At 32.3% G+C, this 72089-nt stretch overlaps 1 protein-coding gene and 1 pseudogene across 2 annotated transcripts; both read right to left on the bottom strand.

The window, feature by feature from the left end:
- Window positions 1-26934: 26934 nt before the first annotated feature.
- LOC136275852 (putative nuclease HARBI1) lies at window positions 26935-27832 on the bottom strand (annotated as a pseudogene).
- Window positions 27833-34748: 6916 nt separating this feature from the next.
- Window positions 34749-45603, bottom strand: LOC105323030 (uncharacterized). 2 transcript variants are annotated; one of them, XM_066066404.1, is made up of 6 exons: window positions 45437-45603; window positions 44890-45221; window positions 41164-41409; window positions 36159-36215; window positions 35651-35970; window positions 34749-35368 (listed from the first exon to the last, which is right to left on the bottom strand). In XM_066066404.1, exons 1-5 carry the CDS (start codon window positions 45448-45450, stop codon window positions 35915-35917), a joined length of 705 nt encoding a protein of 234 aa, XP_065922476.1. In that variant the 5' UTR covers window positions 45451-45603; the 3' UTR covers window positions 34749-35368; window positions 35651-35914. The 2 variants fall into 2 exon arrangements, 1 of the variants encoding a protein (XP_065922476.1); XR_010707708.1 differs by lacking the exons at window positions 34749-35368; window positions 35651-35970; window positions 36159-36215 and having other exon boundaries at window positions 40447-41425.
- Between the last annotated feature and the right edge of the window lie 26486 nt (window positions 45604-72089).

Here is a 72089-nt window from a genome sequence, read left to right as displayed (position 1 = left end):
GACCTTATGAACAACAAGTGTCAATGCACAGATACGAACGACATAAACCCCTGGTGGATGGTAGATCTGCAAACTGTGTGTTTCATTACATCTGTCAGAATAGTCAACAGAGGACCAGATAGCTCCGGAATAGGTAAAGCTACAAAGTAAATTAAATATTAAAATACAGTGCACTGTTAGAGTCCCTAACTTTATCTTATTAGATTACATGTACACCCCCCCCCCACACACACACAAAAAACACACAGAAAAAAACAAATACCCCCCCTTTCGAAAAAACAAACAAACAAACAAAACCCCAAAGAAATTTTTAATCTGTTTTTAATTTTTTTTTGCAAATAGAGGATGTACAAACAAGTAATATTTGATCGGATACATCTTTGCAAGTTCAATAAAATTTAATTATCTAGATATGAATTGATTTAAGAAAATTATGATGGTTGTTCCATATGTAATGTAGTTTGTAGTTCTGTGTAATTATATAACACTTTGCACATTTTGTAAATAAAAATACCATTGAATACCTATATCAAATACCATTCAAAAGGTTAAACAAGAGACTTCAGCACCTCATAGTTTGAAACTTGTAGACATTTAAAAGAGCCAATAGAGCCTATCGTTGACTACTGTTGTAAAAATAGTAAAAAACGGGATGAGAGTATTGGTCTATCGAACAATAAACATTACGATTTCAGGTTTTTTTTTTCACTTACATCTTTTAATACCATTCGTTTGTTTCAATTATTAGATTCATCACACCGACTGCGGGATGTTACTGTCACTGTAGGGCTGACAGAATCAACTGTCAACATTGTCTGTGGTTTCTTTGCTGGCCCCGGTACTCTGTCACAGGTGGTCATCATCGACTGTCCGACAATACCAGAGGGGAGATTCGTAAAGATCTCCAAAACAACCGAGTATCTCACTCTTTGTGAAGTTGACGTCTTTGGAGTCGCTGTATAATCATTGCCATAACCAACGTCTTATAGTTGAAACGTTACGTGAATCGTTTTAATTTCGCAGAACTGGATGAACGTATTGTCTATTCATTTTAATGTGACTTTGTCGATGGCTTAAACGTTTGGTTTTTATTTTTTCTTTTACAGTGGTGACAACTCTTAATTATACATATACGTGTTCGTTCGTAATATAATGCATGCATTTGATATTAAAAATGTAAATGCATGTAACTTTATACAAGTGTGAAATTTTAAGAAAAGGTTTTCGAAGTTTTTTTTTTTTAATTCTCGTTTTATTTACTTCATACCTGTAAGATGTCAACAATTACAGTAGATAGTAAACATGGTACTTATAATTGTTTGTTTGATTTCAAATCATTTATCTTTTATTGTGTGCATTGACTATATACATGTATGGACACATGTCTATTAAAATACATTTAATTTGAATATCGCATTTATTATTCAATGAACTGTATTTGCTGAGATATTCGGGATTTTCATAACCTGGATTTATCGTTCATAACACGAGTTATCTCTCCATTAGAGCAAGTATAGCGCTATGTAACCAGTATAAACAATTGGTTGAAACAAACGTGTTTTGTCTTGTGTAACCGGTTATTGATGTAAATTGTCAATTTAGAAAGACGGTTGTGCAATTAAAAGATGCTGTTATACTAAAATACTAAATACCTCCCAACCCCAACAAAAAAACAAACAAAAAAACAAACAAACAAGCAAACAAAAACAAACAGTAGGGAGATTTAACGAGCACGTTTAATTGTACCGTATCCAGGCACATACCATAGTTTTTATAAAGTGGATTGGGAGTTGGGGACTCATAAAAAAAAACATCGACAAACCAAAAAATTTAAAAAAAAAAGAAAAAAAGAAAAAAAAGAAAGAAAATTACAACTTCTCAAATCATGAAAATCCTAATCCGTGTGTGTATAGGTGGAGGGGGGGATTGTAGTGTACTACTTTACTGTAAGCATACTACAAATCATAACACCATTTTCCTTCTTTTCACAGATTCACAATTTATTTCCTTGCCCCGAAAAAGGTGGGGGGGGGGGACTTCATGTTATTTACATTTTTATATATGTAAATTTATGAAAATATCTGCTGCAAGTAGTTGGGAGGGTAGTCCCCCATACCCCACACCTACCCCTCATTGATGCCAGGCGCCTGCCAACTACCAATAAATAATGCAGTTGCTGGCGATGAGGTGCGTTTTTTCAGTGGAGCGCTGCTGATACATGTACACTGTATTATACAGAGAAGTGGACATGCAAACCAATCCTAAAGACATGTATAATTTTGTTTGTCTACCTCTCAAAACAGAATATTTCAATCTATCAGTATGTCGAAGTACAAAGATTGGCATTATACCTACGTACGTACGTATCTGCATTGGTTATTGGCGGACCTAACTATACTTCCTCCTGATGGATTTTATTTAGATTGATGAATGACTAATTTCAATTTCATCATTATGGGAATGTAAGCGATAATGGGTAAAAACATCTACAACCTAGCTTTAGCGCAATTTTTCGCATACACCGCTTGCAATCATGTTTTCACATAAAGTTGCGTTCCGATTTTGATCGACAACATTCGCGTTAATATTTATATATATAAAAGTTCATTACATTCTTAATTTTTCATGAATAGTTATTTCCCTAAAATGTTGTTTGCTATGTATGGTACGTGAATAAAGTACAATACAATTATATAAAGGGCACTGAGATAAATGATAAAAGTAATAAAGGTACTAAAAGTTCAACAAACTACAAAAAATGTGTTTAAGCTGTCCCCTCAAAAACTTAAAAGAAAAAGGATCTCTTATTTTGAACCAAAGACATTCTAATTTCGATGAAATCTATATTTCAAATCACTGAGCTCTATTTTAACGCTGTCATTCTTCTTAACCTTATAAAACCGGTCAAAGACTCTGTTTTGTTGAGAAATTCAAATGATTTTCATTAGTTAAACATCCTGCATGACACCTGCCTGAATTGATGACTGTCGGTGCCCATCAGCGTGTATACATATTTTTTTTTATCAAAACATGGCATTTCGAACGAATACATCTCCACAGGCTAGTGCGAACATCATATTTTGAAAGAGTGTTCGAAGCAAGGGGAGGGGGGGGGGAGCAGACCGACCGAAAATCAAGACGAAAAACAAATAATATAGGGACTGTTCGTTAATTTTTATTTCTATATTTGATTTCTTTAGAAAAAAAAAGTCGATTTTCAACTCCAGTCCTCTCTAATATTTATAACATCTTTCATTTCTGCGGAACAGGTGGGTTCATTTTATCAGAGAAACCACTATAACACCCATCAATCCGTTAGCTAACAAAAGGAGTTATAATCCCGAAAATAAGAATCCAAATGTTTTCTCCCGCATTGTTTGCCGATTAAGCATAACTGTGTACATCACGATATACATTGGAACCAAACGATTTCTTTGCGTTCATTTTAATTTTTTATATAACTTTTGATGTTTTCTGTTTGGTAATTAAAATATTATCAAATGTTTTTGCTGTAAGAAAAGTCAATTTTAAGTAAACGTTCGTCGATGTATATGTAAACTCCCGCACTGTTTACTCATCTTCTTATAAACGGAAGTACTGCATACCTGCTATGAGGGGAAAATAACTCATTCAGTAACGATTACTCTACTTTATGGGAAGACCGAATATGAGGACAGAAAAAAGTGAAGCAACAGATAACTTGATATTAGTACTATGTGTAATTTGCTGGTCAAAATTTCAAATTTTAATTGTTTATCAAAAATTTCTTGAGATTTTATTTCTCAGAACTTATGCTACAGCTACTATTAGACAACAACACCGTTTTCTATCGGAAACATGCCATTCCTAATTTTAATGATTCAGAAGTTACTTCCCCGTTATATATGCACTGAATCAAACAATTATGTCCAGTGTTTCGATATTATATTGAATATATGATCGATAAATTATGCATAAATAGATTAATTACATTATATTTGTTCGCATAACAAGAGTGTAATTATTTCCCTTTTAAAGCTATTTATGTTCGAATAAGCTTAGAAAATTGCATTTTTTAATACCCAATCTGTAAACCCATTTGAGTAAAAAATATCACTAAAATCTGCGATATTTTTCTATTTATCAAAAATAAATATACATGTTTTCCTGTAAATTTATTTAAATAATAAAATGTTTTCTTTAGTTATTCATTCGGGATATGAGGGTAGCGACATTGCAGAAAAAAACTCATTAACCTTTTACTTTCTCTTGCCCGAATAGGCTGTAAAGCAAGTCTTCAAGTGCTAACTAACTTTTTGCCATAGAAACTAAGTATATACTTCAGACTTGTCAAGAGATTCAAGGGGTGGGGTTGATATAATAAAAAAAAAATCAGTCAGTACATGTACGTGACTTTCCACACATTTAGTCGAAACTTTCATTTAGCAGCCGGTGCATTTATTTCAGTTTATAGCCGGTGCTAACTTTCAAAATCCTTGTGTATTCAATATAGTTCGTTTAAAATATACTTATATGTTTATGTTGTCTTCCATCATGAGTCAGAATAGATTTACATATAATTTGTTGTGTCAGAACCAATACAATATATTTTCTAAATTAAAATACTAGTAAAATACCTTGTTTGATTCGTACCCAGGAAAGAAATTATTCTGTATTTGGATACCTATTAAGCTATTAAGCAAATTACATTTACAATCAATTACAATAATTCCTAGCATGTTTTGTGAACATCGATTGTTTTAAAATCTCCTTGATTTTGGGACACATTTTGTTTATTTTGTGGCGTGACCCATAGAATATCCATCGACTAGCAGCAGTACAATTTTCGAGTAGAAACATCGAACGCCAATTTTTACGGATAGCAGCAGTTTAGGTACTACATCGTGAAAATGTGTTTGGTGTGCATTTATATATAACTCTTGTTCAACAAACCATTTACGTATTTAACAATGCATGTAAACACATATTGAGGTTAATTTTAAAAGCAAATCTTTCATCACTTCTTAAAAGTTTGATGTTACCTATTCAATAATAGAATATCGTCTTATTGTACTTCAAAAGCCAACATTTTCAAAGAAATACAACAAATTTAGATAATATTCTTTTTTTTAATTACAATTCACTTAAGTTAAAAAATTAGTTGTCAAATAGGCTAGAAAGAGTTTTTCTTAGAAAAAGAGGTATTTAATGCCATAAGACGTTTGAAGAACAACAAATCTCCTGGAGGCAATGGGTACACTGCTGGTTATTTCAATTTTTTTAAAGATATTAAAGATTGTTGCACGAGCCATTGAATGTATATTTTTGAAGAAGGAACTCAACATCTCACAGAGACTTGGAAATATCTTATGTCTATATAAAGGTGATAAGCCTAGACAGTTTAATAAAAATACTGGCGACCAATTACTCTTTTAAATGTTAAGATTATTTAAGGGTGAGATCAGATCTAATAAAACCTCTATATTGCCAGTAACAGTCAATATGTGATTATGAAAACCCAATATTATTATCTTTGTCGGTTTTCAAGTAACCATTTACAATAGAGTCTACTATTCTTCATACAAGGTTCAATGTGAGACCCCACACCCTTTTGACCCCCCCCCCCCCCCCCCCGAAAAGTGGTTGTCTAACCCGAAATGAGTAAAATAAAACCAGGGTGCACAACTAGATATGCAGGCCTATCGTATTCCAGTGTTTTGTACAAATCTGTTCAGCCATCTCTGAAATACAAGTTCAGAGCGGGAAAGAAGAAGGAGAAGAAGACGAAGAATAATCATACATGTAATAAGCACTGTGCAAAAACAATAAGTCTCCAAATTTCATTCGGAAGACTTCATAATAAAGATTAAATAGAGATAAGATCACCAAACATCAAAAATTTCAAGATAATTGCCAATTTCTGATTCTAAGGGGGTCAGGATGACCCCTTAGGGTCATGACTTACATGTCATAATGAACTGATGCGCTATGACCTAAGGAAGAATAATATCTTTTGATTAAGGTGGAAGGGGGGGGGGCACAATGGTTTTTATGATATTTGATAATTTCAGGAAGAGCACTTGGGATCATGACGTATGCATACCATCTGAAATGCCTTGAACAAATAAACAATAGTATATGTACATGATATATGATTCAATTTAAGAACCCAGATATAGATCAATCATCTATGTTTTGTAATACTTCCTATGTATATATACATGTATCAGTTTGTGTTTTGTTCTATACTATTCATGTTCATGGCTGTAGTATGGCTTAGTCTTATTTTGAATTACATTAAAAAAATGTCAAATATATGACTTGGAACCCCCCTCCCCCCAAACAAACTCAAATATAAACTGTAACCCACCCCTCCTTAATTGTCAAATGATCTATAAAATCAAAATATAATTTGGGGTCTAAACAGTTTTATAACCTGGTAAAAATGTTATTCTTAAAAAAAAATACAATACACCTTGCATAATTGACTTCTGATATATTAAGATATGATCAGAAATCATTTTTCTACTCTGGGGTCAATAACTAATTTTCAGAAAAGTTGAGATTAATAACAATAAATGATTCAAATTATAAATGTTTATACTTTACATCCAACCCCCCCCCCCCTCCAATCAAAACTGGTTCTAAAGATTCAGTCTTCTTACATTCCTACATGTGTAGAGTAGCAAATTTTAAATCATTTCTTGATTGCTTTTTCTCTCCTAATGCACATTAACATTTTGGAAATTGCTTAATTCAATTTTTAAGATTGATAAACAAAATGATATATCCATACGTATTCGCCTGTTTGGGGCAATTGTAAAGTCTCCTAAACAAAGCCGTGTCATCATTAAGCTAAGTATTACCTACATGGATCAAACACTACATGGTTCGAGTACTACATACATGTATGAATAACGATAAAGATAAAATACTTTATTATTTCTTGTTCTAGAATGTCAGGGTGTCTCCAAGGGGGCATAACCTATATACAATTTGATGTGCATTGACACAACGAGCAAGAATACATTTTATGGTTGAGGGATGAGGATCTCAGAAGTTAACAAAATATACAGTGTATCATCATTTCCTATTTCATAAAAGAGGGGGGGGGGGGGTTAAAGACAACACCTTGGGGTCATGTACTTGACACCATTTGATGCATCATAAGGACATTAGAAGATTTTTTGTATTTTCCCGTGTCATGGGGTCAGAACAATCCCATTAAGTTATGCCCTATATTGTTTTCGATGCATTATAATACATTAAGACAGAAATATTCCTTCCTTTCTTCCTATTATAACTCATATAAAAATGACGTCTCTACATTTACTTACATGTAATACACAGATTTAATACGAAATTCTTTATATAGGGTCAATATGGAGTAAACTCAATAGTGTAAGTCTGACAAATGAAAAAAAAATAACTTTTGCAATTAAAATGACAGAAAGGATAGGTAACGATGATAAGCTTATTTAAAGATGCAGTATCCTGTCAAAGGGAGATCACTTATTTAGAAAGTGAAAGTAATACTTATGTTTGCTGGTGTCTCATTATATTGTGCTATACTTGTATTATGCTTACCTATATTGGTCAACATCATAATGATTATCCAATTAAAGCACAATAATGAATTCCTGTAGCTGATCATCACAAAAGAAATGTTTATATAAATCGAAGAGCTGGGTAAAACTAGTACCCGCTAATGATACCTGCATACCTGTGTTGTGTACGTAACTTCAGACAAAGATCAGTTATTTGTAACATGCATGTATTTTTATTGACTATTCATTAAAATCCCTTGCACTATATTATTAGGTAAATAACAGCTTTATGGTGGTTAAGGACACCTGCCTATTGTGATGTACACTTCCTATTGAAATAAACATAAAAGTATAAATATAATATTTACCCCCAAAATAATTTTAACTAACATTGAAGGGTTGGAGCGTTTACATGTATATGTCTGTAAGAGCATTGGGGTCCAAGGTGTATTTTCGGGAATTTTACTATTGATATAAATAAATTGTCATGGAGGGGTTGGGGTGCCTGGACCCCTCGCTCCCACCCCTTCTCTAAGTCTGTGCACACGGTGATGTACATGTAGGCACACATAAGCAAATCTAAAGCCGGCAAGCGACACGGGTAGGGCAAAATCTAATTTTTAATTTTGTTTGTTTTACAATATAGACTATTACAGTACATTTTCTATGACATGGAATGTTAAGAATATTGATTACATGTAACTGAAAATTCAATGCAAACAGTTCAACCCCAAATTGCCCATAAAGTCCTGCTCATGTGTATTATCATATGGGAAGGGATCTCATCCTATAGCTATGAAAATTATAATTTTAAATGTATTACCAGAACTTGCATGTGGCCTTCATTTTTAATTAAACGGTAAAAACAGTGTTATAAAGGGAACAATACTTGGTGCAGGTATTACTGTCTAATGACGGCGTCTGGGTTTTTTTAAATGTTATTTGAGATTTGATTGCATGATGTTAAAAGAATTTTTGGTCCCAAAAAGTCATCTTAGAGTCCAGACATGTCTTTAACTTTTTTGAACCTGACACTATTAATGGAGCATTGAATCAGTTACTTATATACCATAGCTAATTAGGAGTGTTTCGGCAGTTTTAGGTAGCTCATGTCATTTCAAAATTGTAATAAGGCCCGCCTTTTCAGGAGTTCACCTTATGCTAATCCCTGAACTTCATTTGTGGTTTTAATTTGGATTTAATGATAAGATCACCTATATTTTTGTGTTTACAGATGCAACCAAATGAGGTGTTGTGAATATTTTGGCATACTTCGTCATATGTTGTATATTATCCCAGTTTCCTTAACCCTTTTATACATGGGTTAAATTTGGTCACCAAATCCCTGCAAAAAAGTACAGATTGTTATTGGGGTTTTTTTTTGGCTTATTGAAGAGATCCATTCTATTTGCAGAAAGAGTTTCCTGCATAAAAGGTCCACTTCTTTAATTGTTTGTAACCTCCTTTTTCGAGATGATTTTTGAAATCTTTAAAAAATTTTAATTCAGATAGATCACTAGTATTTCACAAATGTCGGATACATTCTCTTTTCATAAAGCCCTTAAATTAAGGAATGTTCATTAACATAATTATTACCTAATTCGGGATTACGTTAAATGTCATCAATTTACAAATTTGTCTCCTAGGCCCCACCCAAGCGCAGGAACGTCTGGCACTGTAGCATTTTGTTTAACAATTTCGGTGAAGGGATTTATTAACATCGTAACTACACATTTTGTTTATATCCAACACCGGCGGAAGAAGAAAGCCATATTTAAAGATTTAATACATTTTCGCTATAAAACCGTAAAATGCAACAGTGGAAAAAGGATTTTAAGGACATCATAAACAGATATTTAGTTTGTTCTCAAATATGAATCTCAAATAAGAAATGTACAAAAGAAGATTAACTTAGATAAAACAATCCAACCTTATGGCCTAATTGGCCACATTTTAGAAATGAATCATTGACAAGGGGCCAATTATTTCACCATAACTTAACAGGAATAATAATCATGCTAATACTGTCCCGATAGCCGTTTTAAGATGTTTTCAAACGGAAGACCTCTTGTTACTCACAACGAGCGTCTAGTTATTATTTTTTTTCTGTCACGATTTCTCAAAAATGCTTTCTAATCTATACACGTATTAATTTTAAATAGTAAAAAAGAAAGTTTTCTACATTAATTTTGTGGCGATAATGGCCCAAATATAGTGCTTCAACCTCTGTCTCATGTACCATATCTTCGCAATTTTCGTAAAGGGCTTCATTAATATCATAGCAATGTAAAGGTTTACCACATGTGTAGACATAGAGACAGGTTTTTTTTTTTTTTTTTTAAAGTAGTTATTACATATTAAAAAGTACAGTAAATTCCTTTAAAATCATAAAATTTCAATCAAAATTGGTAGAGTTAATTGCAATTTAAATAAATGAAAACGAATTTTTAAGTATAAAAATTCATTTAACAATATGTCATTTTCAGTTTAAAAAAGATATCAAAGATCAACTTTTAATAAATTTCAAATACTTCAGGAGATTGTTACTGCAATGAAATGGTTGTTTGGATTTCAAGTAGCTGCAATAATGTAGCCCTCTCAGATTTTTTTTATATCTGATGTTAAATGGAGAGGGCTACAATTCCACAGGATCTCCGAAATGGTGCAAAATTATTTTTTTAATGCGGCTGACTTCGGTCTGAAAAGATCTATTTTATATATGACTTCCTTTAAATAAAATGATTTTTAAATTCAGGTTGAACAAACTAACCGTACATAAATCAAAACCAGATAAAACACATCAGCATGTTTTCCAGTCGTCTTTTTCAGCAGCCATGACAATTCTCGTGTGATTTAATGGGATTAACACTTGGAGGTTTGATGGGCTTGATAACGTGAATGTCAGTCTAAATAATCGATCTTATCTCGTTCTATCACTAAAGCTTCATTTTAGGAAATGATTTATAATGGGAAATTCATATTTACCGCGTTAATTATGTTTAAAATAGGGGGATTTTTATAGTCAGTTCAAGACCTGAATTCTTATTGGCTGTCCAAAAAATTAAACCGGTCAAGGTCAGTAAAAATTGCGGACAAATTTAACTTGCGTTGTTCACATACACGAAAAATAACCGATATGAACTATACTTGATATTTTTGATTAATGATTAATTTATGCCATAGACATTTACAACGCTTGAGTTCAGGTAAGAGATGCAAATGTTATTGTTATTTATATACGATTTGAGAGGAAATCGTTGCGGGAGTGAATCACATGCACCATTACGTAGATTCTTTGGAGTTGTAGCCCTTCCCCCACCCCCACCCCCAAAAAAAAACAAAAACGAGAGAGGGCTACACTATTGAAGCTACTAGTATATTTCAAGCTGTTATTTGTATTAATAGTGGGGTTTGCTTTAGGGTGTATTATTCTTAGTATGATATAGAACTAAAGGAAATCAATCTCTATGAAAATCAAAATGTTCTTCAGACTGTCTACATAGAAATGACTGATTTTTCTTATAAACAACGTTTTTGTTTTTTTTGTTGTTTTTTCGGGGTTTTTTTTCTTTTTTGGTTTTTTTTTTAGTTTTTTTTTTTTTTTGCACAAACTTTTAATTTAAAAATATGTCATTTCGAGTATATTAAAGAGATATATTTAAAGGAAGTCAATCACAGAAAACCCAAGATAGTGCAATGGAACGCAATGAAAGGATTGTTAGAATTTTTATTTGAAAAATCCTTTTGATAAACCATTCAATATTCAATGCGCTATTTTGAGTATAAAAATATAAAATCCATCATTCTTTATCAATGTCAAAATCTACCAGTGATTGCAGTGAAACGATTATCTGAGCTTTAAATTAAAAAGCAATGTTCCCTGTATGTTTGAAGATGAAGACGTAGAATAAAACACTTTCAGTGCTTATGTATTTTCAAGATTATGTGATTTCTAATATAAAAACAAGAGGCCTCTAGGCGCTTACGGTCACATCAGTACCATCACAAGATGATGGACTTGTCAGATAGTCTAAAAGGATTTTTTTTTAGCTTTTTATAATCGTTGTTATCATTATTATAATCTGATCTATGCAAAAATCACTTAACAAAAAGGCGACAAAACCGAAAGAATATCAGGGTTTTTAAATTCTTGCCTCTGGGACCTTTAATGGCAATTTTGGAGTGGGTAAAATAAAAGTTTGTACCCGAAAGAGTTGGATGGTTTAATAACCTGAGCACACTTTTGAGAGTGAAGTTGTATCCAGCGGCCATGAATTCATCAATCTAGATAATGAACTTATTGGACATCGGAGCCCGGCAACTAGAATATTTTCAAACTTATTTCGAATTACAAAAATAAAATCCTAGGTTCAATGAACCCTTACCCAAAATATCTAACTCTTAGGAATGTACCATTGACCACGGAACCAGGGATTATTCAATAACGTTGCTATTACTGGTAACTCGAATGTGTATATGAGAATAGAAAAAAAAAGTTTGATGTGTTAATAAAGTGGCCATAATAGCCCAACCAAAGGGCCAAGAATTACTTAGGTACTAAAAGAACCTTCAATAAACCAATTTCGCTTCATGAACATCAAACCTGCGCATTTAGTGTTTTTAATACATTCAACAGAGATACATATTCAAAACTCCGCGTCGCTTCGGTTGACAATGGTTTTCTCGGGGTGTCAATTTCAAATGTTACCTTCCCAAAACATGCACAGTTCATATAAAATCATATTTTATTTTACATACATATCGTTTTGCGAGGAAACCAACGCAAAACGTTAAATTGAAAATAAAATAAATTAATCACTGGACTTTAAAAGTTCCCTGCAGGTACGCATTTTAAATCATTACTACATACCGGGAGTTTAGCATCTTCTGAAGACAAAATAACAAGAATGCTTATAAAGAAGATTTGATTATGTTGAATAATCTAGAATTTATGTCAAAGCAGATAAAACTATCAAATAACAGTAACGACAGTTTAAAAATCGTAAGTTTAACAAGCTAAGTTAATTTTGAAACAAACAAAATGAATAGGCTATAGTAGGGAATCTGAATAGAGAAGATAAAAATATGACCATTGTATTGACGTCAATAAATTGCACTTAGAATGTTTTTGCAGTACAATTTCAATTTGTTTATGAAAGTCAAGTTGTATTTCGACAATAGTGAAGAATATATTGGAAAACAATTCACTAGCAATTGAAACATAATTCTTTTGAAAGCACATGTCAATTCAAAATTGTAATAAGGCCCGCCTCTTTAGGAGTTCACCTTTAGCATAAATCAGTTTATCCACGAACTCCAGTTGGTTTTAATTTGGATCTAATGATAAGATCACCTATATTTTTGTGTTTACTGTATGCAACCAAATGAGGCGTTGTGAATATTTTTATGCGTACTTCGTCATATGTTGTATATTATCCCAATTTCCTTAACTCTTTTATACATAGGTAAACTTTGGTCACCAAATCCCTACAGAAAAGGATTGTTTTTTTTTTTATTGTTTTTCTTCTTTTGTTTATTGGGGAGATCCATTCTATTTGCAGAAAGAGTTTCTTGCATAAAAGGTTCACTTTCTGATTGTTTGTAACCTCGTTTTTCGAGATGAGTTTTGAAATCTTTAAAAACATTTTGTAATTCAGATTGATCACTAATATTTCACAGATGTCAGGTACATTCTCCTTTGATAAGGCCCTTGAATGAAGGAATGTTCATTAACATAATTATTACCTATTTCGGGATAAAGTTAAATGTCGTCAATTTACAAATTCCTCTCCTAGGGCCAACCCAAGCGACCGAACGTCTGGTCTTGTAGCATTTAATTTTACAATTTCGGTGAAGGGATTTATTAACATCATAATTGCACATTTTGTTTATATCCAACACCTGTGGAAGAAGAAATCCATATTTAAAGATTTAATACAGTTTCGCTGTAAGACCGTAAAATGCAACAATGGGGGAAAAGGATTTTAAAGACATCATAAGCTAGATTTAATTTGTTCTCAAATATGTATAGAACAAGAATTGTACAAACGGAGATTAACTTAGATAAAACAACCCCACCTTATGACCAAATTGGCCGCATCTTAGAAATGAACCCTTGACCAGGGGGCCAATAATTTCACCGTCACTTAATCGGAATAATACATGTAACCATGCTAATATTGTTTTCTAATCTATACACGTATACATTTTCAATTGTAAAAAAAAAGAAAGTTTTCTACATTGATTTAGTGGCGATAATGGCCCACATATAGTGCCTCAACCTCTGACCCATGTACCATATCTTCGCAATTTTCGTAAAGGGCTTCATTAATATCATAGCAATGTAAAAGTTAACCACATGTGTAGACATGGAGACAGTTTTTCATTATTTTTTTTAAGTAGCTATTACATAGCAAAAAGTACTATAATTCCATTTAAATTATAAAATATCAATCAAAATTGGTAGAGTGAATTGCAATTAAAAAGAAATGTATATTTTATGCATAGATCATTTAACAATATGTCATTTTCTTTTAAAAAGATATCAAAGATCACATTTTAATAAATTTCAAATACTTAGGGAGATTGTTAATGCAATGAAATGGTTGTTTGGATTTCAAGTTGTTGTTTTGTATAAATAGTGGGTTTTACTTTTGAATGTATTATTCTTAGTATGATATAGATTTAAAGGAAATCAATCTCAACTAAAAATCAAATTCTTCTTGAGACTGTAAACATAGAAATGACTGATTTTTTTTTTATAAACAAAGTTTTTGTTTTGTTTTTTGTTTTTGTTTTTGCAGAAACTTTTAATTCTATAATTAGGCATTTCGAGTATATTAAGGAGATATATTTAAAGGAAGTCAATCTTAGAAAACTCCAGATAGTGCAATGGAACGCAATGAAAGGATTGTTAGAATTATCATTTAATAAATCCTTTTCATAAACCATTCAATATTCAATGCGCTATTTAGAGTATAAAAATATAAAGTTCATCATTCTTTATCGATGTCAAAAGCTACCAGCGATTGCAATGAAACGATTATCTGAGCTTTAAATTAAAAAGCAATGTCCCAAGTATGTTTGAAGATTAAGACGTAGAACAAAACATTTTCAGTGCTTATGTTCTTTATTTTTTTTTCAAGATTATGTGATTTATAATATAAAACAAGAGGCCTCTAGGCGCTTACGGTCACATCAGTACCATCAGGAGATGATGGACTTGTCAGATAGTCTAAAAGGATTTTTTAAAAGCTTTTTATAATCGTTATTATCATTATTATGATCTGATGTATGCACATATCAATAAACAAAAAGGGCGACAAGATCCGAAAGAATATCAGGGTTTTTATATTCTTGCCCCTGGGGCCTTGGATGGCAATTTTGGAGTGGGTAAAATAAAAGTTTGTACCCGAAAGAGTTGGATGGTTTAATAACCTGAGCACACTTTTGAGAGTGAAGTTGTATCCAGCGGCCATGAATTCATCAATCTAGATAATGGACTTATTGGGCATCCTAGCCTGACAATTAGCATATTTTCAAACTTATTTAGAATTACAAAAATTAAATGAACCCCACCCAAAATATCAACCTTTTTGGAATGTACCATTGACCAAGGAACCAGGGATTACTCAATAAAATTGCTATAACTGTTATCTCGAACGTGTATATGGGAATAGAAAAAAGAAAAAGTTTAATAAAGTGGCCATAATAGCCCAACCAAAGGGCCAAGAATAACTTAGTTACTAAAAGAACCTTCAATAAACCAGTTTCGCTTCATGAACATCAAACCTGCGGATTTAGTGTTTTTAATACATTCAACATAGAAACATATTCAAAGCTCCGCGTCGCGTCGGTTGACAATGGTTTTCTTCGGGTGTCAATTTCAACTGTTACCTTCCCAAAACAGCACAATTCAAATAATATCATATTTTGGTTTACATACATAGTATTTTGAGAGGAAATCAACGCAAAACGTTAAATTGAAAATATAATAATATATCAATCACTGGACATTAAAAGTTCCCTGTAGGTACGAATTTTAAATCATTACTACATATAGGGATATTAGCATCTTCTGAAGACAAAATGACAAGAATGCTTATAAAGAAGATGTGATTATGTTAAATAATCTAGAATTTATGTCAAAGCAGATAAAACTATAAAATAACAGTAACGACAGTTTAAGTATCGTAAGTTTAACAAGCTAAGTTAATTTTGAAACAACAAAATGAATGTAGTAGGGGATCTGAAAAGAGAAGATAAAAATATGACCATTGTATTGACGTCAATAAATTGCACTTAGAATGTTTTTGCAGTGCAATTAAAATTTGTTCATGAAATTCAAGTTGTATTTCGACAATGGTGAAGAATATTTTGGAAAACAATTCACTAGAACACTGTAACAGAAACATAATTCTTCTTTTTTCCATGTATTTAATGGTCTAAGCTGTAAGAACTAATTTTGTTCTTCCTTTCATATTTGAAGTACAGAAACAAAAGTGTATGTGCTATTGATTACAAATATTGAAGTTGTTTGAATATATTAAAATAAATAGGACAATTTGTTTTTGGATTGGTTGCTGTACGGATTGGTTGATCTTGAAAAACTGTTAATCGAAATATTGTATTTTATATGTCTATGCGAAATATTTTGTTTTATTTATGGTTCAATATTGGGAAACTGCAGAGAAAAAATAACTATGATTTTCTTAGAAACAGTTCTATATCTGCATTTGATTATATTGATAAATTCTAACCGACCTGTGTTTTCATCTACTTGGCATTTTACCAAAGAAGGACATGTTTCTGAGACGCAGGATGCAGACGTGTTAGATATCCAACCCCTTCTCGTCAATTCTCTTGGAGAGTGTGCGATGCATTGTGGCATGAATGCACTTTGTATTGCGTTTGACTTTTGTTTTCTTAATGGTTTCCACACTTGTCGGTTGCGCTCTGGACACACTGTACCTTCAAACACCGCTACACAATGTGGACTTTACGAAATGACAGCTGTAAGTACATTTTTACATTAAGACTTTTACACCTTAATCAATGGCATGATACTTAGAAGGGGTGCATATATATATATATATATATAGAGAGAGAGAGAGAGAGAGAGAGAGAGAGAGAGAGAGAGAGAGAGAAATTTTGTAAAAAAAAAAATGAAAATTGAGTAATATTCTCTGTTCGTATTTTTTTTATTTAATAATACATAATAATAAACATATATATTTACAGAAGAAAGATTGTTCAGGTGGAATCTTCATAACATCTCAAAGAATATGCAAGAAAAGTAAGTTAATGCTTTAAAAGGGCGATTATTGCAAACCTGTGAAAATTCTTTTCAAAAACCACTACACTAGGAATGCCAATATTTACACCAAAGCTTGTATACATCGTGAATATTTGGAACTGTTAAACTTGTAATCGCTAGACCAATACTGGGGCCCAAAGAAGGGTTTAAAGTTTATTAACTGAAAAATAAAATTAACAAAGAAATATATAGGAAAAATGTTAAAAAATATATTCTCAGGGACTCCAATGCTGTAATAATGGAAATAATTTACAAGTACCCCAAGATAGTGGAGATTCTAAATTGGGAAAACAGTGACCGCCGAACAATTACTAGGGCCCCAAAAGATGACCAAAGTTTAAAATATACATGTACATTTATAATGGGAAACTGTTTAGGAATCTTCTTCTCAATAATTAGAATGCTGCAATTTGTTCATATTCACATAACGCGCGGTATTCAATTTGTCTTCACCTGTTGGTTTGTCATAGAATTGACAACTTCCGAAAATAAGCATTCAATCCCTAAATGAATATATATATTTTTTTTTTTTACAGTGAAATAGAAAAAAAACCAACATATTTTGACTGCAAAAGGGTATTAAAGACCTGAAATTTCAGTCCGATTTGATGTATAATATAATTATGAATACAAACATGTCAAAGATGTTTTGTTAAACTCTTCAATCTTTCATGTAAAAATAAAATGTTTTTGATAATTTATATATTTTTTTTATATTATTTAATCTATGGATAAAATCTAAAGAATGACTGTCACATAAAGCACTATTCAACAATTTTATTATATTTTAAGAAAAGTTTCAAATAAACTAAAATGCAAAACAATAATTTTACAAAAATTGCAGTTTATCAATTTTGAGCCGATCTTGATTGAAAAAAAAATGTGATCCTAATCAGAATATTTTGTATTGAAATTTTACAAGAAATGCTTAAATTAAAAAAAAAAGATTGAGAAAAATGTTTTCAATATGGTTTTCAAGAAATACAATGCAATCATTGGTTATTTTTGTTTTGTAAGCATCCTCATATATTCCCATTTAAGGGTAACAGGGTCCTTCGTTCACTTTTTATAATTTTTTGTTGTTCATTTTAGAATTTGGTTATCTTTATAATGTTTTGCTGCTGTTATTTAGATAAGTCATTTGAATCATCTAAGATCTTATAATATGATCTCTTTTCTTCTTTTATGAATCGTCCAATGTATGGAAAAATGTTGAAATATATGAGAGTTTTACAATATATTTTCACTTCATAATTAACTTTTTCGAAATAGAATGATACGAGAACTACTCTTAAAATTCTATATTAAAACGTGAAAAATTAATCCCGACAATTGTATTCATTTTGACATCATTTTAAAGGGGAGGTCAAACTCTTGTTTAATGCCGTTTTAAGAGATACTTAAGGCATTAGAGATATATATTTTATGAGTCATAAAATGAACAAAACCTTGAGATTTATTAACTCTCTCTTTTTTAATGTATTTAAATTGACAAATGAGGACCTGGTTTTTATTGTGTTTACTAAAAATTTAAGCCCCGCTACACCCTATCAAACAAACCTGTAGTTGAGAACTATCATTGAACAAACTATTATCGTATATTTCAAAAACCTGTAGGCATTTTTCATTTACTATATCTTGACCATAGAGAATATATGTATATAATGGTTTCAAACAGGTTATTGTTTTCCCTCTGGTTATCTCCATTTTTTAAAAACATAGTCTTTCTAATTTTTAATTGTTATTGTCCAGGATGAAATGTTTATCATCTTTAATTTCATTTTGTTCAAATAAGGCAGGGGCTAATTCCCACTAATAAAAAAAATCAGTAATTTGAATGTACTTCCCATAACAAAATTTTAAATTATTTTGACTAGAATGAACAATTATATCAACGCGTATCTTATTTCTTTAAAAAACAGTTTATTATCAGATAACTTGCACATCGCAATTTGCCTTGGTTGGTGTTGGAACCGGCTGACGTAAACAAGATTATCACTAAAAAAAAATACAATTGATGAAACGTCGAAAAAAGGCAGGTAGAAAATGTATTTTAACAAATGAACATACATAAGTAGTTTATTTATTATTTGATCGATTTAATAATTATAACTCCATGTTTACAGTCATTTCATGCATATCATTTACAAATTTATGCTATGCTATGGTATGCGATTTTAATGATATGCTATGAGATTTGTATGCTATGCTATGAGATTTTTATGCAATGCTATGAGAAATTGAAATGATGGGCTTAATGATATGGTATGTTATGTTATGCTATGCTATGGTATGCTATAAGATTTGAACAAAAACGCCTCCATACACAGAAGAGTTCCACACATTTTGAAGTAAAATAATAAGAAGCCAAAGTTTACCACAAAAATATTATGTAAACATTTATTTTTTCAAATAAAAACATTTAAAACCGAGTTAAAAGAATGTTGTATGCTATGCTATGGTATGATATGACGAATGCGATTCTATGAGATTGTATGCTATGGTATGAGATTCCATTGCTATGCTATGAGATTTTAATGCTATGCTATGCTATGGTGTATGTTGTAAAAGATATGCTTGAAACGACTGTATGTTTGTATTGATGCACAGTGAGATACATGTACATGTACCATTAGCATGTTTAAATGTATTGATTTAAGAAAATAGTAACGATTACCTCAATAAAAAAAAGAAGAAAGAAGAAAGAATATTTTCACAAGTAAAATTGACGAAGCAATCACTACCAAGTCCAAATATGAATTTATTATTTAAGATTGACTATATAAATGTTTGTAAGGTTTCATTGGCTTTTCATCCACCGTGTAAATGTTTCGAAATTGTTTTCGATGTTTCGAAATGTTCAATAATGAATCCAAATTTAAGGATTATTTTTTTTCCGAATTTCTGGCGATCTAGTTTATTCATATGTTACATTTCCAACTTAAATGTGTATTTTTTTTTAAACTGACACTCCTTTATTTATGAAGAATCGATTTTGTTTACAAATCCGTACGACAGGTGTGTGGATAACTGAACACTACGTATTTAGAAAGAAATACTGTGGTGAAAACAATCATTGTAACTGGAGGAGGCAACTGTAGCTAAGTTTATTTCCATAGAGATTGACTCCCCAATTAAAATAATTTTTCTCTCAATGTGTATTTAAACATACACACTCAAACCATTAAAGGGCGCTTGGGCGTTAGGATATTTAAGGGAAGTTGGGTTTAAGTTGTTATGGCATTTAATCATCAATAGCGAGACATAATGTTGAACCAGTGTAATGATAAGGTAACTCACTGTTGGTGTTCATTCAAAGCTTCTTTTGCGTGTTTCTATGGTTGAGTCGTTCTGAATTTAAAGTTACGCTTAAGTTTTTGTAAACACTTCACTGACCTAATCTTAAACAATATATTTATTATCAGTTATAATTCAATCGCACCAACTCTATCAAGTCCTTTAGCAAAGCAATGTTCCACTTTTAATCCTTGTCAAAAGCCCCCCCCCCCCCCATCCAAAATCTCAAACAACCTTATATATTACATTATCACATTTTCTTAAAACCTAAATCCAAGAGTTATTTTGTGATGTCTTTATCTGTATCAACAGTTAATATCTTTTTGGAGAAAAAAACTCTGATTTGAACCAAATCAGACAACTTCTTTTTGTCTGCATAAACATTGAGAACATACCACAATTACTGCTGCTTATGGCAAATTTAAGCACAGTAGTCAACTAAAATTGTCCCCGTAAATCATCGGTTGTCTTTAGTCTCACCTTTTTCTAAATACCCATTCATTAAAAGTTGGAAACATACATTCTTAACATTTTAATTACAATTCCTTGCAGGAAAAGTCATCAACATAAATTTGATAACTTGAAAAACCTCAAAAAAATAGTTCGCCTCTGACAAATATTTTTGACCCTACTATTTATTTTGTAATTATTGTTTTCCCCAAAAAAATAATTAAAAAAGACCGTTGTCTTAAACATATGTAGTTCTGCTGCACATTTTTTAACATAATATGGGCTGAATTTTCAAACAAATTCGCAATTTACTTCGTAGAAATTTCACTCTATAACGCCATTAAATTTTAAAACACGTGACTTAGAAAATTGTTGCCACTTTGTTTTAAGTTACTATTAGCAAATATTTACAAAGTCACAACTTGACAGATTGCTTACGCATTGAAAAAAAAACAAACATTTTTTTTTTATTTTATACGGCAGCAATATTGTATTTTTTTTCATACATGTATTATGATTACTTAAAATCTGCATTTTGTTTTTGTACTACCAAATACAGTTTTGTCGGACCTTGCATTACGTAAACCTACCAAACAGTCGTCAACCTTTGCAATTTATACAGCTGAGTATGCTGTAGATGGTAACTATGGCACAGACCTTATAGACGACCAGTGTACACACACAGATACAAACGACATAAACCCCTGGTGGATGGTAGATCTGCAAACTGTAAATTTCATTACATCTGTCAGAATAGTCAACAGAGGACCGGATAGCTGGGGATCAGGTAAAGCTAAAGTACTTAAATATTTAAATAAAGTGCACTGTTATAGTCCCTAATTTTATCTTATTAGATTACATGTACCCCCCCCCCCAAAAAAAAAAAAAGAAAAAAAAAAGCGACCACCCCCCCCCCCCCCTCCTTCGAAAAAACAAACAACAAAAAACAACAACAAAAAACAAAACAAAAAAGAAAACAAAACCCCCCAAAAACTATCAATCTGTTTTTATATTGTCTTTGCAAATAGAGGATGCACAAACAAGTAATGTTTGATCGGATACATTTTTCCAAGTTCAATAAAAGTTTAACTATCATGATATGAATTAATTTCAGAAAATTACGATGATTGTTCCATATATAATGTGATTTGTAGTACTGTGCAATCAAATAACACAGCATTTTTTGTAAATAAAAAACCTATTGAATACCTATGTTAAATACCATTCAAAATGTGTAAACAAGAGACCAGCACCTCATAGTTTGAAACTAATAGACATTTAAAAGGGTCAATAGAGCCTACCGTTGACCACTGTTGTAAAAAACGGGTTGAGAGTATTGGACTATCGTACAGTACACATTACAATTTGAGTTATTTTTCACTTACATCATTTTATACAATTCGTTTGTTTTATTTGTTAGATTCCTCAGACCGACTGCGGGATGTTACTGTCACTGTAGGGCTGACAGAATCAACTGTCAACATTGTCTGTGGTTTCTTTGCTGGCCCCGGTACTGCGTCACAGGTGGTCATCATCGACTGTCCGACAACACCAGAGGGGAGATTCGTAAAAATCTCCAAAACAACCGAGTATCTCTCTCTTTGTGAAGTTGACGTCTTTGGAGTCGCCGTGTAATCATTGCAATTGCCAACGTCTTAGCTGAAACGTTACGTAAATCGCCATAATTTTGCAGAACTGGATGGACATACTGTCTATTTATTTTAATGTGACTTTGTCGAAAGGCTTCAAGGTTTTTCCTCTTACAGTGGTGACGTCACTTAATTATACATGCACTTGTACTTGTTCGTTCGTAATATATTGCATGCATTTGATATTAAGCAATGTAAATTCGTTTAACGTCATACTAATGTGAAAATTTAAGAAACTTTTTTGAAGGGTTTTTTTATTTATTATTGACTTATTTAATTCGTACCTGTAATATGTCAACAATAACAGAAGATAGTGAACATGGTACTTGAAAATGTCTGTTTGATTTTAAATCATATATTTCTTTTTCGGTTCATTGACTACATACATGTCTGCATATATGTCTATTAAAATACATTTAATTTGAAAATTGCATTTATTATATATTGAAGTAACTGCATTCTCTTAGAGATATGAGTACAGAAATATTATCTTCACAACACAATACACAATAAATATTATTATAATAGGTCTTTTAAAATATCAAAAGAGGAGTTGCATGCAATCTTAACGCCATTAAGTCAAATATAGAAATATACCTTCTTTACTAAAGACTGAAAAATCAACCAAGCAATGTTCAGGATTAACTATCAAAATGAGCTTGGCTATTTGCCATTATATTATTGTGCCATATATTAACGCAGATGTTATTTCTCCATCGAGGGTTTCTTACATTGATGAAGTTCCTTTTTTGAAGGCTGAATTTCTTCCTTTGACAACAAACCTTCAATTTTTCTCTGACATCAAAAAGTACACCTACTCCTCCAAATAACAGGTTAATAGCGTTCGATGCTATTTGCATTTCATGACGATGTTAAACATTATTTGACAACTTCGATATCGAGATAGGGTCTTGTAGTTAACTCTATCGAATCATCGCACTACTGATGTTTGAAATGATAGTGCGATGATGTAACAATGCGATAGCAATATATCGGTTGTGTTATTCTGTAAAAGTTGGTATTTATGCTGGTGGTAATGTACGCGTTTTCTACCGTCAAACATTACGCGTGGGTGTTGAATACACAGTCGCATGTTCAACCGCGTATTATTTAACTGTCACCGTTTCAGTCATTTTGAACGAGCTCCTCTCCTTTAAATAGTTTGTACGTATCCTGGTAGTGTATAGGTGCTCTATCGTGTCATTCTTGGTTCTTTATCGCGCCATCGTCCTCGAATCATCGCCTTGCCAACTTTCTAATCAAGGTTGACATTCCAAGCTTCCATTGTCTATCGGGGCGTTTAATAACAAATATATGTTAAAATATTTCTTTAAAAGATATGATACATGTAATATGAACTATATTTTTAAAAAGAACCAAAACACGTAGAACCAGGAGAAAGGGCGGAGAAAACTGTTTTGTAACAGGTTTTACTTATGTTCGTAGGTTTTTAGAGCGTATACATTTATATATCACGGACAGAGTGACGTATATACGTACGTGTTTTTGAAAAGATACATATGAGCCCTGCCATAATATCAAAAGAAAATTAAATATAATGTTACTTATGTGTAGATTATTCCCATAACGATGCGCTCTTCTATCTATAGTTCTAGTCTTGATATTATTTAAATGTATATATATATTTAATTCTTTCAAAGACATTAAGATCAGTTGTAAAACTTGTGCATTTCTTTTTAACCGTAAAATTTTGATCCACTTTTTTGTGTAAGATTTCCATCTAAGTTTGAATTGGAGAATAATATTAAAATATATTATAATATCATGTATATAAAACATTTCTATGCGGGACATTCTCAAATTTACAATTACAATGAATATATAATAGTATATTTATTTAAAGAAATAAGTATTACAGACCAGGCGCGGATCTAAAAGCGTTTTAAATGGGGTTAGGAAAAAGGAGGTGCTATCATTATACTGTCGGCCAGGAGAAATTTACCGCAATTTCAAAAGATGCACACTAATTACACATTTTAAAACGGTGATAATATAATGTCCTCCTAACATTAACATTCAAATGGTGGCTGAATCCATTTAAAAACTATTGTCAATTTTTCAAAATTCTATCGTTTTTATGTTTAGATTTATATACACGTCATGCTAGACTACACATTAAGGAATTCAAAATCCAGCGTTAACCTATTTATCCCCGCACTTAAAGCTATTGCTACATGTAAAGTATTTTTTATTCAATCTTCTAGAATTAAGTAAAAACATCATTGTTAAAAAGGCATATAAATGTATGGCTAATAATGCTTTCAATACATAATATTACACTTCAATTATCATTAAATGTTCTGGTATAACTTAAACAATATATTCAATGAAAATTAACATTAGACATTTTAAACCTACAAGAACTGTTGAACCATACCTGTACTAGTATTGTATTAGGCATTTTAGTTGTGGCCTATGTTATATTAATTCAAGATCTAGTTACTCATTCCAGAGTGCCTTTTTCATGATATAACCATTATAACATCATAATTGATTTGATGAAAAGTGTTCCCGTATTTTTCGGCTTTAACGGAATTATGTGAAAAATGAAACAGTTTGCTGACGTTCTAAATCATATCATGTAAAAAGTAATCCCGATACCTGTCTTCAATTTGACATCATTTTAAAGAGGTGGTCAAGAGGTTTTTTGATGCCGTTTTGGAAACTGTAGGCATTGTAAATATATTTCATTAGTAAACAAAAAAATGGGACAAAACTCCGAATTTGCTACAGATATTTTTTCATATTTCGTAGAAAATGACAGTTTAAAACATGATATTTCATAGTATTTAACAAAGATATAAACCCCGTCCACCTTATCAAACAAAGCTATTATTATAGAACATTATTGAAAGAATTTATATCTTCAATTACATATACCTGTAGGCACCTTTTTATTTACATGTACATAATTTTGACCTGAAACATGCACAATTTTGTCACGTGTCTGGTTTTCATGGTGCTTTATGGCGGGTGTTATACTACTTGACTTTAAAGAGAGAATGATTAATATAACCTCTTATTTCCGTTCCAACACAACTCTCTCTCTCTCCTTTCTCTTTCTCCTTTCTCTTTCTCCTTCCTTCTCTCTCTCTTTCTCTCTCTCTCTCTCTCTCTCTCTCTCTGCATTTTAATGGTGGTGTAACCCCCATTAACTACACAAGATCTGTCGAAGTAAACACTTTAAATCTATAAGATCACCATTCTTTGGCAAGAAGTATACGGTTGATTTGTAATGACTAATTATCATTAGGCGTACGCGTTTAAAAAACCGAGAGTTAGGCCGGTTTCTGATATTTAATCTGTTTTCTACTCAATGCATAACGTCGTCTCCTTTTCCAACTACATATGAGCAAATAGTCCAATGGCGAGGCAGCGATAGAGAACCAACGATGAAATGATAGAGCATCGCGCAACAATCGCCTCAACGCTATCGCATAATCGCGTGATCGCTACCGTACCATCGCTTCATCGTGTTGTCGCACTAGAAACAATTGCGTCATCGGCATCGGATAATCACATTATTGCACTATATCGATGCAGAATCTAGATGGTGTGAAGCGAATATTGACTATATGCCCCGATTTCGATTTCATAATATTGCATTATCCTGATTTCATAGAAATTTATGTAATCAAGATAAAGTTATGCTCTTCACTAATGAACATTGCACTATCGCAGTTAAGATAGTAAGACAATTCGATGATGATGAAGCGATGTTGCGATGACGATGAAACAATGGACAACAAACATTTCATTATTTTCGTGAGTCGATCATTGTCGAATTGTAAATTCTTTAATTGTGAAATATTTCGTTGTGTTATATATTTAAATTATTTTATATATTTTTTTTAACCATACTTATTCTGATTTTTAATAATTTTTTTTCGTTTCGTTTAAACTTTTGCGTTGGTTTATGCCCCAGTCACACATTCACGGATCAACTCCACGGTTCTACTACGGAATATTTTCCACGGTTGACACTGGAAAATCTAATTATCGTTAATTGATACGGAGTTAGTACGGATGCACTACGGAGTGGATACGGGTTGTTACGTACTTACAAAGATAGGGAAGAAAAAAAGATAAATTTAGTGTCTGTTTGAAACGGTTTGCTTCGGTACAATACGGTTTTAATACGGAAACAATGAAACAATACGACTTAGAAGGAGTGTTAAGTGCCAAGTCGACTGCGCTACGGATGAATACAGTTTGCTACGGTGTAGGTAAGGATTAATACGGATAAAACCGGTCTTTTACGGGACGCCACGATTCACTACGGGGCTTCTAGGACAATCACGATTACCCAGTCCGTTGGTAATCCGTGCACCAGTTTAGTTATTTTCCAAACTCTATCGAATAAAGATGCGACCCCCAAAAAAACTTGTAAACGAGTAATTGCCAAAAGTAAAAACCAGGCGGTGGATGACTCTTGTATAACGCAAGCAAGCGAGGATGCTCCGGAAAACAACACCTTCTGATACTGGGGTAGCCAGTAAAAAGAGCCGGCTTAAGCCTCTTCTTATATAAAGTAGATGTGCCTTTATGATTGATTAAATGGGGCATTCAAAATTCAAAAAAACATTTTTAATTGGTTTTAATAACCTCACATACGAGAATGCAAATGTTTTAATGATAAGAAAGTTGTAATAACCCATTGATTATTTCTGACTTTTTAACAATACTTTTGAACAGTCATTATATTATCTTGTCCTGCCATGGAACACACCCGTCTTTCGTCTTCCTGGTCAAGTAGAAGATTCTGGTCCCCAGGGTATCTCATTCTCATGATGTTATGAAGGCACACGCAGGGAAAAACTATGACGTGCAGAGTTTTCGGCTCCTGATTCATGACTGAAAGTAAACATCTGAATCGATTTGCAAGAATACCAAACGCATTTTCAACCACTCTTCTACTTCTAGATAACCGATAGTTGAAAATTCTCTCGTCATAAGAAAGGCATCGTCTAGAGAAAGTTTTCATAAGCCAGGACCTCATACCAAAAGCATCGTCTGCGATGATATAGTGGCCAAGGGGTTTATCATCACCGGGAAAAGGGGTCGCTGTTGGCAGTCCCATTAATCCTCTTTCAATCGCTTGTTTAAGATCACTCTGGTTCCAAATCTGGGCGTCCGAAAATCCACCTTGAGCGCCAATATAAACCCATCGGAACTTGTAGTCAGCGTTAACTAGAGCCATCAGTACAATAGAGTGGTAACCTTTATAGTTATAATACAACGATCCTCCATTTTTTGGACATCTAATGTTTTTTGTCGAGAGCACCTAGTGTGTGTGGGAACTGCCACATAGCCTCAAACTGTTCTGCTATAGCTTTCCACTGTTCAGGTACCGTAGTTGTCAAGAAAACGTCTTCTGAATAAACAGACACTATGGCCTCGCATACCTCTCTTACTGTACCACAGATTGTATTGTGGGCAACTCTGAAACCATACATCAGTATGTGATAGCTGTTCCCCGTAGCTAGGTACCTCAAAGTAACTGCTAGTCTCAAACCAGGGTCAATAGATTTCATGTACCAAGTGTTGCGCTTTTTAATCTTTGGAGTAACCATGTGTAACAATTCTTAAAACATACGAGGGTCCACTCGTACAAAATTCCTATATGCAGTTGGATCTTCTGCATACATCTCGGACATTAAGGCTTCATACTGGCCATGTTTAGGTCTTCGGAGAAGCCAATCTCTCGTCCACCATCTCCGCTGCCTTCGATCACGGCTCTGCTCTTAGTTGCCCTGGCATTTTGTGAAATGTCATTGTCTAGTTCTAGCAATTTCAAAGCAAGCATAAGTTGTTGATTATTCATGTTTGATAGAAATTTTGTTACTGATGGTCAGACACAGAGTTTTTATAAATGTCAGCTGAATGACTGTCATTAATGACAAGCATGACAAGCCTGGCAACGCTTTATTATTCTAGAATTTTCGCGGCTATGTTAAGGCTGTCCGAAGCTAAATATATATCGAAAAAAGATACTATTTTAATCAAACTAAGCGAGTCTCTTTAAACTTTTATTACATAAATTAATAGTGATATCCAACACTATATTTGATATATTTTTGTGACGTCATATATTTTTCTTAAGCACGTGACGGGTGTATTCTAACACTGTAAAAACTCTATAAAAATCGCATCGGCACAAGTGAATAATGACATTAAATAAAAAATATCTTTATGAAAAATCCTTCGATAAGTGTATTTGCAGTTCTTGCTGGATGTTTATATAAACATTTCGTTTATTTGAAATATTGTCAAAACATTTCGCAACGCCATCGAAATTAGGCACATTTTTACATTTTAGACTCGATTTACATAAAATCGGGTCAATCGGTAGGTTTCCCCCAGCAAGATTCACATTGGTACTTATTTTCTCTCCCGATTTAACGTAAAATATACTAAGATTGTTTTTATCTTTCACTTGCGCCAAGCCGTTTTTTATATGCATGTACATATCACCATTCATTTGATAACACGTAGCAGGGAGAGTCTCAAAACCATTAGTTTATTAATAGTTATTTACCTATTACGAAGCTTTAAAACTGTTGAGTTTTTTATACTCTATATCGGTGATATTGAATTTAGTATTACTAGCATTTACAACAGTGTCTATGTAAAGGAATGAAGCGGTTTTATTATGCACAATGAATATGACTTATTACGTTATGATACATTCCCTAAGAACGATCGAAAGGAATGCAGATCGTGACGTTAAAGTTAACTAACGTCATATCTTATGAAGTACAGACAAGTGCCTTTCTACATATCGCTGTGAAATTAATCGGGCAGCCTTAACATAGCCGCGTTGCCTTGTACTTTCGTACTCCGTACAGTGTCGCTATAAAACGTATAAAAACGAGATAAAGCTTAAGATTCCTTTGTTATTCGTAATATAACGTAATTGGCCCGTGTCACACCGTAAAGAGATCTTAGCAAACTCTTCTTATTCGTAGTAAATACGTACTAGAACCGTATAATCACGTAGCTCTCCGTATTAAATCGAAACAATCCGTGACAAATTGATACATACGAATTACTACGGATTTATACGGAGTTAAAACGGACTTCTACGTTCTAAAACGGTTTAGTAAGTTTTACTAAGGAAGTACTACGATGGTTTCATCCGTAGTGGAATTTTGAACATGTTCGAAAATTGTCGCAGCTATACAAGTATTGCTAGTTTGGATATGATAACAGACGGAAAAACCACGGGTCAATACATATCGCCATAAATGATGCCGGTGTAATGAAGTATAATGACCCCCGTAGAATAATGACCGGGGGTCATTTTTCTACGTAGAATAATGACCCCCCTAGCTGAAGAATAATTGGATATTTTTGAAGAAAAAAGACCCAGGGGTTATTTTTCTTCATGTTAAACATGAAGAAAAATGACCCCCCCCCCCGTAAACATGAATAGAAATTGGTTACCCCGTATCCAAGATATGACTCTGTTCAACTGATTTTGAAGTTATAAACACCGATCTTGTAAATAAATCGCTGTATATAGTTTTTCCTATCCGTAGCAAGCACACGCAAAACACTCTTACATTGCCACAAATTGATTGTTAACAGTTACGTTACTTCTCTCGTCGACAAACGGCGGGAAATGACGCATATAAAGAAAAATTCATACACAATGAGCATATTGTGTAATAATTAACGAACAATAATCATGAAAGAATAATTTTTGTAATAATATAAGCAATATTCATTGGTGAATGAATTGTCAATCGAAGAATGATACTTGTATATAACTTTATGGAAAAAGACTAAGGGGGCAGGTAACGTAGGAATACGAATACTTCTTATTTACATTTCTTGGGGAAAGTGATTTTTAAAAAAAGCATTCTGCGTTAGTTTTGTTTTCTTCTGCGTAACACATGAACATCAATATTCTAAACATTTGTTGTAATGTTGTATTTGTGATCATGGATTGACTTTATTCTTTTAGAGCAAATTTGTGAAGAGTACCTGACTATAGTAAATCTTAATAGATAATAAACACTGATCGATTATAATAAGAAAAGATTGTTTCTAAAAGCGTTGATAAGACGTTAACACCCATGTTAGGAGTTTATATCCCGCTTGATTTTGATCACACGATCTTTGTTGTATCCAACGTTACCAATGCTCATACAAACTATTGATGCATTAATCATCTTGATATTAACTAAACTTACTAAAGTATGCCGAGGATAAAGTAAAATATATTTTCTGTACGAGTACTCTCAGCACTTTGACGATTTTCCTTATTGGCCGTTAACCTCTACTGGCGTAATGGCTCTAATTTCAGCTTGGCTATAATGCCTAACAGTGGAGTAAACTTTTCATAATTTTGGTTTCATCATTAATTCTGGGTGATGCACTTGTATACCGAGCAGTTTGTATTGCGGAAATCCTCAATGCAAGTATAATTCATGAATAATATGGAGAATATAGAAGATGCGACGGTGAAGCGCGAAGATGCGAAGACGAAAGTGCTAAGTTGCGAAGGCGAAGAAGTGATACTACTACCGGACCGCTTCTTGCCTTTGCAACTTCGCACTCTCGCCTTCGAATCTTCGCGCTTTCGCCTTTTTAGCTCACCGAGACGAAGTCAATGGGAGCATATGCTATACCCCCGGCGTCGGCGTCCGGAGCTGGTTAAAGTTTAAGTTGCAGCTCCTGTATCTAAGCTATTACTTGTCCTCTCTTCACCAAAGTTACATGGAGGATGCATCTGGACCTACTGAATCTGGTTCCTAACTTTCAGATGCTGGAGGAGGTTAAGGTTTTTGGAGCAGGTGCCTTAAATAGCAAAATATTAGTTACTGCTGGTCCGTACTTCACCAAACTTGCATGGATGGTGTGTCTTATGATACTGATATACCAGACAGGCTTGAGTGCTGAATCTGAGTTAAAGGTTTCAGATGCAGGAGGGGGTAAAGGTTTTTGCAGCTGGTTAAAGTTTTTGGAGCAGGTGCCCTCTAATGATAATATCTTAGTTACTACTGGTCCTAACTTCATTATGGATGGTGCGTCTTATTATAGTGATGCACCTGACAGGCTTAAATGCTGAATCTGAGCCACAGGTTTCGGATGCTGGAGGAGGTTAAGATTTTTAGAGCTGGTTAAAGTTTTTGAAACATGTGCCCTCTGATGACGATATCGTATTATTACTGGTCCTAACTTCACCAATCTTGCATTGATATAGTCTTATGATACTGATGCACCTGACAGGCTTGAATGCTGAATCAGAGCCATAGGTTTATGATTCTTGATGAGGTTTAGTTTTTTGGAACAGGTCACATGTTTTATAGCTAGAAAGATAGCTTGCATAGTTGATTTAACTATATTATAAATGAAACGCAGAGGTTGCTTCAGATGCAGAGCCTGATCTCCATTATCAAGGATGCTAAAGAAATCTTCTACCTCACTCAAACCTGCTTGATAGATACTGTAGAAACACATATTTTCGTTGGGTCAAAATTTCGTTGTTTTTAAACGAAATTCGATTTCGTTTGCATTTAATTTCGTCATATCGTATTATCTTTGTATGCATTAATACTTGGTTTAAAAAATTCGTCATGGATTTAATTTCGTTGATTGATACTGCCAACGAAAATAACGAAATTTAATCCTCAACGAATATTTCTGTTTCTACAGTAGATATGGTTGTTGTTAAGTGATGTAACATGATCCCTATGATATTGTAATATTATAAAATATCGTATCATACGATATTGTATAATATGATATTGGTTTATATGATATATTATCATATCACATGAAATTGTATTTTATGAGATTTTAATATATATTATTGTATCATATGATACAATGTGTATAGTATGATTGTATTATATAATATTTTACTTTATCCCATGATATTGTATCATTTGATATGATAGAATGTTTATCAAATTATATTGTATTATATAATACAATATCATATTACGTATCATATATGATACAGTGTCATACAATACAATATCATACTATAATGTTTACATTCACTTTCTTTCCCTCTATTAAATTGCATTAGTTAATTTTAGTGATATTTACACACAACACAGAAGACCCAATCACCAAATCTGGTGCGTATGAATACATTCAGTATTTCTTCAGTATTTCTCGAAGAACAAGAACTGACTCTTCTCGCGACTTCAAACCGGATAACGACCTGATATTATACTTACGCTGATAAATATTTCATTGATGTAAATATATTTTGGCACTTAAATTAATTCAATTGATTAATTTCTAAGTATACCAAGAGGAAATTCATTAAAGTACAGAAAGAAAAAAAAATAATTGTGTTATTAGAATTTAAAACGCTGCGTACTATTTTTGTCAGTATATTTCGGCTGTTCCAGTGGCCATTCTGTTTATTTCGCATTACTTGTTGAATAAGACAGAGCCTGTTAAAAAACAAATCATATTTGCGGGAAGGAAATACTTGTTTAAAAAACGTAAATATTAGCATTGAATCATTATTTTTTGAAAGATGTGGTCTCATAACTGCAACAATGAGTGCAAACAAATTTTCATAACGCGCTAGCGCGCGTTATACAATTTGTATGCACACACCGTTGCAGTTATGAGACCACATCTTTCAAACAATAATGATTCAATGCTTAATTATACAATATAATATCATATGTTTCAATGTTATGATGTATTGATGCAGTTCAATATTGTTTCATATAATACTATATTGTATTATGTTTTATGATATTGTATTGTTTGATCAAATACAATAATGTATAACACAATACAATGTCATATCATACGTTACAATATCATATCTCACAATTTTTACGGTATTTTATGGTATTATATGATATATATTGTAATTATGATAGGATGCAATTTTAATTTTATATTATTGTATTGATTAACATATGAAGACATGAATAACATACAATTTTTTAACAGATGATATACGATATTGTTTCCAACCAGAATCCATGAATATCCAAGATCATAAAGGATGGTTTTCATATAATATGAGAAAGGTGGTCTCATAAAGGTGATGCCTCGTCTCGGTGAGCTTTGTAATCTGTGATTACCTATGTTTTATAATTGCGGAGTTCTCCATCGTTGAAATGGTTCCGAGGCATATTTTGGAAATTTTATTTTTATAAAATTAATAAAATAAAATTATCCAGGAGGATGGGGTCCGAACTCCCTTTCCCCTTTTACTGCGTAAAATTATTAATATTGAATTTTCCGGGAAGGGGGGGGGGAGCGGACCCCCTTTCCCCCTGTAGATCCATGTATGAGCAAGGAGTGTCGCATAATGAAATTACATTGTTACTGGGTTTGGTCCACGGTAAAGAGACGGCTGGTAAGTGACAGTCCTGAGTCTGGAAGTGCATATGTTCACATTATGGCGGACATTACATTTAGTGTGGAGTAGATAATGATTAGGCATAACCAGCACTGGTAAACATATATGTTACATTTACACATATATTTATATATTTATATTTATAAACATTCATAGTAAGCGCGATGGCCTAGCGCATGCGTACCAATAAAAGCATGGATTAATCTGAAAACCTTGGCGAGTACGGTGCCTGTATAAAATTCTATGTAATCGACCGAAACTTGCTGAATGCAATCAAAAAAGGCAACGGCGAAAGTGCGAAGATGCGAAGGCCAGAGTGCAAAGTTGGGAAGGAGCGATAGAAGTATCGCTCCTTCGCCCCTCGCACCTTCGCATTTTAGGCATCACATCTTCGCGCTTCGTCGTCGCATCTTCGCACTTTTGCCCTTTCGCTTTCGCACTATCGCATTTGCAACTAATTCGCATCTTCGCCCTAAGGTCGAAGTGGCTATATCGGAACACCATAGATATATGTAAATGTAATTGTTAAAATGACAACCATACCCCGATGCAATACGTCAATATCTTGTTATAACGGAAGGATTTTTATTTTCTAAGATATACCCCTTCTTTCACTTTAAGTTTATTTGAATATGAATTATAATTTCTGTTACTTTCTGTAAACTGCAGCAGTAAAAATTGCAATAGTGTAAAGACTATTTCACAAATAATAAAAAAATATACTGAAAAACTTTAATCTACAAGGGGGTCATTATTCTACAGGGGTCACTTTTCTTCATGTGGAGTGTGCTCATTTTTATGAAAATGACACTTATTCTTCAGGCAAAGGGGTCATTTTTCTACGTAGAATAATGACCGGGGGGTCATTTTTCTGCGTAGAATAATGACCGGGGGGTCATTTTTCTACGTAGAAAAATGACCCCCGGTCATTATTCTACGGGGGTCATTATTCTTCATTACACCGGATCGCTTCCGTAGTTAAACCGGCATTTAATCCGTGAATATGTGACTGGGGCATTAGTTTCAATTTTCATTTTCGTTCCTCTGTGCACAGGTACTAACGTAAACAAACCACTTTATAATGATTCAAACAATTTATTTTTGCTAGTTATACAAACATTAAAAATACGTTACACCATTATACTTGAAAAAGTTGTCAGCGCGTTGGAAACAGAGTTTTTAATATATGTAATTTATTTATTTTAAAGTTCCACCTCTCGTATCTCAACATATGGTGCATAAAGTCGTACGTCGTTGAAATGACTAAAAATGTTCTCAAATGTACTTCTTGTTTCTTTTTTTAATGAGGCAGATTCAAGACACGTTTTGAAATCAAATGCATTTTTGAATTCTACAAAAATCACCGTATATTCTTTCCAATCTATTCGCCATTTTTGTACGCAGTATTTCTTTTTCAATTGATCAAACAAATTAAGAAATTGTCGAACTATGATTTTAGACGATTTTTCAGCATCACTGCTGTGAAAAGAAATATACTTTTTTAGGGCACTCTTTGTTTCAGATAATATAGTCGCAAAGTTTTTATATTTTTCTGATTTTTCTATTCCATCCATAATTCTCCGACAAATAGTTGTGGCATGTAATAAAGAGAGTGTATGGAAGTCACCCAATATGCTAGAAAAGTAAGCATAATCTAGTTTGCATATGAAATCGCTTAGGATACCAGCGAGTAGCTCTTCTAGGGTTGGGCATCCGTTCTTTACTTTGATCCGTATTTCGACCATATAAACATTTGAGTCTGCAAAATATAAAAAAAAGTACCAAAATTAAATTATTTTTTTGTGAAAAAATTAAGATATATGTAACCAAAATGAGTTTAAGGATTGGTCTCTTTTACTCATTAATAATTTGTTTAATCCTTAAACATACTGCCTAGTAAATAGCTTTATGTACATGATTAAGTTACATATCTCTACGGTCGAAGAGATGCAGAAGCCTTGCTTTATACATGTATACTATTAAACTTTATTTCAAAACTCAAAATCTTTTGATATTTAGATCACATAATCATTATAAATACCTGTTGATCCTATGGTGGAAGGATCAACGATTTCAATCACATTCGATACTTTTTCGATTTCAGATAAAGCTTCCTTGTCTTCTGAAAATATTTTCTTCAAAACATCATATTTACCAACGCTAAGTAATCCGACTTTTTCCAAATAGTAAACATTATCCAAGACACTGCCGTTTTGTTGGGTAGGCAGGTCGCAATAATTTCTGAACTGCAATTTCCAGCTGACATAGGTATCTGAATTCTCATTATGGCCGACATATCCATTAATTAGTTTAGCAAGCAAATTGTTGTGGATTTCTTTGATATTGGGGTTAAATTGTAAACTGAAAAAATTAACATATTTGTTATGAAATAAAATGAAAGCAAAATTAGAATTGCATTTATCAAAAGCTGGAAAAACAATGGAAAAAAATCTGACATGATTAGTAATAACAATATATAAGTTTTTTTTTTAATTTATACTACTTCCACCGTTAAAAATTGAAGAACTAAAAAAGTTTTTAAAAAGGACCTTGTTTCCATTTGTAGCTCTCTCTACATTCACTTTCAATATCTGTAGACGTTAGACCTAAAATAATAATAAAATGAACGAAATTTTTGTTTAATAAAAGAATAATCAAATGTTTGAATCGCTATTCTTATGTTTCTTTAGTAAAAAATGTATCACAAGTCAACTGACTCCATCTTGTGTTGAAATAATGCTGTGACATTTTGTAGAGAATAGTGGGTAATAAATGTTCACCACACCTTAGTGTCTTGTAAAAAAACACAGACAAAAAGAGTTACCAACACAAAACAAAGCTGAATCAAAGGACAAAGAATCTTTTGATTTTTTTTTCTAAAGTAAAGAACTTATGGAAGCGTCAAAAATATAAGGCTGCAAAACTTAAAAAAGTCATTGAAAATTAATAAGGAATGTTTTTTTTAAGACTTTGAGAATCATTTTTTCTTATATGTTTGGCTTTCTGTTTTTTGTTAAAAAAGTACAACTAATTAAAGTTTCGAATGGGAATTATATATATACATGTATATACAATTTCCAAACAGTTTTTGCAAGGACTCAGGTGTGTTTTATATGCCGAAATATTTCTTATATATCTGACCGTGTTTTTAATACAATTGTCTGTGGATTGACTTGTCTGATATTTATACATGTTTCTTGAGTCTACTGGCATTTACAACCAGCTAAAAAGCCATATCATCTCCATCTGCTTTTTAAATTATATCAGGAATGGAATGAATCACTTTTGAATAAATTCATCGAATAGTAAACAGATATATAAATGATTAATAAAAGTTCTAATCTTTGGGGGACTAAATTAACTTTCTCTCTACGTATTCTGTTTATAGAATAGACTATCTAGAGAAAACCTTAGCTACCAAAGAACAACACATCTTTTTTATATTGTTATTTTTATTATTATTTTCATTATAATAAACATATTATGAAAATATGTTTATAACATGCTTAAAACTAGTGGGTATTGTGTTTTTGTTTGGTTTTTTTGTTTGTTTGTTTTTTTTTTTTTTACAAAAAACACATGTACCCCCTTCTCTCCAAAGATTGTAATATGGCGCAAATTTAATTAGTGAAAAAGAATGATGTCAGCTATATGTTATATAAATTATCCATATATGATACAAAATCATTATTGTAATGAATATTTTCATGATAATTGACCCCGAAATTCAAAAAGGTCAAGGTCAAAAAGTTTGGTTTGGTTCACTTTTCCGCTAGATCATCAAACTTTGTTTTCAGTTTAAAGTCTTTCTGTCAAAGAATTTTTAAAATATAGTCTGGAAAAAAATGTTTTTCTTAATTTGACTTGGAGTTAAGAAAAGGGTCAAGGTTAAAAAAAAATAACAACAGTATGCCTCATGGTATTTTAGTTCTGTGTTTATAAGTATCTATCTGTGATACAAGTTTAAAGTTTGTATGTTTAAGGAATCTCGTGTTATGATCCGTACAATATTTTTTTTACAAAAGGAATTAACTTGAGGCACAATATTGGTCAGGGTAAAAAATTATGGTCCTGTGCACTTTTACTCAATACAATCTATCTATGTGTTAGGTTTGAAGTCTTAATGTCAAAAAGTATTTAAGCTACGACCCAGACAAAGTTTTATTATTTTTTTCTTAATTTGACCTTGAGTAAACAAGGGCAAGGTCAAATACCAATCAAAAGTACACCTCAGTGTATTATTATTATTCTTTGTTTAAGGTTTGAAGTCCTTCTGTCAAAGTATATTTAGGAGTTGAACAATGAGGTTTTTTTCTAACTTGACCTTGAAATAAAAATTTTAGGTCAAAGTCAACAATTTTGGTAAGGTTTAACTAGGTTATGTACCATCTAAGAAACAAGCTAAAAGTATGTATGATGAATACAGTATTGTGTTATTTTTATATAAAACGCTTCATCTTGAAAAACAAAAAAGGTCAATGTCAAAAAATTTGGTAGCGTGCACTCCTTCTTAATACCATCTACCTATGTTTTAAGTTTAAAGTCTTAATGTCAAAGGGTATTTAAGTTACGGACTGGACAAATTTGGAAGATGAAGAAGAAAAGAAGAAGAAGAAGGAGAAGGTCGATAAAAACAATATGTCTCCAAGGGGATACTTAATAAGACAACTTAAATAAGAAAAACCGGTATTGAAAATAAGCCATTTATTTCTTGCACCTAAAATTACAGTAAAAGCCCTTGTAATGAAAATATTCATGCATATGTCATGAGAATGCCATTTCTAAAAAAAAAAAAAGTAGACAAACCTAAAGTTTCATATATCGCACACACCTGTGTATTTAACGCATAGATACTCGTTTTTTGAGAATAACCGTGGACAAGAAGTCTAGAGAGAAAAAAACAGAATAAATGCGAATTGGTTCGAACCAGAAATGATTCTTACAAATCGAAAAAAAATATATAAACTTCAGATGATAATAGATCGATGCTGAAACTTGACAAAATTAGACGAGCTATTTTCCGATAAATCTTCTGCACAAAAAATGTAAAGCACTAAGTGGGTCTCCCGTTAATTACATAGGTAAAGTTCGGAGTTCCTGTAAGAAGCCTATTTTGAAAATAAAGCACACATAACTAAAAGTAAAATTTTTGGTTTTAAATCGAATTCTTGTAAGTACGACAAAATCCGAATAATTCTCAATAAGAATTCACAGAAATCTTAACGATTTCAATAATGACTTTAAAAAATCCGAATATGTAAATAATTGAATAAACTTATTAACTTATATTTATGTTAAAATCATTTTTTGAACCCCAATAACTCTTTAATGCATCTTCTGATCTTACAGCAGCTTCATATCCCCGTCATAGTTATTGACTGAGTGATTGAAATCTAGCTACTAACGTGACATTATACGTAGTTTTAAAAAATACTCAAGACTGAATAGAAAGATCTGAGCTTTATTACCACGTGACCAAAAACGCTCAAATATACCTACATGTACAGCCGTCAGGGACTGAGCTGAAGGTCATGAACATAACTCTCATACGTACGATGTAGAAAATGTACGTGCAGTGTTTCTTTTACTTCTGTGAAAATTTACGCGTTTTATTTTTACGGATTTGTAAAACTCGTAAAAATAAGTAAAAATTAGCAGCACGTAAAAATAACACGTTATACGGCATTTATAGGACCTCTATTCTGTGCGACTTTTTTTATTCATTGTGCCTTTTTTTATTTTTTTTTTTTCGATATAAATTGTCATACTTTTGAACTTTTGACCCAATAAAACCCCTTATTACGTAATATATGATATATATATATATATATATATATATATATATATATATATATATATATATATATATATATATATATATATATATATATATATATATGAACAGATGTACAGAGGTACAGAGGTACAGAGTACTATAATTACTGATAACATGTACTTTTGCAAAGATTCTTCACAGCTCACGTGGCCCTAAATTTGAGGAACCAGTCTCTTTTGATTGATATGCAATGAAAATCCTCGCAAAATTAAAAAAAAAATGAATACAACTTTCAACAAAATATTTATACATTAAAAGCTAGTGAAAAACAGGTTCAAACTATTCGTGAAAGATATTGTTGCAAATTTTTGAACTTGAGCGAGCTTCGTCGCATCTGCATTTTTCAAGATATCTAATAAATAGGGTCGTGTACAGACATTTGTCTACTACTCCTGATATTTTCACGTTTCTATCACACTTTTGGAGCGGATACGTGGACAAAATATTCCTTAAAAAATTACTTTATTCTCTAAATCTCACACCAGACAGGATGCCATCGGCAAAAAAGTAGTCAGTTTTTTTTATGCTTTATCAGTTAAATTTCATGCAAATTGGTCTAATAATTCGCAAGAACGAGCGTACGAAAAAAATCTGAAATATTTTTATAAAAAAAAATTATTCAGAAAAGAAAGGAAAAAAATAAAAAGAAGTTCCCTCAGAAAAAGATCCTAGTAATAGAATTAAAAAAGAATCAACAGAATAATAAAATGGCCTTCATCAGAAGAGGGAAAGACCCTAAAAAATGATTCCTACATAGTAATTATAACTTAAGAAAATAAACTTTAATAAAAATAATATCAGAAATACAGTTTTGTGTATACCATCCGATGTACATTTTAATGATAGTTTTAATGAACTGTATGTGCGCATTTACATAGCAACATAACTAGTAACAGGTTTATCGTAAATACAAAAATAATTTTACGATCCTTTTTGAATTACGTTTCTTTTAATTTTTATTTAATGTACACAATTAGGTAAATAATAATTCTATCTACATATAAATAAATGTTTCGTCTTTATTTTATGTGTGTCAATCAGGATAGATCACAAACTTGTTAAAAGTATTTTTACTTTGATCTTTTACAAGTAAAATTAATATTTGTGATAAAAACAAATTCTGTATTATCTTACTATAATATAAAGACCTTTCAATTCAATACCACTTCCGTTATACAGTGCACTATCAAAAATATACAAAAATATGAAAATATAAACATTACAAAAATTGACGACCTCTGCAAAGTTCCTTTGTTTTCAAATATTTATAACAACAAATACCATTTTTATAATTGAAAAATAACCCACAAATGTAAGACAACCCACAAAGAAATTAATCTCATTAAATTCAACCGCGCTTTAAACTTGTCCCGGCCCATCAAGCAATCAAGTAAAACATTTTCAAGAAAAGGACTACAATTAGTAAATGATTATTCGATGTATTCGGTGATGGGCCTGCTTTTCTTCTCCTTTACATTGATCCATAATTTCAAATATTTTATCAAAATAATCCACCACTTTCTCTTTAAGACTTTCTCTATTTTCATCCACGGCTTTCCCATAAAGTTTCGTTGAAGCAAAGTTAACGGTAAACATGACAGAGTTATCCCAATTAATATCGATGTCTTTCGCGCCAAAATCCTTTTCCATTGAGGAAAGCAAGCGAAAAAAAGCTTTTAAAATATTTTTCGAGTAATTTTCTGATTGGTTTTTCTCACCGTATTTTAGAAGAATGCTTCCCAATTTTTCATGAGCGTTTTTTATTGTTTGAGTAAAATCACTATAGTTTTCGGTTGATTCCTCTCCACATAGGATTTTAAGGCCGGTTTCTGTTGGAGACAAGGATTGGAATATTTTATAAGAGTCAATGAGCATTTCATGAAGAACAAGGACTAAGTTTTTCACAACGTCGATATCTCCGTTTTCCACCTCTATCAGAATTTTACCAGTCATTGGCCTGCCATCTACAAAAAGTGGTGTCTGAAATAGTTAATATTGTGAGAAAATTGATTTTGTATGTACAATACATTGTCTTTATACGACAGAGTTCCCTTACCTCAAAAGATTACAGTCAAGTATATGATTGTTTTTTAACTTTTGAAGAACAAAATATGAAATAACCTAAAAAAAAAAAAGGACGTAATGTTACACCCGTTTGTTGGTTTGTTGATCCGTGTGCATCTTTTTAAGATACAAGAATAGAACACGGTTTATAAAAAACAAACGAAACCCATGGGCCTTTTCGGTCACCTGAATAGCTCCAGTGTGGGTTTTGCAATGTGCATTCATGTGCATTTTAACTTCAGGGCTAATAAATTATAATATTCGAGTATTGTTTATTACAATCAACTTTTGTAAATTTTAAAAAAAGGCTGTAGCATAACATGCTGTGAAATAATTGAACAAAGGTACTGAATTTAGGTACTTAAAATAATCGGTCAAAAATCCACCACCATACCCTAAATAACATTACATCCCTGCCCTATTACCAGAACCTGTGTCACAGGGCAATAAAATTCATAACCTGGGATGACCGACTCTTCCTCATCATAACCATGTACTTACTTCATCGGATTAATAATTTTCTTTCTTTTCAAAACTACATACTTTATTTGCAGAATATTCAGGAGCAAAAAAGAACATTTTTAAAGAATAACTGCATTCATTTAGAGACACCCCTCCCCCCCCCCCCCCCAAAAAAAAAGTGATCCATGGCCCATGAAAATTACAATAATGAAAGAGGCATTTTTCCTCATCATAACTATGTCTTATTTTTGAGTGGTTAAATACTCAGGAGCAGAAAAGAAAATTTTTAAAGAATTTATACATTTCCTCTAAATAACCATTGGAGCCCTGCCTAAACAAGAGAACCCCTAGGTTTTTGAGTTTAATATCATGGAGCAGAGCGGATGGACTATTGCATTTTCACTATTATGGTAGGACACCCCCCCCCCACACCCCCTTAAAACAAAAACCTCTAAGCCAGGTGCCCTACATATCACAGTTTTAAAAGGGGCACTCTTCCTCATTTTTTCCTATTACAGTCGCACCTGTTGTTACGGCCACCTTTAATCAGCGGCCACTCGCCATGAGCGGCCAGTTTTAATCCCGCCCGTTTAGTTTTTCACTATATTTTAACTGATTTAAGCGGCCACCTGTCTAACGCGGCCAGCGGCCACTGCTTTTAGGTCCCGTGGCTTCAACATGCCTGTTTTCAACGGCCATTTTGTCTGTTTTGTCACATGACTTTTGAATCTGCCATGTGACCCCGTATCGAAAGAAGCCAAACTTCGAAAGCTGATAATGAGTTAATGACAAATAATTGAGTGTGTTATTTGAAGACTGCTGAGATTTAATGTGATAATTGATTATCATAACACCTGTTTTGTGTTGTTTATATATCGACACGTACTTATATACTTCATTACAAAGTCATTGTATATGGCCAGTCTTGCGCTGAACAGCTTAACCATGTTAACATGTGCAAAATAGCCGGTAGTATGCACTTTTTTCCTAGAAAATTTCTTTGAGATAATAAAACGGGTTCTTAATATATATAAGAATGGAATTTTGATACTTTTTTAAAAGGTTAAACATCGGCTATCGTAGTTCAGTAAGTAGCCTTTGTACGGAAACGTTGCTTCTGTTTGTTTACCGCATTTAATCCCTTGAAAATTATCATTTGGGCGTATTTAGTAGAAAATGTTTTGTTCTTAATCCCTTGATAGATAAATGGAACTAAAACGGCCATTCAGAATTAATATAAACTGTTTATTTAGCATTCCGAGCTATGCATTCACCATCTCTGTGTACGCCGCCATTACAGATGCTATTAATAAATCTGTCCAATAGAGCCAAAATGAAAATACTAGATGTTTTTTTTTCCATTATTTTGAAACCTGGAATAAGAGGCCACCTGTCTTTAGCGGCCAGTTTGGCATTGTCCCACAGGTGGCCGCTTAAAACAGGTGCGACTGTATATTAGTTCAACTGCTTAATATCAAAAAGCATAGGAGAATATATTTTTTTTTTAAATATAATATTTAGATCCCTGCCTTAACACCAGAACCCCTAAGCCCTGGGTCATGATATTCACAATTTTGGCCCTGGGTCATGATATTCACAATTTTGGAAGAAGCATTTTTTCCTCATTTTGATATATGATGGATATTCAAGGTTAGACAAATTAGGTCAAACATGTAATATGGATCGGATACCTTTAGATAAAATGTGAAAAGGACCAACATGATTCAAATTATCTAATAAAGGACAAATAATTAACGCTCTAAACCATTGTGCTTCGCTGTTAGGTATCATTATCTTGGGGTAAAGTTTTAACTTAATTTGTTGGTTTTCTTAAGAGGAGAGAGAGAGAGAGAGAGAGAGAGAGAGAGAGAGAGAGAGAGAGAAACGTGTACATGTATGCGTCTCATAAAACCCATCTTTAATCTAAATTGTGTACTTACTTTGTTTTGTAGAAACTATTGACCCTCGGATAAAAATTTCTAAATTCCTATAGCTTAGCCCCTGTAATATCCTATTATGAAGCTATTCATTAAATCATAAGATAAGTTTAATAAATTTGTTTTTTAGGAGTAAAAAACGTCTATTTTCTGCTTCTATTTGTCATTCTGGATGAACTTTGTATTTTTAAACCTTATTGCTCATCTACTGGGACAACCCCTATCTTATCCTTATAGATGACATAGCTACTTTATATATTTTAAGAGGAATTCTGAAGAGGAAATATATATATATATATATATATATATATATATATATATATATATATATATATATATATATATATATATATTGTTGTTTTTTTTGGGGGGGGGGGGGGGGTATTCATTTGCACACCGCCTCATCCACTTCAACCACTGAATGATGCTAAAGATATTAAAATTTCCTAAACCTTATCGCGCATCTATAGGACACACAAAAACAAATTCCAAAAGATGATTTGTCTACTGATGAAAGTATAAGTGGAGTTAGAGGAACCGATTTCTTTTTTGTAAAAAAAACGTCATTTTTTGTCGCCCACTGATCCACGTCATCAATTCTTTTTTCTGAAATATTATTACTCATAACTATGACACCCAGTCATATTTTAGATTGGTTTCACGTGTAGCTGCTACAATTAAAAAAAGCTAAATTAAAAAACATGCTTTTTGTGAAAAACCTTCATTTTTCAGCCCAAAATGGCCCCCAAGACAAAGTTAAGTCAACACAATATACCCAGACTTTCTTTAGTAAGGGCAGGTAGAATAAAACGGACCATAAGATGCAAAAAAGGAAAGTATTTTATCGCAGTTAAAATGTTCCTGTTTGAAATTGCGTCTATAAAAATAGAAAAATGAAGTAAGAAAGAATTGCATTAAAAAAAAAGGTTTAATGGAATTATTACTTAACGAGAACATGAATATTGTACTAAAAGTACCTACTTAGCAAATTTCTATCCATGTTTAGGCTTTCTAAGATGTCTCCTATCTTTTTTGATGCCAGATTAATAGCAGAGAGTGCTCCTTCGTTTTTATAAAATATTTCCCTAAGAGTTTCGTATTTGCCTACTTTCAGTAATCCCTTTTTTTTCAAATAGTTGAAATTTGCTAAAACACTGCATTCACTCTGAACTGGTGTGTCGACAATTTTTTCTTCGAATGCTAACTTCCACTCCGTGAAAGAGTTTTTGGTTCTGTCGTTTCCAATATGATGAGTTATAAGTTCCTCAATCAGGCCAAAATGGATTTCTCTTATCTTGCTGTTGGACTGGAAACTGATAAACAATCGAAAGTTGATATCAATTCATATCATATATCTTTATTCAATTTTTTTTTATTCAAGTCTTAAAGGATAATGCTACATTGTATTCGGAAAATGTGCTTTTAAGGTATAGCAATATATATATATATATATATATATATATATATATATATATATATATATATATATATATATATATACACAGAAGTCGTTACATGTATTCCTTACCTCTCATTTTCCATTTTTTAAAATAATTGTTGTTCACTTTTTCAGCTCTCTTGATAAATGTCCAATCTGCTATTCATTGATGGCTTGTTTCTCCTATGCGTGATATCGAGAATCATCAGTTCATTTACTTAAAGCAAACTATTCTTGTGTGGACGGTACGTACATGTACATGTGCATGTAGTATATCAGAATGTTTTATTTTTTTCTTATGTCATCAAAACATCGATAATTGAGGATGCATAGAGTGTAATTGTATCAAACAATTAGCAATTTTTTTATTTGATCTCATTTAATTGGTTTTTTTTGTTAGGTCAATGGATAAATTATCTGTCGTAATAATTATTTTTGTGAGACGCATTGCTCATTATGGATTGTTTTTAAATTCAAATAATACAGAAGTAATTACCTTGTAAATCTGATAAGATGGTTTACACAGGTAATCTAATTTTCCAATCATTCATTTCGATTTATTCAGATGCTAATCAAAATAAACCAAAAAGACTATATTTGATGTAGACATATATCTCCCCCCCCCCCCCCCCTATCTCCATCATGTATTTCAAAACTGTTCAATAGCAGTGTATCTCTGACGTCACTAAAATGGACTTATTTATACTAGTTTGCAAACAAAATACAATAACGTATTTTTCTGTATATTCTGTGTTTGGGAAAAAATGTTTTTCTTCATGCGGTTACATGTATATACATGAAAAAAAATACTTCAAAAATGAACTTAAACAAAGCATGTGCTCGAAGTTCCGTAAAACCGTCGATAACATTCCGTAGTTTCCTCTCATAGCTATCTCTTAAACATTGATTTTTTTAATACGACAATTTTTAAGACGGTTTTTCTACATTATGCTGTCACTGAGGTAATGCCGTCTACTTCTCTCTCTTTTTTAAATGATTTCATTTATCTTTAACTTTATATTTAAAGCCCTTTATATCACAGTGAGTTTAGTTTTAGGAGGTATATGTAGAAACCCAAAATATACCGCACGTAGTACCTCTAACATTTTACTTGAAAATTGCATTATTTAACGGAGTGACTTTGACTTTAAAATGAAACTATGTAAAAATTTAGTTCCTGACCGATATGCGTGAAATAAATCATGTATTGATTTACGCCAACAAGCTATCTAACTACAGGAAGTTTTATATAAAGATAGTGGTTTTTTTTTTAAATTATATTAAAAAACACATAACTGCATTAAAGGTCGAATTCTAGGACCACTCCGTGAGGCTCTTTACGTTAGATTTGAAGGCATATAAGCGGCGACGGTTCACAAAAGAATTTATTTACCTTCCACTTAAATTCAAATTATTATTCCCAACTTATTTCTGTATTTTCAATAACGTAAGAATACACCAATGTGTTAATAAATTGCGGCTGCCTAGGAGACAAAACAAATTACCATCTTTTCAAATTCAAGATATTTAAAAGGAACCATTCTCTTTTGGGTAACCACTTGTTAAATAAACGGGCTGACAGTTTGTTAATTGAATTTGAAAGGAGTGTTATAGCGGTGCCTTAAAATATACCAAAATGTGAGTTATGAAACTAAGGCTCGTCGCACAGACTCGCAGACTCGCGAGTCCTTGGAATGTGTGACGTCACAGGAAGGTTAAGTATTTTTAGCACAGACTTGGTCAGTCTGATACGTCACAGATATCCTATGGTATTTTTAACTCAGGAATGCAAAGTATTTCATAGACTGATTCTACTAGCTAATTAGTTGTTGAAGAGCTTTATAGGAAAAGACAGTTCTGCGCCACCCATCCCTTCTATAAGAAAATAGAAGCCATCCCTCACATTGAATTATATAGATGATATCCCTCACTATATAACGAGTATTGAGGGATGACTGATAAGTAAGTCACTGGTCATTTAAATCACATGTGCAATCGATCGGGTGGAATGTTTGGATAAACCCTGGAAAACCTGAGAAAGAGAGTAAATGTGGAATTGGTGCCCACTAAACGGAGATTGCGTTAGGTGTGTGCCAAACCAAACTTTCAATTCTTTAAGATATTTAATGAAGATTTGGTGGCGGTCAATCTTAGAAAATCAAACATTGTCCTTGATCAACACATTTATGCCGGCTACTGTATACTCTACCTCGCTAAGCTGCTCATGTTTCAGTTTTATTTTGACTTTATGAAATCCACTTATGGAGATAAAGCTAGTCTTCTTTGTACCGACACAGATAGTCTTTGTTATGAAATTCAAATACACGATTTTTATCAGGACATGTATAAACATCTCTACCTCTTTGATATCAGTAATTTAAACAAAAACCACTTTCTGTATTCCAAAACGAACTGTAAAGTTCTTTAAAAAATGAAAGATGAATGTTGGGAAGCACCGATACAAGAATTTATTGGACTAAGACCTAAAATGTACAGTTTGTTATACGATGGATAAGAAAAGAAAAATTTAAAGGGAGTGAAAAAGTCGGTGATTGAAAAAGATTTGAAATACGAATCTTATCAGCAAGCTCTCTTTGATCATAGTTCTATGAAGCATTCAATGAATATGATCAGAAGTGTCAACCACCAATTGCCACCCCATCCCTCTTACAAGAAAATAGGAGGCATCCCTCACCATCCCTCACATTGAATTATATAGAAGATATCCCTCACTATATAACGAGTATTGAGAGATGACTGATAAGTAGGTCACTGGTCATTTTAATCACCTGTGCAATCGATCGGGTAGAATGTTAACCAGGTCACTGCAAACTGCGCGCTGACCACCGAGTTTATTGCCCCTTTAAACTGAGGAATGTGAAGTGTGCATTGTATTTAAAGAATATTTGTTACCTTAATAACATGATAAAGGAAATTCTAATAAAGTTAAAATAGATATAAAGCAATATGTTCACAATGCAGTTGCATTATTAAAAGTGACCATGAACAGGAAGGAACACCTAAAACATATATATTTTTTAATGTGAAAAATCCCATTAGCTATGCAGGTCCTACGAAAATTTATCATTTTTTAAAAAAGGAAGCTAAATATACAGTAGGTTTGAGTACTATCAAACAATGGCTGCAAGACATTGATGCCTCAGGTCTTCAACGTCCACAGAGATATATTTTAAGACGAACAGGGTCATTTCCCAGGCTTTAGACTTCATTTAGCCGACGTTTCAACACTTTCAGAAGACAATGATATAATATAATATATAAAGTATTTATTCATCGCCATCGACGTATTCTCAAGATATGCTTGGGTTAGACCTCTGAAAAACAAACTCCACGGTAGTGTCACAGATGCTTTGAATGACATTCTTTAAAACGGGACGCAAGCCTAAAGAACTGAGAACAGACAAAGGGATTGAATTAAAAAATCGATGGGTCAAAGATTTTTTTTTTTAGAAGACAAAGAGTTGATCATTACGTTACACATAACGTCACTCATGCCAATTATGCCGAGCGGTTCATTCGAAAGTCATGATGTATCGATATTTCACCCACAATAGAACATACAGATTTACAGACATTCTACAAGACATTGTTCGAAATTATAACAGTCGGCCACACAGATCGTTAAATGGCTTATCACCATATAAATTATGTGTAGATGTATTGAAACCCAGTGTTTTCAAAAAGAAAGCGTAACAACCAAGTAAGCGTTTCAAATTTAAAATGGGAGACTATGTAAGAATATCAAGCACCAAGCACATTTTTCTGCGGGATTATGGACGGAAATGAACAGAAGAAGTTTTTATAATACACAGGAGATTCTCACGTCAAGGGATACCAGTGTACAACATTACGGATTACGGCAACGATCCCATCGAGGGAACCTTTTATGAATCTGAGCTTCAAAGAGTCAACAAAACTAGAGACGACTTGTGGAAGAATGAGAAGATCTTGAAATGGCGCAGATGAAGAGGAAAGGTAGAAGTCTTAGTAAAATGACAAGGGTATCCAACGAAGTTTAATTCCTGGGTACATGAGAGACAGCTGCAAGATATATAAAGAGTCTATTTAACAACTTGCCATCATTTTCAACCCAGCAGTTATGAAGCCAACATCATGCTTTATCTGCCAGAGAGAATTTTCACGCCCTGATAATCTGAGGAGACATTTACGAACTGCTCATGGGAGCAGTGAACCATATCCTCAAATGTCTGAACCGTATCCTCAAATCACTGAACCGTATCCTCAAATCACAGAACCGTATTCTCATCAGGATTTCACTCCTCCTCCTTCTCCTCCTGATTTCACTCCTCCTTCTCAGTACCTCACCACAACGAGAATATGTTATCAGAAAGCATGGAGGATAAGTTTTAGTTCGTGCATCCCTTCACCATGATCGTTGCGGGACCAACTATGTCGGGAAAATCTACATGGCTCAAAAACTTACTACTTTTTAATAAACAGCTCATAATCCCCGCACCTTAAAAAATTTTGTGGATTTATAAGCGATGGCAACGCCTTTATAATGAGCTTAAGTATTGGATTTCAGGTATAAAATTCATTCAAGGGATAACGGAAGACATCAAAACAGACAAGTTTATTAACTCTCGCGAAAGAACGCTGCTGGTTATTGATGACATAATGAAGGATGCCACCCAGGACAAGGAAATTTGTGAACTATTTACGGAGGGTGCTAACCATCGCAACCTAAGTGTGATCTGTATTATGCAAAATCTGTTTAACAAAGGAAAGGAAAACCGAACAATGAGTTTAAACAGCCAGTACATAGTTATCTTTAAAAATCCAAGAGATCGACAACAGATTGCAACCCTGGCACGACAAATGTATCCTGGAAATTCAAAGAAGCTGTTTGATGCTTATGAAAATGCAGTGTCTTTTCCCTACGGTTCGTTGATTGTGGATTTAACAACCCCAGAATCGATGAAATTTCAGACAAACATATTTGAACCCTATATAAGAATGGTAGATAACTCAAATGATCAATTGACAGCAGATCGACAGAGTAATAGGACGTCTGTAAAACCCGCTCCCCACAGATCAAATCAGTATCCGATTGAAGAGATGGCGCACCAACAACGGCTGGGTACTCAGGAGTATTATTATCCTCCCTCTAATCCTTTGGCTACACCACTAGATACGAGAAATGCACAGACAAGGGAAATCGATGAGAGAACTCCATCCTGTTTAGAATGTGGTACCATGTTTTCCAGCACGTATGATTTACAACGACATACTAAAAATGGTTGTCCAATGGAAGAGGAAGAAGATGATGCAATGTCTGAGGTTAGTGAGGAGGATGATGACAGTGGATTCACACTCCTAGTCAATCAAGTACTGAAAGAAAATCAATCTCAGTTTGACAGAAAATTGGATCAACTTATGGAGGAAAATTCCAAACTCACTCGGCATGAAGCTCGAGAGGAAGTGGGAGATATAATGCTACCGAAAGACAGAGCTCTGCTTTTCAGAAAATACAAACGTATTACCATGATTACATTTAACCTAAACAAGAGCAAACTGCATCGTGCTATCCAAGAAGAAATATTAGCTGTAATGGAAAATACCGATATAGATGTGGAAACTGCTATTTCTCGCGTTCTTAATAAGCATAAACAAGACTTTGATGAATTACTTGAAATTGAAGATATTACTGATGATAAAGAGTCCGATGAAGAATCAGGTGACGAGGAGCAATAAGAAGACTGAATATAAGTGGCATCCTCAGTAGTTCTAATGGGGAGGAATAAGAACTCAATGCCAAGTTCCAATATTATTATTGATATCAACAAATATTGTACACATACAAATTGTAAACATTATTTCAATTATGCATATATGGAATTAAAAAAAAAAAAAAAAAAACCCATATATACTAGTATATACACTGTCGTTATTATTTTTTCAATGTAAACCCATCTATACAATGACAAGTATTTCAGAGGTATCAAATGGCTCTATTTTCTATTTTTTAATGTCCATGGGCTAAAGTGTGTATACCTGTATCAAGTACATAACGTTTGTCATCATATCGACTTGAGTTGTTTTACGTATTGACACAGAATACAATTGGTGGTTGACACTTCTTTCTCTTTTTTTTATTTCACACATTCTGCAGACATACAATGAATGATTAAGATGCTTTAAGTATAATAATTCAGAAGTGCAAAATTTATTTTGAGAGAGAGAGAGGGAGGGAGAAAGAGATAGAGAAGGAAAATTCAAGTAAAAATTGGATTCCAAACAAATTTTGACAAATATTCAATCCTTTTTGGAAAATTTGATAATAGAGATATTCATAGGTTGGAAAATTTAATCATTTTTTTCACAAAACAATGTATTCTGCAAACTAAAATTAAAACATCAAGGCTAAATGTAGAAAACATTAAGAAATCTATAACCAGAAGACTGTTTATTGAAAAACTTTTGCTTCTGAAAAACTGTAATTATCATTTGTTTGATTTTATTGGAAAGATATATTTCAACGTTTGGAACATTCATCACCATCTTTATTCTCTCCTTAATGTCCCTGTTTCTTATTATTATTTTTTTTTTTTTGCTCTGTATATTTGAATTTTTCCTTTTCCTTTTTTTTTCTAAAAAGAAAACCATTTTTCACATATATATTTATACCACAACTTATTCAAATTATATCGGTACTATTCTGAGAAGTAATACATATAATGTACATATATACTTTATATCAAAATATTGATTATATTTATCAAACAAATACTATAAATTTAATGTATATGTATACATTGCAACATATATTTATATAAATGTTTATTCTATGGTATGTGAATATGTGAAAATTCAATAAAAAAAAAATGGGATTCCAGATGTTACAATGAGTATCAAAAATCTCATTTTCACCATTTTTGTAAGAAATAAATTTCTGTGTTTCATAGAAGAGCTTTAAAGACGACATTGCATAAGAAACACTCAACTGTTTCTCAGTACACCTTGCTGTGTAAATAAAGTACTTTAACCAAAGAAAAATGATATTAAGGATATCTTTGCTTTTACCAAGGATGCCTAGAATGAACGTTTTCTTGGTTAATGTAACCTGAAAATTGATTTCTTCTTCTAAATAATGTTTAATATTTTCTAAAAATGATTGACCACAATCCCACAATATATGTTCTATAGTTTCCTCTTCTCTGTGACAAAAGGTACACATTTTAGAGTTTACTTTTTTAATTTTGAATAAAAAAGAGTTTGTTGCTAAAATGTTGTTAATTATTCTGTATTGGAACCATTGAAGTTTACAGTTTTTTTATTATTACAAAAGGTAGTTTATGGATTAATTTCCATTCCATGTCCTCTATATCTAATTATTCATTCCACCTTCTTTCACATGTTGTCATAGAGGTATTATTGTTTAAAATATCATAAAAGAACTTTTGACTTTTTACATTTCATAATTTTATATATGTTTTCTCTAATAAGCGGGTTTGCTAATTTTCTTAAAGTTTGGTTTTCACCCAATTTTCTGATGTATGTCTGCCACCTTGATTAACCGCAGATGTTATGTTTGTATAAAAAAAATTTTTACCCGCTGTCTGATATTGGGACCAAAGTTAAAAAAATCTAAAGTTTGCTGTATCAAAAACACCAATGTATTACTAAAAAACCTTAAACAATTCTGAAGAAAAAACATCCGATCCAGGTGATTTATTAGCTTTCATACTAGAAATTGTCTTTGGTGCCTCACTAAAAGTAATTTCACCCTCTTAAGAATCTGATTCCATTTTGGACAGTTTAGGAATGTCAGCATATATCAATTCATTATTTAAACCAAAGTTGACATTATCGAACTTGTTTTCATATAATTTTGTATAAAAAAGTTTAGTGTTAGTGGTTGGCACTTCTGATCATATTCATTGAATGCTTCATAGAACTATGATCAAAGAGAGCTTGCTTATAAGTCCCATGTTTCAAATCTTTTTCAATCACCGACTTTTTCACTCCCTTTGCAGTTTTTTTTCTTGGCCATCGTATAACAAACTGTACATTTTAGGTCTTAGTCCAATAATTTATTGTATCGGTGCTTCCCCACATTCATCTTTCATTTTTCCAAGAACTTTACAGTTCGTTTTTGAATACAGAAAGTGGTTTTTGTTAAAATTACTGGTATCAAAGAGGTAGAGATGTTTATACATGTCCTGATAAATATCGTCTATTTGAATTTCATAACAAAGACTATCTGTGTCGGTACAAAGAAGACTAGCTTTATCTCCATAAATGGATCTCATAAAGTCATCATGAAACTGAAACATGAGCAGCTTAGCGAGGTCGATTATACAGAAGCCGGCATAAATGTGTCGGTCAAATAGTTTTTAAACTAAAATGTTTGACCGATATGCATCAAATTTTAAAGATTCGTATAACATTATTTAAAAATAATAAAAACTTTAAAACAGTAAATTCTAGCCGATGACGTCATATCATATCTTAGATATTAAAGATCAAGAACATTTTGAATATTACGTTTGTTACCGAATCCTTTTTTAGGTAACCTGATAAATATGTCAAATTTTCAGGCATAATAAATTGATGTTCATGTATGTAGATGTAACACCAACGAAAAGATGCTTAGACTAATAAATGTTTTATTTAACGGTCTAAATAAGGAATTAAACGTCGACCCAAAGACGGTATTATCTAAGTCTATAGCCCCTGTTCCGAAAAAAAAATTGGATTGACATAAGATCTATAGTACGTTTGAATGTTTACAGCGCACAGAAAAAATCGCTAATTTTGAACGGAAAAGACTTATTTTTTACTACATTTTGCGAATATGTATGTACCATAGAATGAATGATTAAGGAAATATACTACTAATACCGTTACTTTACTTGCACCAGACTTTCTCTTGAACACGCTTAACGAGCTCAAAAAATGAAGTATGCTAAAGTCACCTGTAGATGGATAGTAACAATTTTTTTTTTCATTGAAACAAAAATATTTTTTTTCGGGGCTAGTGATGGTGTTCAAAGAAATTTAGAAATAAATAAATTTCAAATATTCTTTAAAGTTTCGAGAATAAAATACTTGTACAGACTGTATTCGGAAATAATAAGTTTCAGTCGAAAACTCGCCCATTTTTTCCTATTTTAATAAATTCAATTTTTTTTTGAACTCGTACGAAACTGAAACCCCCATCCGATTTTTTTAGACTGGGAGTTCTACAGCTAGGTATTATCAGCGGAACAAATTTATACACTTGTTAAACTAAATGTGTTTATAGTTTCAAATCATTTCATTTGATATGACAAAAATGGGTTGACGATTCAAATTGTTTACTCATTACTCATCACTGAGCTTTTTTATCTATTACAGAAACAATATGTTAGCATCAAAATATTTATTTATACTCATATGATATACTTAATTCAACATTTAACGGGGACATGCATGGTAAAACTTCTGCAGCTCAAGTCTATTTAAAAAATGTTTCTTTTGTTTTAAATTACAGTTATTATTTCAAACTAGAGCCGAGCAAAGAGGAGGTCTTCCGTTACTGCTTCAAGTCAAGAAAGGATTGTTAATCAGTCTTAATAAAACCACCCTCCATTCTCCTTACACTTGTCAGGGTCTGACATATATTGATAGGAGGTCATTTACACACTACCTAACCTCTGATCAATCAGGACATTAGAAATTCAATTTTAAATCTTGAAAATTAGTTCATGCCTATTTTCGATGTATTTATGTAACTCCCATACTGCAGAGTATTGAGGAGTTAGACTTCTCGTAAAACAGATAAAGTTGTGTCTGTGATAAGCTGGGGATATATTTAGACACGAAAAGTACTGACTGCGACTTTAAAACACTACTACGCATAGAGAGCTATTCCCTATAACAAAAAAGCGGGTATGCATGTCTTCATGTGGAGCTTTTAACTCTCATATTACGCAATATCGAAACAATACTATATTACAATTAGATTGATAAGATAATAAAGAACAACTTTTCAAGCGACATCATATCGTAGCGTGTATCGTTTTTTAGTTATGCAACAAATACTTTCAAGGCGCCTAGATCCCTTATGCAAGGGGCCAGCCCCGTTGTACTGGTCTCAATTGAAAGCCCTTTAATTTATGCACAACTTTTGTTCTTTATGCATTTAGAAAATATTTCAAACTAAAAGTTCAAAGCAAAAACATAAGTAAAACTAGATACGATCTCGTTACGAGTAACGAGTAGGTCTTCCTTGCGATTTCTGTTTTAAATCATACCATGAATAATCGATACAATTCTAGAATTACCCCCCCCCCCTCCCACTTTTAGATAATGTATACAAATCCTTAATTACGTAATAAATGGGTGTTGCAATGAGTTTTCCAGATAGATATTGCTACAATTAACAACTTTGCTTTGATAATGCATTACGAAATCTTAATCGTTTTTATGTAATTTGTAATAGACTTTACGAGTTTCTTGCCCCCCCCCAAAAAAATGGGGCCAGCCCTTTTTCTCGATTTCTTTGAAAAGGTCTTAAGAATACTATCAATCTTTGTTCTTATACCCGTCTAAAATTGTTGATCATTTTTGAGATACAAATGTTTGAATATTTTAGGGGCCAGCCCTCTAGATCCTTAATGGGGACAGAAATTCGTGCTTTGATAAGTGGAATCGATTTAAATCATTAATTCAAATATTTTCTCTTCTATGATGTCTAACAAAATATGTCTACTTCTCTAGTTATATTGAGTCAAAGTTTAAGTACTCTGGCCCCTAAAAATCCCTAATTACGTAATAAATGGGCGTGGCAATAATTTTTTCTAATAGATATTGGTACGATCAACAACTTTGCTTCTATAATGCATTACAAAATCTTTATCGTTTTTAAGTTATTTGTAATAGGGTTAACGAGTGCCTTTGCCCCTAATTTAAGGGGCCAGCCCCTTTTTTCTTGATTTGTTTGAAAAGGTCTTGAGAATACAAATATTTTTTGTTCTTACACCCATGTAATATTGTTGATCATTTCTGAGATACAAATGTTTGAATATTTTAGGGGCCAGCCCTCTAGATCCTTAATGGGGACGGAAATTCGTGTTTTGATAAGTGGAATCGATTTAAATCATAAATTCAAACATTTTCTCTTCTATGATGTCTAACAAAATATTTCTACTTTTCTAGTTATTTTTCGTCAAAGTTTAAGTACTTTGGCCCCTAAAAATCCCTAATTACGTAATAAATGGGTGTGTCAATATTTTTTTCTAATAGATATTGGTAGGATCAACAACTTTGCTTCTATAAAGCATTACGAAATCTTTATTGTTTTTAAGTTATTTGTAATAGAGTTTAAGAGTGCCCTGGCCCCTGATTAAAGGGGCCAGCCCCTTTTTCTTGATTTCTTTGAAAAGGTCTTAAGAATACTAACAATTTTTGTTCTTACACGCATTTAAAATTGTTGATCATTTTTGAGATACAAATGTTTGAATATTTTAGGGGCCAGCCCTCTAGATCCTTAATGGGGACAGAAATTCGTGTTTTGATAAGTGGAATCGATTTAAATCATTAATTCAAAAATTTTCTCTTCTATGATGTCTAACAAAATATGTCTACTTCTCTAGTTATATTGCGTCAAAGTTTAAGTATTTTGGCCCCTAAAAATCCCTAATTACGTAATAAATGGGCGTGGTAATATTTTTTTCTAATAGATATTGGTACGATCAACAACTTTGCTTCTATAATACATTACAAAATCTTTATCGTTTTTAAGTTATTTGCAATAGAGTTTACGAGTGTTTTGGCCCCTAAATAAAGGGGCCAGCCCCTTATTTTTGATTTTGTTGGAAAGAACTTTTGATTTTTTACCTCTTTTGTTATATATGTCTTAACAAAATATCAACTGATAAAAAGATATTAATCAAAACGTGTGAAAATTTTGAATGAAAATTCGTACCCAATTTTCGTGCCCAGGCGAGCTCCAAGAAATGGCGCAACAGGCAATAAACAACTACATGCTGCACAACTCCAAACTATCGTCTACCTATTCTGAAAATTTCATATTCATATCTCTTATGGTTTCCGAGTTTATAGCTGCACAAAATGGGTCGTCAAAAATTACAAAATGGCCGACAATTCGGTACCGGAAGTGACTACGAAAAAATTAAGAAAAATGTATTAAGTTTAGATCACGCCCTAACATCTGTGAAAAAATAGTTGAGATCGGTCGAATAGATTCCGAGAAATCGCGTGCACAAAATTTGGAAAAAAATAATAATAATAATAAATAATAATAAGAAACAGTACGAAAACAATAAGGTCTTCCGTTGGAAACGGAAGACCTTAAATAAGCAATTTTTAAAACGTAGATTTTGATTACGTTAATTAAATTCAACTGGTACAATTGTAAAAAAAAAAACTAAAATACAAAAATCAGAGGACAACATTCATAGTGTCAATATTTTTTAGATTTCTAACTTTGGATTATTTGCTACGGACCATTTCGGAGAGCCTTTGCGGGAGTGTTAAGGAAGCATATGGGCAATTTAGCGTCTTATTTTGACTGTAATATTCAAAATCGTGAAATTAAATAACTATTTTGAATAAGATCAAAAAGTTAGAATTATCCTTTAAAAGAGACGTCAGTGCAAAAAAATCGGGTAGTACATTACTGCCACATTGGTGCATTATCACGTGACAACTATAAATAGCTTACGTATATTCCTTAACATAAAATGTGATAGAACAACACTACCCCGCGGTTTCCAAAATAAAATAAACATACAAAGTCAAGGCAAAACATCTCAGTTTAATCAAAACCGCTACTAGAATTCTATGTTTTCTTTATTAAATAGTTATTCATCGGGCTCTCGTAAAACCTTCCCAACTTTTATAAAGTTTGCATGGAAAACGGTATGTTGCATCAAAACAACACAAAACATGGGATTCTAGCAGCACTTTTCAATTTAAGCATTGATCAAACTAACGATACGTATAAAATTTTAAGTTCAATATATACGGGGTAGTGTTGTTCTAGTCGGATTTTTTATATCGTAAGCAACGACAGAGGAAAGCCTGGCCGAGAAATAAAAGCAAATTTACATACCTTTTAGCAAATGATTGATAAAACTAACATATCTCCTAGTATTCTTATGTTCAATGTTCAATAAGTCACACCAAAATACTTTATTTGAGATCTTAGATAAGTTATAATTTGAATATGTTTACAATTCTTTCCAATCAAATTCACACGACATTCAACTTTCAGTCATGACGTCATCAATGTGTAAATTTACGTAATACAAATTGAATTCTGAAAAAATTGTCTTCAGTATTTTTTAATTGGATTTAGTATACGCTTCGTTGTTTAGATATTTGAATATGTACATAATAACTAAGATTTGTGATTTCACGGAATTACATGTAACTCAGATTCCATATGCTTCCTTTACATCCCTGCGTTTGTCCGTAATCAAATGCCCCTACATTTTGAAAAAAAAAAGGAAGCTACGATTTTTCATTTTTTGTGACTTAAAAAAGTAAACCTAATGTACAATACACTTTGAAAATTTGAATGAAATAGGATGACAAAAAAGTTATTAAGGTTTTAAAACGTCTAGAAGACGAGAGCAATAATGAAGAATTACTATCAGAAGCAGTACAAGGTCTTTCGTTGGAAACGGAAGACCTTAAAATCCCTTTACGGGTTACAGGCAGTTCTTAAGCTTTTGGACCGCTGTGAACATTTGCGTTGGGGTTCTGCCGCCGTCACCATGGTTATCTGCTCCCCATTGGTGGCAGTTGCAGGCCCATAACACCGATCGCTGGGCTCAGACATCCCTCGATCGTTTTGTGGCCCTTGGAAGTGTATCGTCGCACCTCAGCGCAAACTAAGGAGTGACCTTAAGTATTTGTTTGTACAACATTCAACTTTGACATATTTACCTTTATACTGACATAATTATCTTTTATTATTTCATAATTTTTAGATAGTTTGCTTTATTACGAGGGTCAATCAAAAAATACAAAGACAATGCGGCTGTCTATCATATATTTTTCATGAAAGTCTTACTTAACAGATTAATCTTATGTTATTGATATGCGAAGTTTAATCCATTTGATGAAACGGTATTTTTGTTACCCCTTTTTAAAAACAAAATGTTTTGTCACCACGGCGCACGGTAACGTTCAAAACATGACGTCAAAATTAAACACGCACAGTTTATAGATATACCCCATTCTATATCACGCTTAGTCTCTTGTACCTTTCTTTTTACAATTTAAAATGGCACTGAACCACTTAACATCTTATTTGCACACATTTGCTCGAGAATCATAAGTTAGTTCTTCAATGTTTTCATTTTCTAACCGTGTATATCTTAGTTTACAGTAAGGATAACCCTGAACGTCGGTTGACGTTACTTCTTTTATGACCAAATATTTACAGATATTCTACTCTCTGTCAGACTGTTTTATATTGCAAATATAATGACCACCACCCCCACAAATTTTATTACAGTTAAACACAAACTTGCAAATAATTGTTGACTTATTTTGTGCACCATTGAGCATTTTCACAGCTTGTATCGGCTTTTTCCCCGAGTTAAATCCATTTTATTTGTACTTCCCGTTGCGCCGTGACGTCAGGCGACGTCGATGCTTTTAGTCAATTCTCAAGAGGACTATCTGACTTTAGTTACTAATATCTGTTCGACAAAACAATATATCCCGTCATTATTTAGTACATTGAATACCATGACTATACTGAATTTGAAGTTTCAATATAATTTTGTTTTAAGCCAAATTTAAAGAGATAATACTTTCAACATTATATGGTTTATTGTTGACATAACACAAATTTTGACCGTGCGCCGTGACCTCTTTTTTGCAGGATTAAATTCTAAATAATTCTTAGAAATAAAGGAAGGAATTTATTAACATTTTTTCTTGCAAATGCGATGGGGAGCATGGAGCGGGCAGGCGCTTACTACACTACATAAAAACTAATCAAATGCAGAATATAGCGGTGGTCATTACACGGCGGAGTGGTCACACGCGACTGGGTCCCGAGATATTCAATATTATGGAGGAACATGTGTGCGATGTTGCTAACTTACTGGACAACCTATAAAATAGGTTTCCTGCGAAACCTATTGCGAATCCTTCCGAATATCTATATCGGATCTAAAAAAAAAAAAACTCCATAATTTTCTCGCACAATGTTAAGCGCAATGTATTTATTTACACGTGTGAACATTATACCAACTTTCAAATGTACAGTTAATCCACCTAATTTTTTTTCCGGATTTATTATGTTCAACTATTTCATTCTTTTTTTAACTGCACATATAAAACATCCGGTTTGTGTTTATGGACACTGAAATTGCAAAAGTTGACGTTTACCTTGTGTCATAGTTATAGTGAGCATGTCTACACAAAGGTATTCTATCTTCTTCATACTTTCTCTTCTTTCACTCTCTTTGACATTACTGTTTACCCAAAATTTTATTTGTTTGAATTACTTCATTATTTTCCACGTTTGCGATGTTAACTGTAAGTTAAAAATAATCTGTCGATCGGCTGATGTCGGACATTAAGATACTTTCTGTAAACTGTCAAGGACTGAATGACGATAAAAAAAGAAAAGACGTTTTCGAGTATTACAGAAAACAAAACTGTAACATTCTTTGTTTGATAGATACTCATTTCACAGAGGAAATTGAAAACAATATCAGAAACGAATGGGGTTTTGAAGTTGTATTTAACTCTTATGCATCTAATTCAAGAGGAATTGCAATACTTTTCAGCAGTAATTTTGAATATAATATATATGAGTGTGTGAAGGATGATAATGGGAATTTATTAGCTTTAGATATCAAAATTGAGAATAAGAGATTAACTTTAGCATGCATATATGGACCTAATGAAGATTCTCCCACTTTTTATCAAACACTATCAGACATAATAACAAGAATAAATAATGAAGAAATAATTATTGTAGGTGATTATAATATGGTTATAGATACATCCAAAGATTATTTTAATTATTTGCATGTAAATAACCCGAAAGCAAGAGGAAAACTATTAGAGCTAATTAGTTATTTTGATTTAGCAGATATTTATAGAGAATTTCACCCAAACATAGAAAGATATACTTGGAGAAAATCTAATCCATTAAAACAAGCAAGGCTAGACTTTTTCCTGATATCAACTTCATTGATAACACAAGTTAAAAAATGTGACATATTAACTAGCTATAGGTCAGATCATTCACCAATTATGATATTGTTGAAACTGAATGAATTCAAACATGGTAAAGGTCTATGGAAATTTAATAACTCTCTTTTAAATATACCTGAATATGTACAATCAATCAATAATCATATTGATGAAATTAAAAAACAATATGCATTGCCTATATATAATAGGGAAAATATTTTAGATTTACCAGACCCTGAAATACAGTTTTTTATAACAGACCAGTTATTTTTGGAAACGCTGCTAATCGAAATCAGGGGTAAAACTATTTCATTTGCAAGCTATTTAAAAAAAAGTAGATCAATTGCTGAACAGAAACTTATAGAAGAAATAGGCTCATTAGAGGAAGACTATGAAATGAATATGGATATAATATATGAAAAGAAACAAGAACTAGAAAACATAAGAAAACATAAGCAAATGGGAAATTTAGTTAGATCACGAGCGAAATGGCTAAGCGAAGGCGAAAAACCTACCAGTTACTTTTTAAATTTGGAAAACAGACATTATGTAAATAAAATTATACCTAAGCTTATAAAACAGGACAACAATGTACATGTAGAAATTAATAAACAGGAAGACATTTTAAAAGAAGTAGCAACTTTCTATAAAAACTTGTATAATGCAAAAACAAATGTAGATACAGCGGAATTTGATTTGAATAGAATAACTTTCACAGATGTTAGGAAATTAAATGACTCAGAACGTGAAAAATTAGAGGGAAAAATTACATATGATGAAGCATTAACAATATTAAAAAACATGTCAAATAATAAAAGCCCTGGAAGTGATGGCTTTACAGCTGAATTTTTTAAAATGTTTTGGAACAAGTTAGGATATTTCATTATAAGATCTTTAAACTGGGGTTATGAAATTGGAGAATTATCATCAACACAGAAACAGGGGATAATAACATGTGTACCAAAAGAGGGTAAAAGTAAATTTAACATTGCAAATTGGAGACCTATAACTCTACTTAATACAGTTTATAAAATTGGATCAGGATGTATAGCTAGAAGGATTAAAAACACTTTAAACAAAATAATAAGTTCAGACCAATCGGGTTTCATTTCAGGCAGATATATTGGCGAAAATACGAGATTAATATATGATTTAATGAACTACACTGAAATATGTAATATTCCTGGAGTCCTAGCTATGATTGATTTTGAAAAAGCCTTTGACTCGGTGTCTTGGAAATTCATTCATAAAGTCCTATCCTACTTCAATTTTGGCCCGTCAATTTCAAATTGGGTTAAAACTTTTCAAAATAAGTCTGTGTCATGTGTAACTCAAGCAGGCATCTTATCTAATTTTTTTAATTTAGAAAGAGGCTGCAGACAAGGAGACCCTATTTCTCCATACATTTTTTTGCTATGTGCTGAAATATTGTCAATAAATATAAAACATAACAAAGATATTAAAGGTATAAAAATAAACGAAAATGAATATATAATATCACAGTATGCTGATGATACAGTTATAATTCTGGATGGATCAGAAAAGTCATTAAATGCAACAATGGAAGAGTTGGAGAAGTTTTATATCATGTCAGGGCTTAAAATGAATAATGCAAAAACTCAGATTGTATGGATAGGAAGTAAAAAATATTCAGAAGACAAAATCTGTACAGAAATTAATTTCGAATGGACAACAAACTTTAAACTTTTGGGCATTCACTATGATGTGGACTTAACAAGAATAAATAAATTGAATTATGACAAAAAACTGGTAAAAATAAAAAGTATAATAGAACAATGGAAAAAGCGTAACTTAACACCAATTGGAAGAATAACTCTAATAAAATCTCTAATCATATCTCAACTTAACCACTTATTTATAACTTTACCAAACCCGCAACCTATACTAATGAAAGAACTAAATAGCATTATTTTTAGATTTCTATGGAACTCTGATGTTGATAAAGTAAAAAGAAAGATTGTTACACAAAAATATTCTCATGGAGGGCTGAAAATGCTTGACTTAGAAAATTATATAAAAGGATTAAAATCTACATGGATAAGAAGAATTCTTTTTAACAACAATTCAAAGTGGAAAACCTTGTTACAAAACATAGTAGATATCGAACTTTTATTAAGCACAGGAACTGAATACTTAGTTGGCCTAAAAGAGAATATTAAAAATGATTTTTGGAAAGATGTTTTTGTAGCGTTCAAGGACATTCAAGATAAAAACCAAATTAGTAATTGGAAAGAATATATTAGCCAGCCTTTGTGGCATAATAAAAGATTTAAAATAGGGAAAGAAACAGTTTTTTACAGATCTTGGTATAAAAATAATATCATCTATGTGCACGACCTACTGAATGAACGGGGGAATTTTATATCTTTAGATACACTAAAATTGAAGTTTAATATAAAAACAAACTACGTAACTTTTTTAGGAATCAAGCAGGCTATATTATCTGATATGAGAAAGTGTAATATATACAGAGATGTATGTTTAGATAAACCTTTTATTCCGATAAATATCCAGATTTTTGTCACAACAAGAAAAGGATCAAAAGCTATGTATGATGTATTAAATAGATCAGAAGTCAAGCCAGGTGCACAGGAAAAGTGGGGGAAAATCTTTGAAATTACTGACTTACAATGGAAAAAGATATATTCTATCCCATTTTTTACTACCAATAGTGCTAAGTTACAATGGCTTCAATATCGCATCAATCATAATATTTTAACAACAAATAGTATTATGTTTAAAATTGGGAAAGTTGATTCAAAATTATGTAATCTATGTCATAGTGAAGAGGAAACAATTTGCCACCTAATGTGGAATTGCCCAACTGTACAGCAGCTTCTTAATAACTTCATAAACTTTTGTCAAATAAAGAATATAGATATTGAACTGAATCAAGATACTTTCATGTTTGGAGAATACAAAAGTAAAGAAAATATTAGACAGAGCAATGTTATATTTATGCTAGTTAAGCAATACATATACAGAAGCAGATGCTTTAAAAGTAACTTATCAGTCCTTGGAGTACTACATGAGATCGAATCATATATTAAGGCAATAAAATACACTGCAGGTGTGGAAAATAAAATGAATGAATTTAATAACATATGGGAAATATGGCAACATTTATTTACATAATTCTCTCTCTTTCTTTCTCTCTCTCTCTCTCTCTCTCTCTCTCTCTCTCTCTCTCTCTCTCTCTCTGAGACAAGTTTTCTTCAATTTAGGTCATTTAACATTTTTGGAAAACTTTCATGCTTTGTCATTATGATATAATTGTTCTTGTATGAAATTAATAAATTCATTAAAAAAAAAAAAAAAAAAAAAAAAAAATTTTTCTTGCAAATTGTCTGAAAATATTGCTTAATTATGTCTACCAAATTTAGTAATGATATGACGTTAAGTAACATAGCTATGACAAAAGTCTTCGTATTTTTTGATTGACCCTCGTATCTTAATTGCTATCTATGACGTTCAGACATTTGCGTTTACCCAGTGCGTGATTTGCCATATTTTGGCCGTCGTTTATCGCCTATTTGTTGTTTCTAATCTGGGGGCAGCCCGTCGGTATCCCCCGCAATTATCACCGCGGCAAAAAGCGCCACAGATGATATAATCAGTACTTCAGACTGCGTCTTTTTGCAGCAATCTGAGACAATACCGCATATATTAGCTATGTCTCAGATATGCGAGTTAATTACGTCAAATTGTCGCATACTTTTATATTTCATTCCGGGAAAATTTGGTTCATTGACTTTATCCGGGAATAGTCAAATCATACAAGTGGGTTTCCTAAGTAAAATTTTCCGCATCTTTCTTCTAGAATTTTCTTTCGCGTGGTAAGGTCGAAAAAATGTAGCTCTTGCAAATTAAAAAAAAAATGAAACAAAAGCCCGCTCACCCGTTCCCGAAATTTCGAGCGTATACTGCTGTTGGTTTTAATTTATTTTGTTGCTTTGGATTGGATCATTCCTGTTACTATCAACCTCGTCGTGGTGATGTGGGTGCCCCTGTTGAGTGTATATCGTCGCACCTCAACGCAAATGGAGAAGTGTCCTGAATTATTTGTTTGCACAACATTCAACTTTGTCATATTTACCTTTATATTGACTTATTATCTAATCTTATTATCTTTTATTATTTCATAAGTTTTGCATAGTTTGCATAATTATCTTAATTGCTATCTATGACGTTTATCACCGCGGCCAAAAGCGCCACAAATAAAAAATATGGTCAGTTCTTCAGAGTTTGTGTCTTTTTGCGACAATCTGAGAACATGTTCATTAAAAACCATAAATACCCAAGTGACGATGTAGTATAGCAGTTTTTCTCGCATAGTAGCCCCCTGGAAAACCTGCTATATAGTAGCCCTCCCCATCCCCCATCCCCCCCCCAGGGGGGGGGGGGGGGGCTACTATATATTAGTTTGTTCCCCAAAAGTAGGATTTCTCCCTCACGATTTCGGTTCAAATTTTATTAAAAAATATTTATGGAAATCCAGTTAGGATTTAAAATCAATGTTTTCAACCCTCAGTTTGCATAATATACATGCATTCATCTATACAAGTTTAGTTTCTTTTGGCGAATTTATTTTCATAGACAATGCTGAAAACTGAAAATGGCATACACAAAACTTATTTAGGTAATTATCTGATAAATTTCATGATTTGACAAGATATACACTCATTTGCTTCCTAGCGATGATCCCAATGATTTCATTAATTGTTTTCTTAATTTTCTTAATTCATTAGATGACCTGAGTCAATCCTCTAAACAACTAAAGTCTTTTATCTTTGACTTTATCTTAAAATTTACGAATTGCAATTTTTTGCGTTTTAATTTTGTAAAAAGAAATAAGTAAACAAATATACTGCATGGAAGCCAGACGATGCCCCAGAACCTATTCCGACAAAACTTAGAAGTATAGATAAAAGTATAGATTGTAATCTTAGGATACATATATAAATACAAGCGCGTCATTCATCTACGCTATCTGCACGTTTACGAAAAAGTTAACTCATACGAAAATAATTGCATCCTCTTTTACATATGAAATTCACAGTCAACGCAGTAAACCGCTATGTGAAAGAGACTTTACAACTAAACATGTATGAATGGTGTATTATATAACACTCATTTAAATTACAAGTTTATCACGGTCTATGGTCTTGATTCTTTTAAGACACTGCCTTAGATTGTAAATGTATATACCTAGTAATTTTGAGATAATACTAATAATAGTGTATTTTATTTGTTTATTGTCATTTATATTCAATAAATGACCTATTTTATCTTTATGGAGGAGTTGTTCTGTTTTTAATTATGAGGGTAGGCAGACAGACATAAATAATATTAAAACATGGTTTTGATTAGTAGTCAATCTTCTCAACAATTTTCACAACACATATTTTGGTGAGCAAAGCATTTAAAAAGAGATTGTTTACGGAGGTTTAATTCAGGGGTCGTTCTTGTATCAATAGTACATTGATTTTTAGAATTTACAGATAGCTATCACTTTAATTTGAAAAATAATAGACAAAAGAGGCGCCCTAGTTCGTAAGATGTTCATCTTGTAATTATATCTCATGCAAAGACATATCAGCTGTCAGCTTGTCAAAACATATTAGAAATATACATATCTTCATCTGTTAAAGACCAACAGAACGTTGTTACTATGTGTTCTGTTTAACTGGATGAACAATGCTCTGTCTTGTTGTGAAGTAAAATTACACAGTAAATATGTGATTAAAAAGAAAAAAGAAAACCTACATGTATGTTTCCCGAAGTTTACAAATTTGGTTCCCGATTCTTATATATTTGGTTTTATAATATATCAAAGGTCAACTAAATTATTTTAAAAGTCCATTTTAATAAGAGAACGCTTAAGGCAACTTGAGAATGTCAAACTGTCATTTTCTTCCTTGAAATCATATAAACTATATCCGACAACTTTTTACTGATCAGGTTATCAGCATCATATGTATCACCATAGGTTAAGGCTTTTGCATCTCAGTCGATTTATTATATCAGTTGGATATAATAATATGAGGGTGTTTGTTCCGGAGATCATTATTGTTTATTATGTAAGGCTTTCAATCGGGCATTTTAAAGAGAAGTATCAATTAAAACTCGACACATCTTTAAAATATGTTAATCATTTCTTGTTTAAGTCAACTAAACATTAACGTTGATGGACTATGATATTATCTTACACAGTTAATATATAATTATCCAGACCTGCAGATGGATTTGTTACATGTAAAAATATATATCATTGAACTTTCTAGATGTTAATTACAAGATGCAAAATGTAATAAAATGTTTTCTAACCTTTTTTCCGTCTGTCCCAACGAACATAAGTTTAGTTAGGTTGAACTGATATATATCGTTTGAATTCTATTCAAGGGTCGTTTGACATATCGTCATTTAAACTAGAACAATGTTCAATATTGTCACACATACATTTGGATCACTTGCTTATTTTTGTTTCGGGGAAGGGGTATAACTTTTGCTAATACTTTTTTCCTAATCGCGTAATGTTTAATGACAACCTGTTTATACAAGTTACATGATTAATAAATGAAAGAGACCTAAAAATTGGAATTGCTTTATTCAAATTTGCCGATAATGGTTGCAGTTTTTTTAGGTTACTGATAGACTGCTTCATAAGAAATCAAACATAATGACATTATCCGACGACCCGCCAATAGCCCTAATAGACAATGGGGTGGGCACAAAACATAGCATTCTGTGAACTGGATAAGCGCAAATGCCCCGATACACTTAAGAACATATTTAACACAGTAAAAAAAACAACTATTGTACTGAGGGTATGCACGAAGGCAGAAGGTCCCAAATAAACATCATTTTTAATATTGGCTAAACGCAATGACGCATAGTGGGTTTGTGCGAAAGGATGATAAAACATTAACAGAAACATCAATGAAACAGTTCAAGAGTATTTTTCATAATAACCTGAAACGGAATTTTTATTTAACACCTTAAAGTGTGAAAGGGGGTATACTGAAATTATATTGATATTTCCTCGTATCATTAAACAAAAAAATGGCCGTACACCCTAATCTAAGCGATTATCATACTTTTATATTGTTTATAGATAAACTAACTAGGGATACAAATGTAAAAACTGGCGAAAAAAGAAAAACTCATGCGAAGATAACCCCTGAAAGGTAACATTACACAGCGATAAAAAATGATTTGTAATTTAAAAACAGAGAAAAATTATTATCTTTTTCTCTTTCCTATTAGCAGTGTATCTAATCGACAGCTTTGGCAACAATTTCGTGTAAACAAAGCACTTAAAAAGAGGTTGCTTACGGAGGCTTTATTCAAACGTCGTTTTTGTGATCAAGATTATATTCCTTATCGGCGTTTAATAATTCCTATCAGTTTAATTTGAAAGATTATAGACAAAAGAGGAGCCTTGCTTTGCAAGATATTTATCTTGTAATTAACTCCCACAAAGACTATATAGGTTAGTTATCAGATGTAAGCTAGCCAAACATATTAAACATTTACATATCTGAAACTATTGAAGACCAACTGGATGTTTTTGTCATGTTTTCTTTTTAAATTATTGAACAATGCTCTGTCGTGGTGTAAAGTACAATTACACAGTACATTTGTAATTAAAAAGAAAAAGACAACCTCATTTACCCGAAGTTTATGAATTTGGTTATTTCTAAGTTCAACTTGGAAATGGTAATGTCCAATTTAAGAAGAGAGTGCTTGAGGCAACTTGAGAATATTAAAATGTCATATTGTTACTCGAAATTACATGAACTATATCCGACGACTTTTTAATTCTCCAGTTCTCAGCAACATATGCATTATCTTAATAGCAAGCTTTTAAATCTTAGTAGAACATTGCATTTAACACACTGCATATGTATCCCTGATGTAAAATCTATATTTTTTTTAATCTCCATGAAAAATTGAAACAGGTAATTAACTTGAATGGCAGTGCCACTAAACAGACACAAAGCACTAAGTTTTCATTCACAATTTTTATGAATATTCCAGTCGGAATTTCCTCTATCAGTTTTCAAATTCCCACCCTTTTTTGATTGAAGTTTACAAAAAACTGAATGATGATAATACTTAAGATCAATTCTATGTAAGAATCAAAAATTTATAAAAGGGTCTGGCCACGCATAGTCACTAATTTTCCTTATATTTCATACATGGAAACACCTAGGTGTAAAACGCAAAAAACCACTAAAAGTTGGTTGCTGGGGGTAACCGTTGCCATGGTAATTGAGGTTAAAGAGGGGAAAATAGCAAAACTTACCTACTTTGAAGCCATAATAGAAGTTTTTGCCCACTAATGTATACTATCAAAGACATAAAACAGCCTTTGTCCTATTTTCAATTCTTTAATTATATCAGAAAATTGATGGAGAAACCAATACTTTAAAAATGTTGCCATGGAAACCGTATTTTATTTTTTAAAATCAATCTTTTGAGGTTTTTTAATAAGCTGAAATGCGAAACTGTTAAATTTTTACATACATATCAATGTCCATGCAATATATATTTTATTTTGAAAATGGACACCCATTGCTATGGTAACAAGACCAAAAAATAGAGAAAAATGAGGAATAAAAGATAATTTTGATATGCTTGAATTCCTGCTTAATAAATTTCATTGCAATTGTTTTAGTTGGAACTTCTAAAAATATATCTAAAGTTTCATTATATACCACCAAAAGCTTTGTTATGCATCAGAATAGTGTTGTTGCTATGGAAAATTAAGTTTCGGAAAAATCACACAGAAATTCTTACCTTTTGAAAAGTCCATAGCAACGGCAGTTTATTTTAGAAAATTTCAGATTGTTTCCAAGTGTGTCATTAAGGACGTACTTTTTTGGGATCGAAAGACTATATTCCAAATTTATAATCGGAAAATCAAACCAGGCAACGTCTAGAGCTCTCTATTTGGATCATAAGTATATAGCTGCAGGAATAAACAACTGGCAAGTAATGCAAACGTAAAAGAAATTGCATTACTAAAAACACTAAATTCACTACGTACAGGGATAGTTTAGTGTTTAAGTATTTTAATTTTAAATGTCGTCAGTCGTAGAAATTTTTTTTCTCATCTAAATGAAACTGTATCATCTGTATGATTTAAGCTCGTATAGAATACCGAAAATGCAATGTTGATTTAAGTATATACAATCATCCTATTTGAAATATAAAATTGCACATTAAACACATAACACGCTTTCACTAAATGCGTACGTTACGCTGATATGCCAGCGATACCATATGAAAAAAAATAAGTAAACAAATATACTGCATGGAAGCCAGACGATGCCCCAGAACGTATCCCGACAAAACTTAGAAGTATAGATTGTAATCTTAGGATACATATATAAATTCAAGCGCGTCATTCATCTACGCTATATGCACGTTTACGAAAAAGTTAACTCATACGAAAATAATTGCATCCTCTTTTACATATGAAATTCACAGTCAACGCTGTAAACCGCTATGTGAAAGAGACTTTACAAATAAACATGTATGCATATTGTATTATATAACACTCATTTAAATTACAAGTTTATCACGGTCTATGGTCTTGATTCTTTTAAGACACTGCCTTAGATTGTACATGTATATACCTAGTAATTTTGAGATAATACAAATAATAGTGTATTTTATTTGTTTATTGTCATTTATATTCAATAAAAGACCTATTTTATCTTTATGGAGGAGTTGTTCTATTTTTAATTATGAGGGTAGGCAGACAGACATAAATAATATTAAAACATGGTTTTGATTAGTAGTCAATCTTCTCAACAATTTTCACAACACATTTTTGGTGAGCAAAGCATTTAAAAAGAGATTGTTTTTTGGAGGTTTAATTCAGGGTCGTTCTTGTATCAAGAGTACATTGATTTTTAGAATTTACAGATAGCTATCACTTTAATTTGAAAAATAATAGACAAAAGAGGCGCCCTAGTTCGTAAGATGTTCATCTTGTAATTATATCTCATGCAAAGACATATCAGATGTCAGCTTGTCAAAACATATTAGAAATATACATATCTTCATCTGTTAAAGACCAACAGAACGTTGTTACTATGTGTTCTGTTTAACTGGATGAACAATGCTCTGTCTTGTTGTGAAGTAAAATTACACAGTAAATATGTGATTAAAAAGAAAAAAGAAAACCTACATGTATGTTTCCCGAAGTTTACAAATTTGGTTCCCGATTCTTATATATTTGGTTTTATCAAAGGTCAACTAAATTATTTTAAAAGTCCATTTTAATAAGAGAACGCTTAAGGCAACTTGAGAATGTCAAACTGTCATTTTCTTCCTTGAAATCATATAAACTATATCCGACAACTTTTTACTGATCAGGTTATCAGCATCATATGTATCACCATAGGTTAAGGCTTTTGCATCTCAGTCGATTTATTATATCAGTTGGATATAATAATATGAGGGTGTTTGTTCCGGAGATCATTATTGTTTATTA

This window comes from Magallana gigas, chromosome 1 (assembly GCF_963853765.1).
Source record: "Magallana gigas chromosome 1, xbMagGiga1.1, whole genome shotgun sequence".
NCBI lineage: Eukaryota > Metazoa > Mollusca > Bivalvia > Ostreida > Ostreidae > Magallana > Magallana gigas.
This window is presented reverse-complemented; position numbering and strand designations above follow the sequence as displayed.

Coding starts and splice junctions, on each gene's coding strand:
- LOC105323030 (XM_066066404.1), bottom strand. Junction 41,410..44,889: donor CATGGATAGAAATTTGCTAA/GTAGGTACTTTT, acceptor CACTTTTTGTAG/ATGGCAGGCCAATGACTGGT. Junction 35,971..36,158: donor GAGCTACAAATGGAAACAAG/GTCCTTTTTAAA, acceptor TAATTTTTTCAG/TTTACAATTTAACCCCAATA.